At 54.8% G+C, this 69,797-nt stretch overlaps 1 protein-coding gene across 1 annotated transcript; it reads right to left on the bottom strand.

The window, feature by feature from the left end:
- Window positions 1-15,079: 15,079 nt before the first annotated feature.
- On the bottom strand, window positions 15,080-65,606 carry NFAM1 (NFAT activating protein with ITAM motif 1). Its single transcript, XM_055252577.2, has 6 exons — window positions 65,440-65,606; window positions 44,190-44,519; window positions 42,222-42,334; window positions 30,227-30,325; window positions 19,136-19,225; window positions 15,080-17,342 (listed from the first exon to the last, which is right to left on the bottom strand). The coding sequence occupies exons 1-6, from the start codon at window positions 65,558-65,560 to the stop codon at window positions 17,283-17,285; spliced, it is 813 nt and encodes a 270-aa protein (XP_055108552.1). The 5' UTR covers window positions 65,561-65,606; the 3' UTR covers window positions 15,080-17,282.
- Window positions 65,607-69,797: the final 4,191 nt, after the last annotated feature.

The following is a 69,797-nucleotide window of genomic DNA, read 5'->3' as shown; positions in this document are numbered from 1 at the left end:
GCCTCCCCAAGAACCTCCCTAGAAATGCAGGTATCTCCTCCAGCCAAGGGAAACCCTTCTGCCCTTCCCCTGTGGCAGAGACTGTGGTAGGGTGTCTTTCTTACCCTAGAGGAGAGAGTGTCGCATAAATACGCTGCCCCACCCGAAGCGCTCCAGGCACAGCACCCCTGGGCACAAAGCAGGTGGGCACTAGCACCCCCTGCCCAGTACTCTGCCACCAGCTTCCCTCCTGTGTTCATTCTCTCACGCAGTGCTGCGGGGCCACCTGGAGCCCCAGAGAGGGCGTGGGATCTACCCCCAGCAGATCCGAGGGTCTCAATCCAGGGCTTCCCTGCATCCCAGCCCCAGGTCTCACCTGCACTACCCCCATGGCTAGCACCCTTTCTCCTCACTGAGGCGGAGGTGGAAGAAGAGGAGCCAGGACAAATGGGGTTTGAGTCCCCGGGTCTGATTACCAGCGTGGGACGGGTGCCAAATTGGCCTCTCCGCCCCTCAGCTTCCTCACGAGTGAGGTGGAGACTCATCAGGCTTCCCCGGAGCCAGGGACAGAGTGAGCGCTTGATGATCCCGTCTAAAAGTCTCAAAATGAGCCCCCTCTGGTCTCGCTCTGTCGCCCCAAATCCCTCTCCCGCCTCAGCTGCAGCTTCTGCAGCTCCCGAGGAAGTGGGGCACCCGAATTCCAGCCGCTGAGGCTGGAGTTTGGAGTTCACCCAAGGAGCTTCCGCCTTGGGAGGAGGCTGAGACCCGACAGGTGGGTCCCGTCCCCGCCCCAGATGTGCACCTGGCCCCTCGGAGGCGCGGCTCCGCCTACGCCCAGACCCTTCCTCCCCGCCAGCCCGCTCAGCGCGCTCTGGCAAACTTTCCGCGTCCAGAACCCGCCCGCGTCTACACCTGCTCGCGGTTCAACCGCAAGCGCACGTCTACACGGTCTCACCTGCCCCCGGGTTGCTGAAGGGTGTCTCGGTCACGGGTCCGCGTCTCCACAGGCTCAGCAGCTGCGAATCCCCGGGACTGCCGACCTCAGCCTTGGGGATCCGTCTTGACCACCCCCGGATTCGGAGGCGACCGGGCCGGACCACCTGTGCTGGTCTACACCTCCTCGGCAACCCCGGGTCACCGGAGATGCTTCGGCTCGAGGGTCCCGCCTGCACCACCCATGGCTCTCGAGACCCTTCAGAGCGCGGACCCGGCCGAGACCCCGCGGAGCCGCTGCGCGTGGCTGGTGCCCGCGGTCGCCCCCCCCCCGGTCCCGTCCGCGGCGAAACCGCCGGGGCTGCTTACCTGGCCCGCGCCCTCACGCTCCCGTCCGGGCTGCGCAGCCGCCTCTCTCACACATTTTGCGATATCATCGAAGGCGAAAGAAAATGTTGTAAATCCTCCTGCGGCCACGTGGCTGTCCCCCCATCCTCTTCTCCCTTTCTCTGGCCCTCAGGACAAAACCGCCCCGCGGCCGGCCGCTGGCCACGGGGCTCTAGGCGGGCGAGGCTGGCCGCAGCGGGGCGTGGTCTGGGGAGGGGCCGGACCGGGGCGGGCGGGGCGTGGTCGGGGCAGGGGCGGGGCGTGCTGGTTCCGGCCGCCCTCCGCCGGGAAACCCGGCCTGAGACTAGGGCTCCTGTTCCAGCTCTTGATTGGTCGGTCGGCCAGCAATGCTGACATCTGATTGGCTGAGACAAAGAAGGGACTAAGGCCGTGGGGGTGGGGGTTTGTGGATTTCATTCTTTGCCTTTTCGCTCCGGGGGTGGCCGCTGCTCTTTCGGACCTTCCTGAACTCTGCGGCCTTTTCCTCTCTGCTTCCGTGCTCCCTATCATAACGCCACCTGCATTTACTTGTCCTTCTCTACCACACAGCACCTGGAGATAGGGACATGGGCTTCGTGCTGCTCACCACTGTCTCCCCAGGGCCTAGCACACAGTACGTGCTCAAAACGGTTGGTTGAATGAATTAGTGGAAAATATGCATACAGGTGTTTAGAGCTATCTTTAATGTTGGCAACATCCCTAGGAGATGATATTACTATTCTCTCCCGAGGATGAGGAAACCGAGGTGCAGAGAAATTCGGTCACCTGGGGATGAATGGCTGAGCTGATGCTGGGACATGCTTACATTACTGGATCGCGGATCCTCTACACAGCGATGCCCTGTGCAGTGTCAGAGCTGTTTTCCGTCTATCAAGAGTGTTGTGTTAGAGCACAAGATAGGTTAGAAGACGGGTTATTACTGCCAGGCCCTGTGGCTCACGCCTATAATTCCAGCACTTTGGGAGGCCAGGGTGGGAGGAGCGCTTGCGCCCAGGAGTTCGAGACCAGCCTAGGCAACATGGCGAAACCCCGTCTCTACAAAAAAAAATTAAGAAGTTTTCTGGGCGTGGTGGTGTGCACCTGTAGTCCCAGCTACTTGGGAGGCTGAGGTGGAAGGATCACTTGAGCCCAGGAGTTGGAGGCTGCAGTGTTATGATTGTACCACTTGCACTCCAGCCTGGGTGACAGAAAAAAACAACAAAAAAAAACCCGTCTCTACTAAAAATACAAAAAATTAGCCGGGCGTGGTGGAGGGCACCTGTAGTCCCAGCTAGCTACTCGGGAAGCTGAGGTAAGAGAATGGCCTGAACCCGGGAGGCAGAGCTTGCAGTAAGCCGAGATGGCACCACTACACTCTAGCCTGGGCGACAGAGTGAGACTCCATCTCAAAACAAAACAAAACAAAACAAAAAAAACTTACTTTGGCCGGGCACAGTGGCTCACGCCTGTAATCCCAGCACTTTGGGAAGCCGAGGTGGGTGGATCACCTGAGGTCAGGAGTTCGAGACCAGCGTGGCCAACATCGTGAAACCCGCATCTCTACTAAAAAATACAAAAATTAGCTGAGCATGCTGGTGGGTGCCTGTAATCCCAGCTACTTGGGAGGCTGGGGCAGGAGAATCACTTAAACCCAGGAGGCAGAGGTTGTAGTGAGCTGAGATCATGTCACTGGCACTCCAGCCTGGGCAATAAGAGCAAAACTCTGTCTCAAATATAAAAAGTGTCATTTAAATGAACATGCTTGAACACGCTATACCCAGCACTGTGCTTGGCAGTATGAATGACACAGCCTCTGTTTCCATCTTAAATTCCTGGTAACCTGCTGGGCTCTTTCCCTTCCTGGGAATCCACCCCCTTACCCCCCTCTGCACCCCCATCACAGGGGAAGTTGGAAGCACTCTGCTCAAACCAGGCTGCATTGCCCACTCTGACAGTTTGGGGCCTTTGGGGTGGATTTTCCTGTGGAAGTCATGGGGAGGATCGTGAAGCAGACTGACTTCCCGGCTGCTGTTCGCTGATGGGGAGGGGGTCCTTGGGATGCCCCCCAAGTAGATCGTTTTGATTGAGAGATGATGTATGAGATGAGATGGGGGAGAGGGCTTCCTCTGACAAAGGAAGGTATAGAAGCTTCTCCCGGAGTTGGGCAGGGAAGGGTTAATCAACTAGAAAAATGCTGAGAGCCTGTCTTCCATAGGCAGCCAGATTGAGGAATGAAGAGGAGGAGCTGGCTTGATGGTGTGGTGAATGAGTGCTCCCCGCATCTGTCTTCACATGGCCTTCTCATAGGGACATCAGTCATTAGATTTAGGCCCCATCCTAATCCGGTATGACCTCATCTTAAGATGATTACATCTGCAAAGACCCTATTTCCCAATCAGGTTGCATTCACAGGTATCGGCGGTCAGGACTTCAATATATCTTTCTGGGGGACACAATTCAACAAGGCTCAATGAGGAAAGAACATTTTGATTAGTAGGGAACATCGAGAGCAGAGGCCCCAGGGCTGCACAAGGTGGATGTCCCTGTCACTGCCCACTGTTCTCTTGGGATTCCACAGATCCTGGTGCCTGGCAGCTGTGGAAACAGAGTTGGGAGGCAGCCAACCCTCTGGACATCAGGCCTTTTCAGCTGACCCTGCCCAGCCTGGTGCCAGGGCAGGGCCCTGCCTGCCTGCCCCCTTCCCTCTTCCTGCCTGGTCCTCATTCCCACCCACATCCCAAGATGGACAAGGACAATAAGAGCTGTTTCATAAGCAGCTGGTGATTAATTGCCAAGTTAATTAAAGAGGCAGTAATTGCACTCTGATTTCAGAGGAAGGAATGATGTCTTGGGCAGGGGTGGGTGGTCAGCTTAGGTATCCCTGACAAGGCAGAGCCAGAAGACAGAAAGGATTTGAAAAGCCAGGAAGAAAAAAACAGGTGCACTTTTTTTTTTTTTTTTTTTTTGAAACAGAGTCTTGCTCTGTCTCTCAGGCCAGAGTGCAGTGGCGCAATCTTGCACTACACAATCATGCACCACTACAGGTGCAAGCCACCACGCCTCACCATTTTTTTTTTTTTTAGACGGAGTCTCACTCTGTTGCCGGGCTAGAGTGCAGTGGCACGATCTCCGCTCACTGCAACCTCCACCTCCTGGGTTCAAGCAATTCTCCTGCCTCAGCCTCCCAAGTAGCTGGGACTACAGGCATGCACCACCATGCCCAGCTCATTTTTGTATTTTTAGTAGAGACAGGGTTTCACCAAGTTGGCCAGGCTGGTCTTGAGCTCCTGACCTCAGGTGATCCTCCCGCCTCGGCCTCCCAAAGTGCTGGGACCACAGACATGAGCCACTGTGCCCATCCAAAGCACCCTCTTTCTAAAGGTGCACCTGTTGGCTGCGCACAGTGGCTCACATCTGTAATCCCAGTGCTCTGGGAGGCCGAGGTTGGTGGATCACCTGAGCTTAGGAGTTCGAGACCAGCCTGGCCAACATGGTGAAACCCTGTCTCTACTAAAAAAACAAAAATTAGCTGGGTATGGTGGCACGCACCTGTAGTCCCAGCTACTTGAGAGGCTGAGGCAAGAGAATCACTTGAACCTGGGAGGCTGCAGTTGCAGTGAGCCAAGATCACACCATTGCACTCCAGCCTGGGTGAGAGAGGGAGACTCCATGTCAAAAAGAAAAAAAAAAGTGGGTGCTTCAATCATAGCTGCACATAGCTGCAATATTTCATTTGACAGAGTCAGATGGGGGACTTAGATGCTTAAGCTTATCTCTGTACTTTTCCATGTCTTTGAAATATTTCATTAACATCCACACACACACACACACAAATGGCAGGGGAGAGGTTAAGTGTTTCTAAATTCTAGTTTGGGATTTATAAATGGCTTCAAATACCAGTGTGCCTTACTTTACACAGTGGAGAGGGTCTTAAAATTCTGTGTCAATTGAATCCCGTTGGCCCGCCCGGTACATCTTAACGCCTCTGATGCTCTAGCTTCATTTCTGATTGATTTTCCCTGGCAGAGGTACCAAATTCTTTGCTTTAAGTGTCAGGCTCTCTCTGTCAAGTAGTTAATGACCTATAAAGCACTTAAAACATACTGGAGGAGATGCGATTTGGAGGCACCCTGCAGTGTATCCTCTCTTATTGTCGGTAATCACCCCTGATTTATTTGCTCTTATTGGTTTGGAATTTGCTATCAGGTTTTCCTAAAGCCAAGCCCACCAGGAATGGTCCAATTCTCTGTGGGCCCAGATGGGTGCCGGGATTGGAACCTAGGGGCAGTGGGCAGTCAGTGTGGCCTCTTTCCTCATGAACCCTTCAGCTTGGGTGCCCTGGTCATCTCTTGGCCACACATTCAGCGGCTCTGCCTCTTGCCAGATGAGTGACCTTGAGCATTCGGTGCCCCCTCCAAGCCTCACTTTCCTCTTCCACACTGCCCCAGAGCTGGTGCCTGCCCTGGGCAGCTGGAAGATGACTCCAGCCTGGTGAGGTCAGTGCTGGGAGCCGTAGAAGAGGCCCAAGGTCAGGGTGAGCACGGAGGTCATGATCGAGGCAAGCTCCAGGGTCAAAGGTCACAGGAAGCATCCCCAGGGAGCACAAAACAGGGTGGGCCACTGACCTTGGGGCAGGAGAGCCTCTCAGAGAGGGGCCCAGCCTGGGAGGCGGAATAGGCTCTTCTAGGAGGGAAAGTGTCTACATTTTCTTTTCTTTTTTTTTTCCTTGAGACAGAGTCTTGCTCTGTCGCCCAGGCTGGAGTACAATGGCGCAATCTTGGCTCATTGCAACCGCCATCTCCCAGGTTCAAGCGATTCTCCTGCCTCAGCCTCCTGAGTAGCTGGGACTACAGGCATGCACCACCACACCCAGCTAATTTTTGTATTTTTAGTAGAGACAGGTTTCATCATGTTGGCCAGGCTGGTCTCAAACTCCTGACTTCAGGTGATCCACCTGCCCTCAGCCTCCCAAAGTGCTGGGATTACAGACGTGAGCCACCGTGCCTGGCCAGTGTCTTCATTTTCTATGGCTGCTGTAACTAATCACCACAAACCTGGTGACTGAAAACAACACGTTATCCCTATTGAAAAGCTGGGAGAAAAAAGAAAAAAAAATTATTTTTTAAAAACCCACAACACGACACACATTTATTTTCTTACAGTTCTCAAGACCAGAAATTCAGAATCAGTTTCAACAGGCAGAAACCAGGGTGTTCACAGGGCCACGTTCCCTCCAGAAGCTTTGAGGAGTATCCGTTTCCTTGCCCTCTCCTGCTTCTGAGGCTCTGTTCCCTGGCTGTGGCGTCTTCTTCCATCTTCAAAACCAGCGGCGTACCATCTTCAGACCTCTTTCTCTGCTTCCATCATCACACCACCTTCTGCCTTTGGTCTGTAATCTCCCTCTGCATCCCTCTTTATAAGGGCATTTGTGATTGTAATGATCCAGGATAATCTCCTCATCTCCAGATCCGTAATCACATCTGCAGCGCCTTTGTCATATAAGGTAACATTCGCAGGTTCCAGGGATTAGGATGTGGATATCTTGGCGAGGGTGGGATTCTTCAGTCTACCACAGAAGGCCACCAACCAAAGTGGTTCAGATCATGGATTCTGAAGCCACTGCTGGGGCCTGAATCTCAACGGCACCATCTGCCAGCTACGTGACTTTGGGCGAGTTGTTATATCTTTCTAAGGCTCAGTTTCCTCATCTGTGAAATGAGATCAATGCCTACCTATCGCCACAGATAAAAACTGAATAGGCATTTAACCGTCTGACAGGTAGAGGGAGTTTCATGTGCCAGAGCCTGGACCTTGAAAGAGGCCCCAGTAGAGCCCTTCTGTAGGAGGAAAGGAGGAAGGGCAGGAAAGGGGATGGGCAGGGCAGGCTGGGTGGAGGAAGAAGCTGAACCACGTCCCAGGGAAGTGTGTGTGTGCTCTGTCCTAAGGGTAATGAACAGGGGACAACAGAAAGTGTTTAAGTAGGGCAATTTTTTTTGGTTTATTTTTGTTTTGTGTTATTGAAATGTAATTCACATATTATAAATTTACCCTTTTAAAGTGTACAATTCAATGGATTTTAGCATATTCACGAGGTTGTGTAACCATCACTGCTGTTGCATTCCAGAACATTTCCATTACCTCATAAAAAATCCCCATATCCATTAGCAGTTCTTTTTTTTTTTTTTTTTTTTTTTTGATACAGAGTCTTGCTCTGTTGCCCAGGCTGGAGTGCAGCGGCGTGATCTCGGCTCACTGCAAGCTCTGTCTCCTGGGTTCACGCCATTCTCCTGCCTCAGCCTCCCGAGTAGCTGGAACTACACGCACCCGCCACCACGCCCGGCTAATTTTTTGTATTTTTAGTAGAGATGGGGTTTCACTGTGTTAGCCAGGATGGTCTCGATCTCCTGACCTCATGATCCGCCCACCTCGGCCTCCCAAAGTTCTGATTACAGGTGTGAGCCACTGTGCCCGGCCAGCAGTTTTTTTTTTTTTTTGAGATGGACTCTCACTCTGTCACCCAGGCTGGAGGGCAGTGGCACCGTGTCGGCTCACTGCGACCTCAGTCTCCTGGGTTCAAGCAATTCTCCTGCCTCAGCCTCCTGAGTAGCTGGGATTACAGGCACCCACCATCACGCCCAGCTAATTTTTATATTTTTAGTAGAGATAGGGTTTCACCATGTTGGCCAGGCTGGTCTTGAACTCCTGACCTCGGTGATCCACCTGCCTCGGCCTCTCAAAGTGCTAGGATTACAGGTGTGAGCCACCGTCTCCAGCCGTCTGGCTAATTTTTGTATTTTTAGTTGAGATAGGGTTTCACCATGTTGGCCAGGCGTGGGCCACTGCGCCTGGCCCCCATTAGCAGTTCTAAAGCTCTCTGCAATCTTGAACTCTAATCTTGAGCTCCAGGCTTGAACACAGGAAGAAGACAGGGGTGCCTTGAACACCACAATGACCATCTATATTTCTGGAACTGGACACATGGCTGTGGGTCCTGCCCTTTTCCCTGGGACTCAGCTGCACAGACTTGTCCCAATGGGTCAGGAAGGACAGCAGCTCTCCTGGCTGCACCCCCATCACATGACATGCCAGGGTTCCCCACCCATAAGGGGCAGGAGATTGTGGGGCTGCTGGAGGAAGTTGTGGGGGCATTTGAGGCTGAGTGCTGGCTAAGCAGCAATGGCTTATGCCGGTAATCCCAGCATTTGGGAGGCCAAGGTGGCAGGATCGCTTTAGCTCAGGAGTTTGAGACCAGCCTGGGCAACATGGCAAAACCCGGTCTCTATGAAAAATACAAAAAATTAGCCAGGTGTGATGGTGCGCACCTGTAGTGCCAGCTACTCTGGAGGCTGAGGCAGAGGACTGCTTGAGCACAGGAGGTTGAGGCTGCAGTGAGCTGTGATCACACCACTGCACTCCAGCCTGGATGACAGAGTGAGACCCTGTCTCAAAAAAAAAAAAAAAAAAAAAAAACCGAAAACACATTACAATTTTTCTTTTTGGAAAACCATCCAATCAGCCAGAGAGAGAGAGAGAAAAAAAGGAGCTTCTCCAGTGCTTCCCACACACCCCCGCCACCACCCCTGGCCGGGCTCAGTTCTGCTGGCTACTTGGGAGAGTCTCAGGCCCTGAATGATCAGGGACATGTGGCCTAGCCTAGAGGCAGCTGAGGCAGGAGGGAGGCCATCTGGTGAGGCGAGAGGTAGCGGTCAGGACATTGCTGAGTCCGCTGAGGCATCCCCTGGCAGTCACAAGGGCTTCTGGGAGCAATTAGCAGAACCACCCTAACAGGGCTCATGGCCCCTGACGCAGGCACGTGTCCTCAGAGCCTCTTGACAGCCTTGGCAGCCAGGAATTGAAAGGAGGTGGGGGAGGGGAATGTCGGCCTTTCCCCTGTGCCCGGCCTCGCCTCCAACAGCTCAGCACAGAGCCTCCCCCGCCCTCCCCATTAGGCGGAGGCGGCTGGCCTTCCAGAGCCTGCACTTTTTATTGCCTTGCTTCTCCTGGTGTTGTGGGTGCAGCAGCAGTCTGTCTCAATTTTCACACATGTAAAATGGGTCATATACTAATTAAAGATCACTTCCTGGAAATTGAAAAAAAAAATTATCCCTTTTTCACTAAGAACAGGTGTTGAATCAACAGCAAAGGAAAAGACTCCTTTATTTTTTGAACAAACAGTTCCTAAGCCCCTACTGTGAGTCAGGCACAGACAAAGAGAGACAAATGAGGTGTTTGCCGTGCTTGGGAAACTCGGGAATTCTGGGGGGAGATGGATGTGTGTGAACTGATTCAGTTCGAAGAGGTCAAAGAAATAAGAGGATTCAGTAAACTGCTTGGTGTGGGAGGGGGCTTTAAGGAAGACTTCACGGGTGAGGTAGCATTTTTTTTTTTGAGACAGAGTTTTACTCTGTGGCTGATATCTGTGGTATGTGCCACCACACCCGGCTAATTTTTGTATTGTTAGTAGAGATGGGGTTTTGCCATGTTGGCTAGGCTGGTCTCGAACTCCTGATGTGAGGTGATCCGCCTGCCTTGGCCTCCCAAAGTGGTGGGATTGTAGGCGTGAGCCACTGTGCCCGGCTGGAGGTAGCATTTGAGCAGGAATTCCTCAGGCAAAGAATAGGGTGCAGGGCCTCAGGGCAGGGAGAATGGTAGGAGCCCAGACTCAGAGGTGGGGACCTCAGCATCTTGGGGAACCGCAGCCATAGATGGAAGCATGAATGGAGCTGGGGTGACTTTGGGCCAGTAGAAGCCAGTCAGAAATGAGCTGGTGGACTCCATGAAGACAGGACTGCCCATTTCTTATTCCAGCCACAGCACTGGGCTTGACACATAGTTGGAGCAGGAAAAATGTTGTTAAAAGAATGAAGGGATGGTCAGGTGTGGTGGCTCACACCTGTAATCCCAGCAATTTGGGAGGCTGAGGCAGGCGGATCACTTGAGGTCAGGAGTTTGAGACCATCCTGGCCAACGTTGTGAAACCCTGTCTCTACTAAAAATACAAAAAATTAGCCAGGCGTGGTGGCAAACATCTGTGATCCCAGCTACTTGGGAAGCTGAGGCAGGAGAATTGCTTGAACCTGGGAGACAGAGGTTGCAGTGAGCCGAGATTGTGCCACTGCACTCCAGCCTGGGTGATAGGAGGGAAATCCTGTCTCAAAAAAAAAAAAAAAAAAAAAAGCCGAGCATAGTGGCTCACACCTGTAATCCCAGCATTTTGGGAGGCCGAGGTAGGTGGATTTCTTGAAGTCAGGAGTTTGAAACCAGCCTGGCCAATATGGTGAAACCCCGTCTCTACTAAAAATACAAAAAAAATTAGCTGGGCCTGGTGGCACGTGCCTGTAGTCTCAGCTACTCAGGAGGCTGGGGCAGAAGAATTGATTGAACCCAGGAGGTGGAGATTGCAGTGTGCCCAGATCACACCACTGCACTCCAGCCTGGGCCTCACAGAGAGACTCCATCTCAAAAAAAAAAAAAGAAAGAAAAGGAAAAAAAAAGAGTGAAGGAGTGGTAGGAGTGGTAAGAGCCCTGAATGTGAGACTAAGGGGTTGAGCCCCAATCCTGTGGACAGTGGAAACCACTGTGAGGTTTGGTATAGGGTGTGAGGTAGGGGTCATGTGCAGGTTTGGCTTTCCCAGCACCAATTGTTGAAAAGACTGTTCCCCATTGAATGATGGTGGCCCCCTTGTTGGAATGAATTGACCATTACCGTAAGGTATGGCAGGCTTTTGAGAGAGGAATGATGTGGTCAGATATGTGCTATAGAAAGATCAGGTGAGACTTGTTTGGACTGGGAATGGCTGGGAGGAGGAGGGGTTGGAGGGAGGATCTTATGGGTGGACTTGATGGCAGGGGGACAGAAGGGGCATCTGGGGAGAACAGACATCCCTGGATCAGCCCATGGTGGGGAGCAAGGTACAGGGCTATGTCCTGAGTCAAGGACAGGATCTGGCCCACTTGGGCCTGTGGAACTCACTGGGGGATGGAGATGGGGCAGTCAAGGGAGAGACAGAGAAAATGCCCCCACTCTTCGGCCCCTCGAGGTCCTCAAAGTGGTAAAATAAAACCCACTCCAGATATAGCCATTTGCAAAGTCAGTTTTCAGGTAATGAGAGGATTGTAATGGAAAAACAATGCCAATTACAGCAGCATTATCCGGGATTATAAAGCTTCTAAGAGGCAGCTCACACCTCCAGGCATGCTGTGCCTGGGAATTTCCAGGGTAGACTTGGGATCAGAGCATCCAGGCTGCCAGGATCCAGGACTCACAGCGGGCGTGGGCTGCTGGGGAGGCCCAACCCCTGGGGCTCTATGGACCTGCCTCCATTTCCCCAAAGAGATAGAATACCGGGAGGCAGGAGGACCCCCCAGCTTCACACACGCACACACACTTCTGAGAAATTGGGTATGAGGAATGTGAGGCTGCCAGCCCATCTCTGAAGGAAACCTGTTCTTCTGTGGGCTTCCCTAGTCCTGGGGGCACCACATCCCTCCATGACTCTTTCTGCCTCCCCCATCACCTCCGTCATCTGGCCTTGGGGACAGCAGGACTGCACACACGCCCTTGGGGACAGCAGGACTGCACACAGGCAGAGGCAGCCCAGAGTTGCTCCTCCTGGGCTGTGTGACCTGGAGCCAGTCAGCTTTTCTGAGTGGTAGCTTCTGCTTCGGTAAAATGGGGAGATAACCCCTGCCCACCATCACAGACCTATTTTCAGGATTAAATAAAATATTCTAGATAAAGAGTCCGAGGAATAGAAATCAGTCCAGCCTCGGGGCCTGGCGATTTGGTGGTGACTGTTAGAACAGTGAACTTCTATGCACTGGGTCCCAGGAATCCCTCCTCATTTCCCATAAAGAAAGTTTTGCAGATGTGTGTGTGTACAAGGGTGTTCCCTGCAGCCCCTTATGTGAGGTTGAAAAATCATAAACAACTGAAAAGGCCTTCGATAGGGGGCCTGATTAAATTAGGATCCATCTGTCCTGCAGGATCCTTTGCTGTAATTGGAGTCCGGCAGCTCCTGTGTGCTGTCTCTGGCAGATCCCACCATGTGGGGCTGCATCAACAAAGCAAGTGCAAACAACGGCTACAAAATGAATGCATCGCAGCTGTTCGGAAGCCCACACGGCGCTCTATATGTTACATGTTCACAGGTAGGCATCTAGATGCCATAAAAGCAGTGACGAAGAAAACACTCCCAAATGACCCGATTGGTTACTACTGGGGAGGGGATGGGTATGGAGGCTGGGAGGTGGCAGGTGCATCAGACGAGTTTCACTTTGCTGTAGTTTTAATGTTTCACTGTAACATATGCTTCTGTCACCCACATATGTCACCTCCAGACACACACAAAACACACGCCAACACCAAGTTCAGAGAGTCTGGCCTGACCCGCGCTCAGTCAAGGCTGAGGCCATCATTCTGACCACAGGTCAGGGAAGGGAGACGGGGGAAGCCCCCTCAGGTGGGCAAATGACATCCCCTGGCATTGCAAGGAACGGAGTGACGCCACTCAGCCTGGCTGGACTGAGCCAACGGCCCACCTCTCCTGCATAAGCTGTCTGCCAAGAAAACTATTGAACTACATAAAAATCCATCCCTGAAATCCCAGAGGCATCTTTAGAATGGAGCATGGACTTTAAATTAGAATGTGCTTTAACAAAAGAAAAAAGAAAGAGAAAGAAAAAAGGAAAAGCAGATTTTGCCTGTAACTTGAGTTCAGGTTTGTGACACTGGGTGCCAAAGAGCACTGCCTAACCTGGCCGAGGCCACCAGGCTCAGTTCCTGCAATATCGGCTGTGAAGGGAACCCCAGCCCCACCGGTTTCAGCGCAGAACCAGCACATGTTCCCATGGAAACTCTGCTGCCAGAATCCCCTGAAAATGTTTGCTGAGGAGGGGCCACCGCTTACCGCACCCACTGCAAGTTCTGGACTGGTGGTAGAGGCTGGGGACAGACTGACCTCCAGAAGAAGTCCATGGGCCCTCTGCTAGGGTGGCACCAGACTTCCCTGGTCCCACAGGACAGCCAGTGGCCTCCTAGCTTGGTTCTGGGCACCCCCCCCTGCAAGCACACATGGCAAGGAGGGCTTCAGCAGGCTGGCAGAACCAAGTGGCAAGGCCCCTGCTCCCAGAGGCTGGTTTGCCAGGATGATTTTCTCAAGCAAGTGCTGACAGAGCAGGAGTCAAGCGGGCATGGGGTTGGAGGCTGAAACCCATTGAAGGGGTCAATTTCCCAGAGGAAGGCAGGGATGCCTGGGGGTGCCAGACGTGGCCGAGATGTTTCTGCAGAGGGGAGGTTGGGAAGACCTAGGAGGGCAGGGCAGGCTGGGCTGGGAGAGATGGTGAGAAATCCCACCAGGTCAGGGGCCAGTGGGCAGAGGGAAGCATCAGCTGAGACCCAGGGACACGGCTGCCCTGCTGCGGTAGGGCCCAGGGGCAGGGGCCTGCAGGGGCTGCCTGGGGCTTCCGTTCCCCGCCCTAACCCCAGTCCCCACTCAAGACTGCTCACATCCGTCCGTCCTGGAAGGTCCACAGCTCCCCTTCACCTACTCCACTCAAGCCACCCCATCCCCCTTAGCTTTTCCCCTCCAGGCCCATTCATTCAACTCCTGCTAAGCCAGCATCCTCCTCCCCTCACCTCTCTGCTTACCTTGCTCCCACCCCCAGCTCTGGGCAGCCCTGGCCTGTCCATCTAATCGTGCTACCCCACAGGCACTCCTTAAACGCATGGCTGCAGACAGCCTGGGCCCAGCTCCCAGGGAGGCCTGCCTCTCACTTAGACCCCTCTGTACTGCCCCAGAAGCCTATTTCTTCGGAAGGATGAGTCTTGAAGGAAATGCACACCCACTGAGCTTCTGCCTGAGCCAGGGAGTCCCCTTCTGTCCTTTCTGAGACACTGAGTGGTGTTTGTTTGTTTGTTTGGACAGAGCGTGCTCTGTAGCTCAGGCTGGTGTGCAGTGGTGCCACTTCAGCTCACTGCAACCTCTGTCTCCCAGGTTCAAGAGATTCTCCTGCCTTAGCCTCTCGAGTAGCTGGGACTACAGGTGCGTGCCACCACACCAGACTAATTTTTGTATTTTTAGTAGAGATGGGGTTTCACCACGTTGGCCAGGCTTGTCTCAAACTCCTGGCCTCAAGTAATCCACCCACCTCGGCCTCCCAAAGTGCTGGGATTACAGGCATGAGCCACTACGCCCAGCCTGAGCTGTCTTGACTGTCACTGCAAACTGAGGCTCAGGTGGCCAGTGACTTGCCCAAGTCCACAAGGCTGTGGGAGGTGGAGCAGGGATTCAAGGGAGGCCCTGGGGCCACCCAGCCTGCATGGCTCTCAAAAGCAATTTTCTTCTCTTCCCTTCTCCACCCATTCATAGTGGAAAGCAAGCCTGCACCCCGGGAGCTCCCATTCATACCCTGTCTGTCCCCTCTCTGTTCTTCCTCCTCCCGCCTGCCCCATGCACCTCCCACCCTGAAGTTCCCTGCCACCCCTCACCCTGCGCCAGCTTGTCTCTGCAGGCTCTCAGTCCTGGGGGCTGGGGAACAGGTGCTCAGTCCTCTTTGCTGCCCACAGAAGTCTCAGAACGTTCTTGCCCCACCCTCCCTTGGGCCAAAGCCCTTTAGGGTCCCATCTTCCATGCTGTGATCTCCTCCTCCTCCCTGCCTCTCTCCTTGCTCACTGAAGACCCCAGCACCCACTGCCTCCCAGCCTTGCCCTGAACCAAGCACAGACGACCACCACTCTGGCAATGTCTACGTCCACCAGAGGGATGATGGGTCAGTCCCCAAGAACCTCCTAGGCCACAGGGAGGAGTTGGAATTTTATTCCAGGTGAGGCAAAAACCATGCAAGGTATGGAGCAGGGGAGGCCAAGGCCAGGTGTGGGTTTAATCGGGGGTCTGTCGGGGGCAGGGCAGCTGCAGGGAGGCCGTGTTGGTGATGCCAGGGCCAGGGCACAGTGGTAAAGTTTAATCCAGGCTCCCCTCTCTACCCCTGAAAAAGACTGGAAAATGCTGAGTCCCAGCCAGAGGGTCCAGGGTCCAGGAGTTGAGGTCAGAGAGGCCCAGGAGGTGGGGGAGGCAGGCCCAGTGAGGTGGCCCTCTCCTGGTCTTGCTGGCTTCGGTTTTCCCAGGGGAGCTCACTGCACCCTGAGCGGCATTGTCCCCCATTGCCCTGACCCTTGCCCCCACCTCAGGCTGGTGGAGCCAGGAGCCTAGGAGGCCCCTGTGCACACCTGGCAGCTTCACCTCCCCAAACAGGCCCGGAGTTCATTCAAATCCAGCCTCTGGGAGCAGGGGCCTTGCCACTCGGTTATTCCAGCCTGCTAAAGCCCTCCTTGCCCTGTGTGCCTGCAGGTGGGGGCCCAGAACCAAGCTGGGAGGCCACTGGCTGTCCTGTGGAACCAGAGAAGTCTGGCGCCACCCTAGCAGGGCCGAGGGACTTCTTCTGGAGGTCAGTCTGTGCTCAGCCTCCACCACCAGCTTTCCCTTCCCTGCAGGGAGGGGCATGACCCGCAGAACCAAAGGTACCTCTGCGAGCCGGTAGCCCAGTGCTGCTTGGGGCAGGGGTGGGGCCTGTGCCTTGGGTTCCCCACCCTCCCTGGGCACATTTGGGGTTGGGGCAGCCCACACGGTGGGGTGGGAAGATTGACCTGCCCATTTTACAAATGAGCAAAGGTAGGAGAATTCAGGGAGACATGGGGGAGCAGAGGGAGGAAGCAGAGCCCAACAGCCCGGGGCCACCCGGACCCCAGCCACTGCCTGCCTGTGGATGGGTTTCTGGCCACAGTGCAGAGCTGCTGTGAGGAGGAAATGAGGGTGATGTGGGCACTCGAAACAGCGGAAATGGCTCAGGGCCAGGCACTGGGGAGCCACTGTCCCCATAGGGCCTGAGCTTCTGCCTCAGAGGGACCTTCCGGCTGCCATTGAGGGTCCCAGCACCAAACCCCACAGCTGGACCGCTTGGGACCTCAATCCACAGGGGGCCAGGGCTGGGGCCTATGGCAGATAAAGATAGAGGAGGAGGGCTGGATGAAGCCACAGGTGGTGGGCACAGGATAGGCCAGACAGAAGGGACTTTGGGGGACTCCACCTTGGGTAGAAGGAGGGACAGCTGAGGTCCTGCGGTGGAGAAGTCCTGGAGCAGAGGGTGACCAAGGAGGTGACACAGTGCCTGTACAGGGCCAGGCCAATAGGAGTGGGAACCCCTGGGAGGGGGAGCTTCAGGCCATTCATTCAGCTCCTGTTTAGCCAGCACCCTCCTCCCCTCATCTGTCCCTCTGCCCACACCCCAAACATGCCAGAGTCTCCTTCCTCACTGGCTTGTACCCAAGCCCTCTCTGCTCCATGCCCCCAGCCCGCTGACCACCTCTCAGCCATGTCCTGGGCCTCCAGATCTGTCCCTGATCCCAGTCTTTCCTCTGCGGGGTCCATCATCCTTGTCTGTCCCCCAGACCTCTCACGCCAGCCCCTGCTCCCACCCTGCCTGGCTGCCTCATGCCTCTGGCCCAGCTGGGCAGGTAGGGATTTGCATAGCTGCTCCCCAGCTCCTCCATACCTCGGCTCCCCACACAGCAGTGCTAGGTGCCCTTGCAGGGTCCTCCCTCAACTCAGAGGCTGCCCTGCTGGCTGAGGTGCAGGCTGGTGCCAAGAGAGCCAAGAGAGCATGCTGCTCCGTCAGCATGCGGCAGTGAGCAGGGCTGTGGGCAAGGGTGGCATCCAGGAAAGCCCTTGAAGACTGAGGGGCACTTTGCTGGTTGGGCCAAGGGAGGAAGGGCCTGCCTGGCAGAAGGAACAGCCTGGGCAAAGGCCCCAAGATGGGAAAGCCTTGGCGGCTGGGGCATAGAATGGGGGGCAGTGGAGCCGGCCAAGGCAGGAAGGGCCTTGAATGTGAGGGTGAAATGATGGGGTGTCCCTGGGGGCCTTACTCCCAACTCAGGTCAAGTCCTTTGGTGGCAGGGGCTGCCCCGGTCCTCTGACCCAGGGCAAGCTCTATGAACAGTGCAGCCCAGCCTAGAGATTTTCATAGACCAGGTTAAGTTCGCCAGCATCTTCGAATCTATACAGTCTCTCCTGGATAGAAAAGAAGAAAGGGAGGGAGGGAGAGAAAGAGAGAATGACCATTAAGTAGGAAAAGAATGAACTTACACAAATTTAGTTTTAGCCAGAGGGCAACAGATCACTTCCTGTGTAGCTTTGATGGGGGGCCTGCCCTCTGTCTCCAAGCCCACCTCCCCAGCCTCTTCCCCCACCATGCTGCCCCCACCCCTGCTCATTGCCCTCCAGCCACATGGGCCTGCCCTTCCAGCCTCAGAGCCTCCCCCACAGCTCTGCCCTCTGCCTTCTGCCCTCTGTGTGGGATGCGCCTCCTCTCACAGACACACCTGTTCCATGACTGCCTCCTACTCACCCTGCCTGCGGGCTCATCACAGGGTCCCAGGGACCCCCCCCCTCCCTTCCCATCCTGGCTGGTCCCTCCCAGAAGACCACCCCTCACAACAGGGCTACAAATGCCTCTGTGTGTCCATGGGGTCAGTGACCTATTCCTGCAGAATATGGCTCCCAGAGGGTAGGGACATGCCTAGTTCTCCTGTCCAGCGCCCCAGGGCCTGGCACAGGGTGGGCACTGCCTGAGATGTCCCAGACATCCCTGGAGATCCCAGGGTTGGGGAAGCCCTGCTTTCACTTGGGGTCTAGTTGAGGGCTGAGTATAGAAAGGGCTTTGAGAATAGGCGATTTAACAAATAGTGCCAGCCTGGGCCAGAGAAGGCCAAGTGCCAGCCGCCCACACTCCCTGACAGATGCTCCAAGAGGCCTGTGGGCTCCTGTTCTGGCTGAACAACGCCTCACACTTTACAGTGCTGGAAGCTCTGGTGCAGATGTTATTCAGTTTGGAACACATCTGAATTCAGAGGCAGTTGGTATTGCAGGAAAACACTGCTCATCCACTTTACAGATGAGCAAACAGGTTTAAGAGAGAAAGTATGGGCCAGGCGCGGTGGCTCACACCTTTAATCCCAGCACTTTGGGAGGCTGAGGCGGGTGAATCACGAGGTCAGGAGTTCGAGACCAGCCTGGCCAACACAGTGAAACCCTGTCTGTACTAAAAACACAAAAAATTAGCTGGGCACAGCGGCGGGCGCCTGTAATCCCAGCTACTCAGGAGGCTGAGGCAGTAGAATTGCTTGAACCTGAGAGGTGGAGGTTGCAGTGAGCTGAGATCGCGCCACTGCACTCTAGCCTGGGTGATGGAGCAAGACGCTGTCTCAAAACAAAAACAAAAACAAAAACAAAACACACACACACACACACACACAAAAGAGAGAAAGTATGATTGGGTAATATGCCTGAGGCCCTATCATGACAATCACAGAATGCTGACCAGGCCAGCCCAGCTTCTAACAGCTCACACTCTAGCTCCAGACTTTAGCCAACACCAACCTGGGGGCAGCTGGAAGCCTCACACCCCTGTCTGATTGAGCAGTGTGGACACCGTGCCCCGTGGTAGTTACAATGGCTCACAGTGCATGGGCACAGCTGGGTCCCAGGCAGCTCTCTCACTACAACATTCTACCCTCACTGAACATCTATGAGGTGGGTACTGCTCGGTTGCTCAATCTGCACACAAGGAGATTCAGACACAGAGAAGTCAGACACCTCAGCCAGGGCTGCACAGTGGTTAAGGGACAGAACAGGAACTCAAACCCACCAGTCCTCTTAACCAGCAGGCCAGCTGCCACAAGGAGAGGGCTGGGATTCCACAGCAGGTGGCTCACTTCCATGTCCCATTTGCCCCCCCACTTCACCGGTGATGGGAGGGTCAGATGGAGTGAGAAGCCAGGCTTGGTGCCCCAGCACCTGTGTACCTGGGAGAGGGGGCTCTGCTTGGCGGCGGGTGGGCTGCCATCCTCACTCTCGATGCAGGCATAGACCTCGGTCTCGTGGCGCTGCAGAGCCTGCAGGAGACGGGGTGCCAGGATCAGGGGCAAGTGTGTAGAGGGGCAGTCCCTGGCCCCAGCAGCCAGCCCCCTGCCTGTTACACACCCCACCGTGAGAGCCCAGGGGAGGGTGAAGCCCAGCCACACCTTTGCACCTGCCACCCCCTTTCCCAGAGTCACCTTGCCCCTTCCCTGCCGGTACAGGGCTGACCCCTCTCTGTTCTCGGCCACCTCCCTAACCCCCCTTAAGGACCTCCAGTAGAGCCTCGTATTCCACCTGGAGGGTTCTATCCAGGCTTCCACCTGGCTGGCAAGAGGAAGGGCCAGGCCTCCTCCTGCTGTCCCTGCCTGTCCCTAGGCTCTTAAGGGCCTGGCAGCCAGCAGCCCCCTGCATGATATCTGTGGCCACTGCTCCAACAGGATGCCCCCATGACCTCTGCCTTCACCCGCCCTGTTCCAAAGACCCAGCCCCTGTGAGGGTCCTCCCACCCACCCGTACCCTCTAGCTCTCCCCAACCCCCACCCCAGCCTGTATTCAAGGATAACCCAGGAACCTACTGGGGTCACACTCCCTGGCCATCGAGCCTGTGCCCTTCTGGGGGATCCAGAGTCCAGTCCTGGTTCTCAGCACACCCCTCATCCCCCTTGCCTGTCACTTTCCTTTCATTCCCCTCAGCCACCCCTCCCGGGCCACCTGGGCTGCCGTCATCACCCATATGCGCCTCCTTGGAGGTCTCAAGCTCCTGCCACCCACTCTCTGACCATGGCCCCCCCATAGCCCAAGCCTCCTCCCAGGAAGCCCGAGTCAGTGTTGAGTTCATCTGGGCTTGGAGGCCCTGCCCCTGGCCTCATGGCTCCTGCACTGGGTCATGTCAGAGTCCTGCTCCCACCAGCATCTCACCAGACTGGGAACCCCTTGAGGGCAGGGACAATGCCTAGTCTATCTCTGGGTTTCTGATTCTATAGCTGTACTTGGCACAAAGGGAGCAGCACCAAATGAGCTATGGTGAGGGGACTTCCTGGTCACTTGGGTGTGTCCTAGGCCCACTCACTCTTGGCCCAGCTAAGAGAGGCCTAGCCAGAGACCTCAAGATGGTAGAAAGAACCAGGGCTTTAAAGTCAGACAAGAGTAGGTTCGAATCTTGGCTCTGACTTTGGCCAGCCAAAGGCAACCCCTTAACCTCTCCATGCCTCAGTTTCCATGTCTGTAAAATGGGAATAATCACATCTATTTTGCAGGTTCAATGCATGATTAAATGAGATACTGTGCACAAAGGGCCACACACATAGTCAGGGAAGTAGTAGGTGCTTAATAAGCTGCTGTTGAATGGTCAAGAGAGGCATGAGGCCTGCCCACCTCCCCTCTCTGGGATCACAGACCGGACCCTCCCTCAGAACCTGTTGGACTCCGGAGCAGAGCCCACCAACAGCCTAAGCAAGAGCAGAAGCCTTTCCTTCCTGAGTGTACGTGTCATATGGATGCCGGCTGGTTGCCAAGGAGGCGGTTTCCCTGGCAACAGGCAAGCAGGGGTTGCTGAGGCAGGCTGGAGAGACAGGTGGTGCTCAGAGGCAGGAGAAGGGCGGGAGGCAGGAGGGAAGGAGGGAGGGAGGCAGGCGCCAAGAGGCAGCTGGGCATGAAAATCCAAGTAATAAACCATTTGGTGCTTGGGAGACCCTCACTTCAAGGGCATCAGACACGGGGATGGTGGGGCGGCCCTGGGGACGAGTTCAAGGGGTCTCTGAGCCAGAAACAGGCTGGGTCTGGGGAGAGGGGCTTCCAACCTGCTTCCTTGTAGGAAAGGGACCAGGGCTGCCCCAGGAAGAAGCCTCATTTCCAATGGAGGGAAACTTCCAAGGCCTGCCCTGCCTTGTGCGGCCTTCGTGCCTGCCCGGAGCACCAACCACCCCGGCTGGCCTGGCACCCAGGATGGGAATGTTCCTCTGTGGTCCTGTGCTCCCAACCCTCCACCCACCCAGGCCCAGACCCCTTCGAAGTCTCACAGATCTGACAGTCTCTCTGAGCTAGATGATTCTGGTCACAGAGAGAAGGGAGGGGAGCAGCCTCTTTGCCCATGTCTCAGCAGGGGAGCAGATCTGGGGTTCCCTCTCCCTCCTGCCCAGCTCAGCCGGGCTGCCCAGAACACATGAGCCCAGAGAGGGCAGGTGATGAGGGCCAGAGAAGACTAGCCTGCCCTGGGATGCTGCAGGCCCTCAACCCATACAGTGGGGGGGTCGGGGAATAGGCGAGTGGGTGGTGGAGCAGTGGGCAGAGCAGGAGCATCTGCGGGGCTGAGGGCAGGGGAGGCTGCGGAGGTGGCCACCAATTAGCAGCTGCTGAGTGAGGCCTTTGACAAGTCCTGACCCGCTGGGTGCATTTATATGCAGGGTATGACCTGCATAACCAGGCTGTGAAATGCAGGGTGCAGCTTTGGCAACAGGACACTCTTTGAGCTCCTGAACCATCCCCTCCTGGCCCTCCCTTAGGTATGCCTGCTGGGAGATTGCACAGGCCTTGGAGTGGGCCACTTGTGGGGCTGGGGCTGGGCTGGGCTGCGCTGGGGGTTGGGGGCTGGGGGCTGGGAGGGTGCTGGGCTGTGGCTGGGCTGGGTGTTGGGGGCTGGAGGGCTGGGCTGGGCTGGGCTGGGGGCTGGGCTGGGCTGCAGCTGTTTGTCTGGGATCCAGGCCCTCCAGGCCCTTTGCCTCCTGCTGCCCAGTGGGCAATGGTGCTGACCCCAGTGGTCATCCGACTGGCAGAGGTGTGAAATCAATGCCGAGGCCTTCTCCAGGCAGCCTGAGGCCAGAGCTGAAGTTAGCGTCCCTGGGCCTGGACCTAGTCTGAGAGTCCTGGACATTAGGGGTGATGGGTGAGATCTGGGGGTGTTGTTCAGGAAGGAACACACTCTGTGGAGAAGCAATTCAGCTCTAGACCAGGCACTGGCAATGGGGAGCCCCTGAAGGCTTTCCTCACCAGGCATCAGAGTTGTGTGTTAGAAAGGTCCCTCCAGCAGCAGCTCGGAGCAGGAACGGGAGCAGGAGGGACTGGAGGCTGACAGCAAGATCGAGGATGCTGGGCCAGGCTGGGCTGGGACAGAGCCGCTGGGCAGGTGGGGGTTCTGAGTACTGCTGCTGAACGAGGATGCAGATCACATCCTGACGCCTCACATTTGCTACTCAGTGTCCCCCGCTCCCTGTGCTGGGCCCCATGGAACCCCGGACACCCTGGGAGGTAAGAACAGGCTTCTGCCCATCATATAGTAGGTGACCCCTGAGCACTTACTGTGTGCTGGGCACCAGGAGGCTCTAGATTGACAATAATCACAGTAAAAGGTGGTCATGAAGGCACTGGAGAGACTCAGAGAAGGAAGATAGGGAGGTTGGGATGGGACAGGAAAGGGGAGAGGCTGCAATTTTGAAAGGGAAGTCAGGAAAAGGCTGCACTGAAAGGTCCCATGAGGGCAGAGAGCTGAAAGAATGAGGGAGCGGGCCGGGTGTGGTGGCTCATATCTGTAATCTCAGCACTTTGGGAGGCTGAGGAGGGCAGATCACCTGAGGTCAGGAGTTCAAGACCAGCCCAGCCAACATGGCAAAACCCCATCTTTACTAAAAATACAAAAATTAGCCGGGCGTGGTGGCGGGTGCCTATAGTCCCAGATACTCAGGAGGCTGAGGCAGGAGAATCGCTTGAACCCGGGAGGTAGAGGTTGCAGTGAGCCAAGATTGTGCCACCGCACTCGAGCCTGGGCAACAGAGTGAGACTCCGTCTCAGAAAAAAAAAAAAGGGAGCGGCCGTGGCCAGTGTCAGGAAGGCCACCCTGGGGCAGAGGGAACAGCCAGCACAGAGGCCCAGGGCACTGACCTTGACCCTTGGTGAGAGGGGAACCTCTGCGGGACGGTGGCGGTCGTGAGAACTGCTTCACAGACCTCCGCTTCGAGGGATCAGAACCGACCAAGGGCTCAAAACCACCCAGCTGCTGGGCCCTGAAACCTGTCACCACATTTGCATGGAGGCCACATGCCTCTGACCTGGGCACTCCTCACACCCCTAGGCAGTGTGACGGTTTAGGGGCTACCTTCCCTTGGGATCAGACCTGCTCCACGGAGGGGCTGCTCTCCCAGTCTTCCCCAGTCCCTTCCTCATTTTCTCTCGCAGAGGGTTTCTCCAGTAAAACCCTTGCTCACCTAAGCCCATCTTGGTGTCTCAGTCTCAGAGGGCTCTGAGCAGAGGGCCGTGATCTGTCGATGGCTTACCAGGATCACTGGCTGCTGCCAGGTGAAAAACGAACAGGGGTCTTGGGGGTGGGGATAGGGGGACACAGGAAGGGGAAAGGATAAAAATAGACCAGCTGCTGAGAGACCAACTGCAGGACTCCAGGCAAGAAACAGGAGTGGCTCCCACCAGTGTTAGTGCTGGGGCAGTGAGAAGGGCTGGATTCTGGATACGTTTTGAAGCAAGATTTGTTGATAGATCAGACATGGGCAGTGATTGAAAGACAGATGGAGAGAACAACTTCAACATTTCCAGCCTGAACAACGGGAAGGATGGAGCAGCGACGAGGAGACGGGGGTAAGAGGCACTCAGAGGGGTAAAAAAATTGGAGTTCGAGGCTGGGCGCGGTGGCTCACATCTGCAATCCTAGCACTTTGGGAGGCTGAGGCGGGCGGATCATTTGAGGTCAGGAGTTCGAGACCAGCCTGGCCAACATGTTGAAATCCCATCTCTACTAAAAATACAAAAACTAGCAAGGTGTGGTAGTGCACACCTGTAATCCGAGCTACTCAGGAGGCTGAGGCAAGAGAATCACTTGAACCTGGGAGGCGGAGGTTGCAGTGAGCCGAGATCGTGCTACTGCACTCCAGCCTGGGCGACAAGAGCGAGACTCTGTCTCAAAAAAAAAAAAAAAAAAAAAATCGGAGTTTGGTTTGAGAGAGATGCCGCTTAGACATTCAAGTGGGGTTGACTCTGGTGTTCAGAGGAGATGTCTGGGCTAGAATGGGAGTTGTCAGGATATAGATGGTCTTCAGAACCTTGTGGCTAAATGAGATCACCCAGTGAAGGGAGTGAAGAAGAAAAGGGGTCCCAGGATGGGCTCCAACATTTACTCCAATCTTTACAGTTCAGGGTTCCACTGGTTCTGGAAGAAGAACAAGTGAAAGGGGCTGAGGAGGCGTGGTGGTGAGGCTGGGGAGGATCAGGAGAATGTGGAATGTTCTGGAAGCAAGTGAAGAAAGTGTGTTGAGAAGGAGGGAGAGCTCGAGGGTGTCAGATGCTGCTGATTCATCAACAAAGGTGAGGACCGAGAAGTGCCCATTGGTTTAACAATGTGGAGTCAATGATGACCCTGAGAAGGAAGGTTCTGGCGAAGAGGAGGGCTGCAAGTCTACAGAGAGAAACAGAAAGGAGAGGGAGAGGGGCTGAAGGTGAGAGGGCTCTGTCAACGCTGGAGGAACTCTGTTCTAAGGTGCTGTGGAGAAAGGGCAGGGAGCTGGAGGGGGATGCGGCCTCAAGGAATTCCAGATGGAAGAAATCACAGCATGTTTGCAAGCTGTAAACCAATATTGTACTGTTAACCCTATTTTGCGGATTATGGAACTAAGACTCAGAAAGTTTAAGTAGCAGACCCAGTAAGCAGAAGAACAAGGCTCGGATGGGGGTTTTGGTGGGTTTGTCTGACCCACCCCAAATTCATGCTTTTAATATGTCAAGTTTTTTCTTTTCTTTTTAAATTTATTTTATTTATTTTAAGACAGAGTCTCACTCTGTCACCCAGGCTGGAGTGCAGTGGCATGATCTCGGCTCACTGCAACTTCTGCCTCCTGGGTTCAAGTGATTCTCTTGCCTCAGCCTCCCAAGTAGCTGAGACTACAGGTATGCACCACCACGCCTGGCTAATTTTTGTATTTTTAGTAGAGAGGGGGTTTCATCATGTTGGCCAGGCTGGTCTTGAACTCCTGACCTCAGGTGACTCGCCCACCTCGGCCTCCCAAAGAATAGATCAAGTTTTTTTTAAAACAAATTGAAGTAGTACAGCTTTTTTTTTTTCATGTCATAATATGCCATGAGCACTCTTCCACATGAATAAAAAGCAAGAATTGACATAATTAAAAGAAGAAATAGACAAATCCACAATCATACTGGCAGATTTTAACTCACTTCTGTTAAAAATTGAGAAAACAGGCCAAAAAAATCAGTAAGAACCAGATGTGGTGGTATGCACCTGTAATCCCAGCTAATCGGGAAGTTGTGGTAGAAAGAGCACTTGAACCCAGGAGTTCAAGACCAGCTGGGCCACATAGTGAGACCTCATGAAAGAAATTATTTATTTATTTATTTATTCATTGTTTTTTGAGTCAGAGTCTTGCTCTGTGGCCCAGGCTGGAGTGCAGTGGCACAATCTCGGCTCATGGCAACCTCTGCCTCCCAGGTTCAAGCGATTCTCCTGCCTCAGCCTCCTGAGTAGCTGGGACTACAGGCGCCTGCCACCACGCCTGGCTAATTTTTTTGTGTGTGTGTGTATTTTTAGTAGAGACGGGGTTTCAGCATGTTGGCCAGGATGGTCTCGATCTCTTGACCTCATGATCTGCCCACCTCATCTTCCCAAAGTGCTGGGATTACAGGCATGAGCCACTGCACCAAGCCAAAAAAAAAAAAAAAAAGTTTAATTAGTAAGGATCAATTGTTAATCCTTAATGAATGAGAGTACTCATTCAACAGTTTTGAATGTCTAATTATATTATGGCTATGTGGTGTTTTTATTTTAACCTAATTCCACGGTGATCAGAGATTATGTTCTGTATGGTTTTTAATGCTTTTGAATTTTTTGAGACTTGCTTTATGGCTCAGTTTATATTCTGTGTGCACTTGAAAATAACATGTACCATGCCTGGTACAATGAGTATTCTATATACGTCAATTAGGCCAAATTTGTTGATCATGTTGATAAAATATTCCATATCCTTATTTTTATTTTTTAATTTATTTTTGAGACAGAGTTTCACTCTTGCTGCCCAGGCTGGAGTGCAATGGCGCGATCTTGGTTCACCACAACCTCCGCCTTCCGGGTTCAAGCGATTCTCCTGCCTCAGCCTCCCAAGTAGCTGGGATTACAGGCATGCGCCACCATGCCTGGCTAATTTTTTTGTATTTTTAGTAGAGATAGGGTTTCTCCATGTTGGTCAGGCTGGTCTCGAACTCTCCACCTCAGGTGATCCACCAGCCTCTGCCTCCCAAAGTGCTGGGATTACAGGGGTAAGCCACTGCGCTCAGCCCTCCATATCCTTATTGATCCTTATTAATTAAAAAAAATTTTTTTAACGGGGTCTTGCTATGTTGCCAAGACTGGTCTCAAACTCCTGGGCTCAAGCAATCCTCCCACCTCAGCCTCCCAAGTAGCTGGGATTATAGGCGTGTGCCACCACATCACATTAAGCAAATGACATTTAAGTAACCAGTGAGGCAAGGAAGAATTCTCAATGGAAATTTTAAACTGAAAGATAATGAAAACATGACATATCAAAACTTGTGGGATGCAGCTAAAGCCATATTAAAGGGAAGTTCATACTATAAGTGCACAAATTAGAAAAGAAGAAAGATAGGAAATTATTTAAGTATCCACCCAAAGAAGGAAGAATATATTTAAAAAAAAAACCTTCCCCGGAGACTGGGAAACAAGACAAGGATGCCTGCTATCACCACCTCTATTCACCATCATTATATCAGAGGCCTCAGGCAGTGCAGTAAAGTGGAAAAAAATAAGATGTAAGGATTGGGCCAGGTGCTGTGGCTCACGCCTGTAATCCCAGCACTTTGAGAGGCCAAGGTGGGAGGATCACTTGAGCCCAGGAACTCAAAACCATCCTGGGCAATATAGTGAGACCTCGTCTCTACAAAAAATTAAAAAATTAGCCAAGTGCGGTGTCTCACACCCATAGTCCCAGCCTCCCGGGAGGCTGAGGTGGGAAGATCACTGGAGACCAGGAGGTGGAGGTTGAAGTGAGCCGAGATCACACCACTACGCTCCAGCCTGAGTGACAGAGAAAGACCCTGTCTCAAAAAAAATAAAACAGGCCATGTGTGGTGGCTCACGCCTGTAATCCCAGCACTTTGGGAGGCCGAGGTGGGTGGATCACCTGAAGTCAGGAGTTCGAGACCAGCCTCGCCAACATGGCGAAACCCCGTCTCTACTAAAAATACAAAAAAATTAGCCGGGTATGGTGGTGGTCACCTGTAATCCCAGCTACTCAGGAGGCTGAGGCAGGAGAATCGCTTGAACACGGGAGACAGAGGTTGAAGTAAGCCAAGATTGCACCATTGCACTCCAGCCTGGGCGACAAAAGCAAGACTCTGTCTCAAAAAATAATAATAATAAATATAAATAATAAAAATAAAACAAAATAATGAGGATTGGAAAGGAAAAAGTAAAACTTGCATTATTCATAGATGACATGACTGGGTTCATAGAAAATCCAAAGGAAGGCCGGGCACGGTGGCTCACGCCTGTAATCCCAGCACTTTGGGAGGCTGAGGCAGGTGGATCACGAGGTCAGGAGATCCAGACCATCCTGGCTAACACAGTGAGACCCCGTCTCTACTAAAAATACAAAAAGATTAGCCAGGCGTGGTGGTGGATGCCTGTAGTACCAGCTACTTGGGAGGCTGAGGCAGGAGAATGGCATGAACCTGGGAGGTGGAGCTTGCAGTGAGCCGAGATCGTGCCACTGCACTCCAGCCTGGGTGACAGAGAGAGACTCTGCTCAAAAAAAAAAAGAAAAAGAAAGAAAAGAAAAGAAAGTGAAAATGGGGACAAAACCTTTACCCTAAAACCTTATCAAGAGGATTGATAAAATATAACAGGTGTAAAGTCCTACCATGATCCCTGGCACATAGTAGGTATACAACAAATGGCTCTTGATACCATTATCATTGTTGTGACTGTCAGTCTTCTCCGCCCAGGCCCAATCCCAGCTAGTAGACCCTTATGTCAAGGGCTTGGCAAAGTTCTATGACCTCTACTCTCCAAGTTGCCTTGCAACTCTGCAGGCAGTTAGGTCTCTTCACCTCACTCCAGAGAAGTCAGCCTGCATCCTAGAGGCTTCGAAACCCAGGCAAAAAAGAAGCTCTGCTCAAAAGAGCTCTTCCATTAAAAATAATCTCATAGAAAGATATTTATTCATGTGGAAAGATGTTCATGAGATGTTCATGAAAAAAATAGCTGTATTACTCCAATTAAAAAAGAAGTATGTGTGATTGTGTATGGGTTTCTCTGTATATATTTATAGAAAAAATACTGGAAAATATATTAGTCAATGTTCTTTTTTTTTTTTTTTTTGAGACGGAGTCTCGCTCTGTCGCCCAGGCTGGAGTGCAGTGGCGCAATCTCGGCTCACTGCAAGCTCCGCCTCCCGGGTTCACGCCATTCTCCTGCCTCAGCCTCTCCGAGTAGCTGGGACCACAGGCGCCCGCCACCACGCCCGGCTAATTTTTTGTATTTTTTAGTAGAGACGGGGTTTCACCATGGTCTCGATCTCCTGACCTCGTGATCTGCCCGCCTCAGCCTCCCAAAGTGCTGGGATTACAAGCGTGAGCCACCGCGCCCGGCATATTAGTCAATGTTCTTAGTATTTATCCTGGAAGAAGATGGGATTAGGATGCTGGTTATTTTCTTCTTTTATATATATATATATATATATCTCACATATGTGTATGTTGGGGGAGAGGGAAAGTGAGAGTGAGAGCGAGAGAGAGAAATATTTTCATCTAACAGTTGACACCAGAATCCCTGGTAGGGAAAATACCACTATGAGATGCTGGGAGACAGGAGAGAGCACGAGGAAGTCTCCGGCCACGTGCAAAACCGTGGCTGACGGAAACTCCCCGGGATGGGGAAGCTAAAAGCCCTTTGAGAACCGTCACATTCCACTTGGAATCGTTGGCACTGCCCCACAGGCACATTTCCTTGGCCTCGCTGCCACCCGCCCCATCCTCAGCAGACAAGGCCATATCCTGGACGTCCTCTGTGTGGCGTTTTGTGGCATTATTAGAGTGTCAATGTTGTGGAAACAGAAACGGCAGCATGTAGGAGCAGAACCCAAGCGCCAACGCAGCCAGGGGGCGTGCACCTGGGGAGCGTGCACCTGGGGAACCTGCAGGGCCCCAGAAGGGCTGTGTGCCTTCCAGGCGTGGAGTGGGGAGCCCACCTGGCGGTGCCGGATCTCACGAGATGGGGACCCCAGCTGGCACTGGGTGGCATTTGTTCTTCACTTGCTCTACTTGGAGCATATGTTGTTCGTGGAGCCGAAAGGAACGTAGCAAAAAGAGTGTTCCCAGCCCTCCCGGGCCCCAGCCCCTGGGCAGAGGGCTGGCTCGCTGGCCGGGCTGGGGCAGCCTGGCCTCCTCGGCCCCTACGCTGCACCCACCTTCCACTTCCTGGAGATACGCCCACACCTCCAGGAAGATTGTTTCAGAAAATGCCTACAACACAGCAGAGAGTGGAACAAACAGGGTCCCAACGCGTGTCTCTGCTGTGATTGTGACCATGTAAGACAATATCTGCATGTGTCAGGAGGGCAGAGAGCAAATAATTAAAAATCACTGATGTGTTAAGGGCGTAGGATGGCGCCTGACCTCTTCCTCTTTTTGTGATTTTTGTTGTTTATACAATAAAAACAGGAGGAAGTGGTAACAGCTGTTTGGTCAGATGAAGGCGCCTTCTTCATTCTTCACCAACTTGTGCTGTCACTACCCCTTGTCCCAGAATGAGGATCCATGCCAAGGAGGGGAACAGGGCATGGGGGGCACCTGACATTTGTATGCCTTCCAGGAGCCCTGCACGTGTCATCTATTTTCAGCTTCATAGAAATTCCACGAGGTGAGAATTGTTATCCCCATTTTACAAATGAGGAACTTGAGGCTAAGAGAGGCCACACAGCTGGTACAAGACTGAGCCAGACAGACCCTGGTACAAGACAGACTCTGCCTAAGGCCTGAAAGAGGTGGAGGGAGCCGGGGGCCCCAGGACTCACTGTGTAGACAGATTCTGAAGGATGCTGCTTGGCGCTGCTGGCAGATCTTGGATCTGGGCACTTCCTGGTGGGGTCCTTCCCTGGACCCCGCATCCGCTTCTGTAAGGAGAAAGTCGTCAGGGCCAGGGATGAGTGGCTTTCGTCTTCCTCCCCGCACAGACCCCACCAGGGGAAAGGATGGCAGATTGTCATGAGGTCACACAGAGATTCATCACTCAGTCTCTCCCACTCACCCTCTCCAGGGAAACATGGCAAATGCCTACAAGACCTGCATCGGGCCATTCCTGGAGACACAGGTAATGGAAAAGGCCCACACGAGGTGTTGTCCCTGGACAGAGCACCTGGCTGGTAGGGACACAAGCTACTGGGACCAGTGCCAGTGGGGCAGGGCCCCAGGGACCGAGCCAGCAGCCATGGGTGGGCCCCTAGTGGTGCCAGCCAGGTCCAGTGTCCAGTCCTCCTGTGCTGTCACTGGCTCTGGCCTTGAGTGAGCCAGTTCCCCTCTCTGGACCTTGGTTTATTTATTTATTTTTTTATTATTATTATTATTATTTGAGATGGAGTCTCACTCTGTTGCCTAGGCTGGGGTGCAATGGTGCGATCTCAGCTCACTGCAACCTCTGCCTCCCGGGTTCAAGCGATTCTCCCACCTCAGGCTCCTGAGCAGCTGGGACTACAGGCATGTGTGCCACCACGCCTGGCTAATTTTGTATTTTTAGTAGAGACGAGATTTCGTCATGTTGGACAGGCTGGTCTCAAACTCCTGACCTCAGGTGATCCACCGCCTTGGCCTCCCGAAATGCTGGGATTACAGGCGTGAGCCACCGCGCCCGGCCATGGGTCTTGGTTTCTTCAGCAATAACCCTCCTTTGTGAGATTGTTGCAAAGTTACAAAGAAGGCACAAGGAGTAGGTGCCTGGTGCTTAGGAGGTGGTGCTTAGAAGGCCCTTGGTCAACCAACACACACTTGATGGCACTGGCAAGCCAGGCAGTGTGAGGAGGTGGGCACTGTCCCTACCCTCCTGGAGTTTAGGGACCAGTGAAAAGATGAAGGATGAACCAGTGGTTTTGCCAAAACATGGCATGTGGGTTGATCGCCAGGCACAGAGCCTCTGGCACACAAGGAGGAAACCAATGCCCCACTGGGCAGAAGCGATATTAAAGGTGAAATCCTGAGGGCAAGAAGTTCATTTAGCAAAAGAGGGAGGAGGGAGCCCCAGGTAGAGGGAACAGCAGGTGCCAAGGCCTGGAGGTCTCCAGGCACTTAGAGAAGGTCAGCATAGGCCGGGCGTGGTGGCTCATGCCTGTAATCCCGGCACTTTGGGACTCGGAAGCCGAGTCAGGTGGATCACCTGAGATCAAGAGTTTGAGACCAGCCTGGCCAACATGGCAAAACCGTGTCTCTACTAAAAATATGAAAACTAGCTGGGCGTGGTGGTGGGCGCCTATAATCCCAGCTACTTGGGAGGGTGAGGCAGGAGAATCGCTTGAACCCAGGGGGCGGAGGTTGCAGTAAATCAAGATCATACCATTGCACTCCAGCCTGGGTGAAAGAGCAAGATACCATCCGTGCCCCCCCTCAAAAAAAAAAAAAAGAAAGGAAAAGAGAGAGAGAGAGAAGGTCAGTGTGTGGCCAGAGAGGGGAGCCTGCCTGGGAGGGGCAGGCGTGGCATGGCCGTGCAGGCTGCCTGAAGAGCATAGGAAACATCTGAGGGCTGGAAGTGGGAGCGCCAGGGTCAGAGCTGTGCTGGACAAAGCTCCCGGTGGTCGTGGTGGAGGCTGGGCCGGGCCTGCTGGGAAGGTGAAGGCTGGGGAGTCAGGAGGCGGTACAGGCAGCCCTCCGGAGGCAGAAGGAGGTGGCCTGGACATCCCCCTTCATTGCAGGCACCACACTGCCACTGCTGACAGTGGAGCCACAACTGCCTCATCTCAGGGCAGAAGCTAATTAAAAACCCTGGCCTCCTGCCAAACCCCAGCCCATTTACTGTCGGATTAGCTGCTGAGAGCTACTTGACTCGCAGGCAGAAGCCGGAGCCACCCCTAGTCACAGCACATAATGGCTCAGAGCACGGAGCCAGGTAGGGCTCTCAACACCTGACCTGCCTTCTCTCACACACCCTCCACAAACCGCAGGTGAATCTTTCCATCCTCTGTGTTCTGTACATGAGGGAGTGAAGGCTCAGAGAGGGCAGGTGACTTGCTGAGGCCATGCAGCCAGGAAGTGGCAGAGGCAAGATTTGAATCCGGGTCTGTGTTTCACCAAGATATTGACGAGACAGGAGCTGGAGTTTTGACTCCTCTGCTTAGTTAGAATGTGTAAGCCTCACAGACACAGAGCAGTGCTGGCATCTGTGTAGCCAGCTGACAGTTTATGAAGTCTGCTGGGACTTGTCCTTATTTTCACTTAATTCTCATAACAGCCAGAGGAGGTGGGCATGGAATTGCCCATTTAACAGACAGGGAGCCAGGTGCAGTGGTTCATGTCTGTAATACTAGCACTTTGGGAAGCCAAGGTGGGTGGATCACTTGAGGTCAGGAGTTCGAGACCAGCCTGGCCGACATAGTGAAACCCCGTCTCTACTAAAAGTACAAAAATTAGCCACGTGTGGTGGTGAGCACCTGTAGTCCCACCTACTTGGGAGGCTGAGGCGGAGAATTGCTTGAACCTGGGAGGTGGAGGTTGCAGTGAGCTGAGATTGGGCCATTGCACTCCAGCCTGGGCAAAAAGAGTGAGACTCCATCTCAAAAACAAAACAAAACAAAACAAAAACAGAAGGGGGAAGCTGAGGCTTGTCCAGCTGGTAAAAGGCTGTCCTTGGAGCAAACCCAGATGTGTGTCCTGAAATCCGGGGCCGCCTCCCCTCCACCACCTGCTTCTTGACGGCACCGTCACAGTCAGAGGCTGTGGTCCTCCCAGTGCACCTCGGTGCCTCCTCTTGTCAAGGCAGCTAGGGACCTAGTGTCTGTCTCTTTGCTGAGCTGGCCGGCCTGGACACCACCAGGGCTGAGGATGTGAGCTCATGGGCAGGGGGTCTCCCAGGAGGCTGACCTGGGCTCAGCTCTTTGGACCTACCGGGACTGGAAAGCAAGGTCCCTGGAGCTCAGTTAGCTCTTGGTGTCCCTCCCTGGCCCTCCTACGCGCTGGGCCTGGGCTGGGCATGGAGGACCCTGTGGTGAGCAAGACCCACGCCTGGCCTCGAGGCTCTGTTAGTGAGACTGATGGGGTTGCCAGAGAAGTGAGTGCCACTGGGGGTCCCAGGAAGGAGCCCCAAGACTGCAGGGGACTGAAGCGGACGTCTCAGGGCCATCTTGCGCTGTCTTCTGAAGACACGGGAGGAACTTCAAAGCTCTCCCAGTCTAAGAAGGTGTCTTAGGCATTTCGAACAGCTCAGGGGCAGGAGTGTCATGGATGCACAGAAGAATGGACAGTTAGACGGAAAGGAGGAGATGAGCCACAGGCTGGCACGGGTGGGGCCACGAAAGGCCAAATGCCATGGTGTCTACCCGAAGGGCAGTGGGGGCCACCAGGGCAGGGAAGTGGCCGCAGTTGCATTGTATAAACCTCTCTCTGCTGCCACAGATGCGGGGTGGACTGTAGGTTGGGGCTGGCAAGGGGAGGAGGCAGAATCTCCAGGAGAGAGGCCTCCTGGGGGTGCTGGGTCGGGGCAAGGGGTCCCGTGGAACAGGGAGGCAGCCTTCTTGAAAACCCACATTACACTACGGGGGTGGGGCTGCTTTGCTCCCTGCCCACCGAGCGCTCTGTCCTCGGGGCCAACACTTGCCTTTCAACTGTGATTTTCAGATGAATCACTAGTGTGGCTTCTCTCACCGCGCCCAGCTCTCTGTGGCCCAAGTCTCCCCTCCCTAGTAGACGGTGGTGGGACAGGGAGTCACCAGGCCTGGGCTGAGATCCAGCTCTGCACACCAGGGGTGCTGCCATCAGCAGCTCAGGAAGCCTGTTGGGCCTCAGTTTCCTCCTCTGTAAAATGGGAGCGATAATGGGGCCTTGCCCACCTCACACCCTGGCCACTTCTGCCTTGTCTTCCAGGTCCTTGCATGCATTTATCCTGTCATTCCTTCCACAAGCATACACTGTGTGCCAGGCTCCCCCCAGGTGCTGGGGACACTAAGTCCCCCACCTGCAGGGGCTATGCTTTGGCAGGACAGACAGCATAAAGACAGATGCCAGGGTGTGACGGAAGCCAGGGTGTGGCAGCAGAGACCCATATTCCAGGAGAGGGTGATGGAGCCCAGCCTGGGACGCCTAGGAAGCCCCGGGGAAGGGGCTGGATGCGGGACAGACTGAGTGCAGGGCTTGCTGAGGGATGGATGTGGGGAGAGAGAAGAGCCTGAGCATCTGGAGCACGTGTGCTGGGACGCAGAGGACTTGGGGACTGAGCACTGCTCTGGACGCACGAGGTGGCGGCGCCCTCAGGCCCCCACGTGGGGCTGTGGACCATGGTCTGGAGCTTGGGGAGAGGTCTGAGCAGCAGCATCTGTGGACAGGGAATGCCACCTGCAGAGCAGAACCTTCGCTGCAGGAGCACAGACAGAGCACAGAAGGGCTCAGAGGAAGGGGCCTGGGATTTAGAGTCAGAATTTAGAGGTCACCAAGAGGGGGGTGACCCAGCAAAGCTGCCTATGGGGTGGAACAGAACCAGGAGGGCATGGCGTCCTGGAACCAAGAGGAGGAGTGTGCTGTGAGGCGGGAGGCCTGCTGTGTCCAATGCCATGAGAGGATGAGGGTGAGGACGGGCCAGCCGCAGGGAGAGCTTGCTCTGGGAAGACCACCTTGACCCCTCAAGCCAGGCGGGAGCCCCAAGACCTACTCTCACAGCAGGAATCATGGTGATCGCTGCCTTCTCAAGAGAGAGACCTCTCCTAGTACTCAAAGCGCCTCAGACCCACACTGGTCCCTCTGTGCCTTCTTTTTTTTTTTTTTTTTTTTTTTTTTTTTTTGAGATGGAGTTTTGCTCTGTCACCCAGGCTGGAGTGCAGTAGCGCAATCTAGGCTCACTGCATCCTCCGCCTCCCGGGTTTAAGCAATTCTCTGCCTCAGCCTCCCGAGTAACTGGGATTACAGGGGCCCACCACCATGCTCGGCTAATTTTTTTTTTTTTGTATTTTTAGTAGAGACGGGGTTTCACCATCTTGGCCAGGCTGATCTTGAACTCCTGACCTCATGATCCACCTACCTCGGCCTCCCAAAGTGCCAGGATTACAGTTGTGAGCCACCACGCCCGGCCCCCTCTGTGCCTTCTACAACCCCATGACACAGCTCCTCTGTTTGGCATCCCCACTGGGGAAACTGAAGCCCGGACCGCCCAGCTCAAGCTCGCAGAAGTTAGTAAGTGGCAGAGCTGGAACAGAACGAAGGCCCAAGTCTGTGCTTTTAAGCCCCCTGCTGGTTTCTACTTCCTTCCTTCCTGAACAGGTCATGACAGCATAACAGCTGATCTGCCCAGCTAAGAGTTTAGCTTGCTGTGTTCCCAGCCTCTGTACAGGGCCTGACACATAGTAGGTGCTCAGCTCTGTCGCCCAGGCTGGAGTGCAGTGGCGCAATCTTGGCTCATTGCAACCTCTGCCTCTCAGCTAATTTGTATTTTTAGTAGAGGTGGGGGTTTGCCATGTTGGCCAGGCTGGTCTTGAACTCCCGACCTCAGGTGATCAGCCAACCTGAGCCTCCCAAAGTGCTGGGATTATAGGCGTGAGCCACCGTACCCAGCCTAAATGAATGAATTTAATGACAGGTGTGAAAGGGCCCTATAAATGGTAAGCCCTTCAGCAAATGTTTATTGAGGGCCTAGTATGTTGGGGGGCCTGTGCTAGAGGCTGGGGCTTGGGCAGGCAACAGGCCGAGAGGTACCCAGACTCACAGAGCTGGCCTTGAGGAAGAAATGGAGTAAGCTCAGGGAACCTACAGATGACGAGGGCAGAGGCAAAGGAGGTGTCAGGGAAGAAAGCCATGGGGTCAGAGAGGGCCTCTCTGAGCTGGGTACATGGAAGCTGGATCCAGAAAGCAAAGAAGGAGATCTCTGGGAGGGATCCCACGTGCCGGAACACAGAGAACAAGGAGGGCCTGGGAAGCCTCTGCTGTTGAAGGGCCTGCGGGCAGGGCTGACTGTGCCACCTGCGGGTCATCCATTCCTGGGCTCTACCCCCATCCCTGCTGCCCCAGCCCCTCCGGGCAGACTTCATGCATCTCCAGTTCTTGCCACCCTTCAGCTCCCACCTTCCCGGGGGTATGAGCTCCGTGCCCTCCCTGCCGGCCTTTGCAGAAGTCAGGTGCAGGCATTGCCCCGGGAGGCAATGCCATTCTTCCAGACTCGCCCCAGTGGAGTCGCACACTCTGCGCTTTGTCCTCACTGTCCCCAAAGCTGCCAACTGCGGTTCGGGTCCACCCTCTGCCACTTCTGGTTGGTAGTTTCCAGCTTCAATTCATTTATCCACCACCGCAGGTGCTCCCGGGTCCTCTGTGCCAGGAGGGAGCCTCTTTCTACTGGACTCTCTCCTTACCCCATCCTGCTGCTGCCATCAGGGGCATCCACAGTGAACCAGGGGCTCCCAGGGCTGCTTTAGCAATGCAAACGCAGCAGCTGCTCTGGCCTCCGGGTTCTCTTTCCCTACCAGCCCAGGCTCTCACATCAGCTATCCTCCCCAGGTACAGAGGGTGTGTGGGCAGCAGGAAGCTTCTACTGTGTGTCAGGCACCCAACTGGTGCCTCAGAAGTGCTCTCCTGCAGATCACCTGAGGTCAGGAGTTTGAGACCAGCCTGGCCAACATGGTGAAACTGGGTCTCTACTAAAAATACAAAATTAGCCGGGCGTGGTGTCGCACGTCTGTAATCCCAGCTACTTGGGAGGCTGAGGCAGGAGAATCACCTGAATCTGAGAGGCGGAGGTTGCAGTGAGTCGAGATCACACCATTGCACTCCAGCCTAGGCAAAGAGTGAAACTCCATCTCAAAAAAAAAAAAAAAAAAAGTGCTCTCCTTCCACGTTCACTTAGTGGGCAGGGTCTATCCTCCTTACCCCTTTTCCAGAGGAGGAAACTGAGGCTCAGAGAGGATCCATACTTGACAAGAGGGCTTGCTTTCACCCTGTTGGCACTCAGCCTAGTGATGACACTTTGCAGACATTCCTGGAAGCACAGGCAGGGTGGTGAGAGGAGGAAGAGGAAGGCAGGAGTCACTGAGGCCATCCTGGAGGGGAGGGAGCAGTGACCAGAACTCAAGCCTTGGGCTCTGAGCTTTGTCCCCTCCTTTACTGATACTGTGATCCAGTCTCTATGGTCTGGTCCCATCTTTGTAAGGCAGGAGCTGGGGTTGCTCAGCAAATGCGGGGCTCAAGGTTAAGATCTCGCCTGGCCCCGTTGTGTTCCTTGCCCACTGTGTTTCATGTACACAGAGGGCACTTGTGTGGGTTACTCCTGTAAGCCTGGGTGGGGGTCCGCAGGCGGTGGGAAGTCCCTTGTCACCTGTGCCGGAAGCCCAGTTTCTGTGTCCACGCCCCAGCTCCTCCCCTGGCCTCGTTTTGAGTGCCTGGGGGCTGCTCGGTAGTGAACAAATCGAGAGATACCCTACTTGCTATCATCATGGGAAAAGCAGAAGCGGGGAGGGAGGGCATATATTGAGGGCGAGAGTTGGGTGTGCAAGAAAGGCCCAGGCTGGGCACATGGCAGGTGCACACTCGTGCTGGCTTGAGGAGGGAGGCGGCCTGAAGCCGGCAGGTCTCCATCCTAACCCTGGGTTCATGGAAGCTGAAGGAAGTGTTTCCCACCCATCTCGGGTCTTCTTGGCTCAGCTCGTCCCTCTGACTGGGCTGGAGTCAAGGCGGAGCACAGAGCCCTCCTGGGCTTCACAGTGGCACCCAGGGCCTGCGACTTGCTTCACCCTGAAGCTCATTAACAGGGCAAGGTCAAAGTAGGACCATTAGCACCAGTGTCAGACCCATAGGAAGGAGGGGAGCCAGCATCGTCACTGAGGCCCTGACCCAGCCACCGGCTCACAGAAGGCAGGAAATGCAGCCCCTGGGGCTCCCGGGGGGAAAAGGGGCCAAGCTCATGTTTTTTTTAGCACCTCAGAGCCTTCTTGGAGAAGCCATGACATCCCCAGCCTTAAGACAAGGATGGGAAACTAAGGCACAGGCTCCAGACCCAGGCCTGCCACTTGCTCTGACCTTCAGCTTCCTCGCCTGCTCTTCCAGTCCACAGCTCACCTGACACCTGCCTGGCAGGCCCAGATCCAAACACCCCCAGGCTCAGGCCTTACTCCCCGAGGGAGCAGAGCAAACCGCTCGCACGAGTCCCTTTGGGTCCGCTTCCAGCCTTTCACCCACTTTGCTCACCACTTCCCTGAGGCCACCCTGGTCCTGGCTCCTGTCACCTCTGCCTGGACTTTGCAGTAGCTCCTCACTGGGTGTCCCTCACCCAGACAGAGGGTCTATCAGAATCTAGGTCTGATCTCACCCCCTCCCTTGTATCACATAGAGTAAGGGCTAAACTCCTTTCAGTGCCCCCTACCTGGCTGCATCTCCTTCCACTTCCCATCCGTCACTCTCTGTGCGCTCAGGCTACACCAGCCACATGGGCCCCCATGCAGCTCCTGGGACACCCCATGCCCGCTCCTGCCTGAGAGCACCTGCAGCCACTATTTTCCCACTGGCACGCCCAGCCCTGATGTGCACCTGCCTCCCTCATTCCAGGCGCTTCTCCATTCCCATGCTGACCTCCCTTCATATTGCTGAGTTTCCCCCAATAATTATCCCATCTGATATATACGACCTACTCACTGGATGGTTCATCGTCTGTCTTGCCTCAACAGGAACGCCAGTTTAATGAAAACAGATTTCCTTTCTTTTCTTTTTCCTTTTTTTTTTTTTTGAGAAAGAGTCTCACTCTGTCGCCCAGGCAGTGGGGTGCCATCTCGGCTCACTGCAACCTCCGCCTTCCAGGTTTAGGTGATTCTCTTGCCTCAGGCTTCTAAGTAACTGGGACTACAGGCGTGTGGCCACCACACCCGGCTAATTTTTTGTATTTTTAGTAGAGACAGGGTTTCACAGTGTTAGCCAGGATGGTCTCAATCTCCTGACCTTGTGATCTGCCTGCCTCGGCCTCCCAAAGTGCTGGGACTACAGGCATGAGCCACTGCACCCAGACCTTCCTTCTTTTTTTTTTTTTAGATGGAGTCTCGCTCTGTCGCCCAGGGGCTGGAGTGCAGTGGCGCCATCTCAACTCACTGAAATCTCTGCCTCCTGGGTTCAAGCTATTCTCCTGCCTCAGCCTCCTGAGTAGATGAGATGACAAGCACGTGCCACAATACCCAGCTAGTTTTTGTATTTTTAGTAGAGATGGCGTTTTGCTATGTTGGCCAAGCTAGTCTTGAACTCCCGGCCTCAAGTGTCTCAGCCTCCCCAAGTGCTAGGATTACAAGCATGAGCCACCGCACCCAGCCTCTTTATTTTTATTTTTTTGAGACTGTCGCCCAGGCTGGAGTGCACTGGCGTGATCTCAGCTCACTGCAACCTCCACCTCCCGGGTTCAAGCGATTCTCCCACTTCGGCCTCCCAAGTAGCTGGGATTACAAGCGCCTACCACCACACCTGGCTAATGTTTTTGTATTTTTAGTAGAGACGGGGTTTCACCCCGGGGGTCAGGCTGGTCTCAAACTTTCTTTCTTTTTGAGATGGTCTCCCTCTGTCGCTCAGACTGGAGTGCAGTGGTGTGATCACAGCTCACTGCAGCTTTGACCTCCTGGGCTCAAGCGATCCTTCCACCTCAGCCTTCCAAGTAGCCCAGGACCACAGGTGCATGCCACCATGCCTGGCTAATTTTTTAAAATGTTTTGTAGAGATGGGGTCTCTCTCTGTTACCCACGCTGATATTGAACTCCTAAGCTCAGGAAATCCTCCTGCCTCAGTCTTCTAAAGTGCTGGAATTACAGGTGTGAGCCACCATACCTGGCAGACAGAGATTTCTTTTTTTTTTTTGAGACTTAGTCTTGCTTTGTCACCCAGGCTGAAGTGCAGTAGTGTAATCTCACTACAACCTCCACCTCCCAGGTTCAAGCAATTCTCCTGCCTCAGCCTCTGGGATTACAGGCACCTGTCAATGCGTCCAGCTAATTTTTGTATTTTTAGTAGAGACGGGATTTTGCCATGTTGGCCAGGTTGGTCTCGAACTCCTGACCTCCAGTGATTCACCAACCTTGGCCTCCCAAAGTGCTGGGATTACAGGCATGAGCCACCGCGCTTGGCCTCAGAGAGAGATTTCTTGATTTCAATTTGGTCATTGCTGTATCCCTGGTGCCTAGAACAGGGCCTGGAATGTTGTAGGTTTTCAGTGTTTGTTGAATGAATGAACACATAAATTCCTGTGAAAGAGAGCTCTTCTCTGGGTGTGGGTAGGGTCTCGGCCTTTGGATGCAGGGAGACCCCGGTGATGGTGCCGGTGTTCACCCTTCACACCCAGGGCTGTCGCTGACTCAGCTGCCCCCAGGCTTGGCCCTGAAGGTCCCCGGAGGGTGGAGCAGTAGCCTGAGCTGCTAACAGCAGCCTCTGACGAGCCCTGACCCATCACCTTTGCACCCCTGAGCCTGGGAGAACCTGGTACCCGCTGGGCACTGCATCCTTTCACTCAGCATGCCGTCTGAGCACTGTCATGTGCTAGGCAAGGAGCCCGTGAGCAAGACTGCCTCGGCCTCTGGCCCCCTGGCACTTGCTGCCAGGCAGGGAGGGTGGGCCGGCATCGAATAGGAATCCATAGGGCTAGGTGACAATGAGCGTGAGGGGAGCCCCAGCAGAGAGGCTCCCTCCCCAGGCAGGTGCCACCCATAGCGTGAGTAGGAGCCGTCCAGGTGAGGAAATGCACCAAGCTGCCTCATCCTGCACTCTAGCCCTGACTGCAGTACACTTAACTATGCCGCCCTGGGCAAATGACAATGTCTCTGAGCCTGACCTTCCAGAGCTGTGAAATGGGAAAAAGCCTCCTCATGGAGTTATGGTGGAGGGTGTCTGGGAGGGTGTGTGGGAGGGCGAGTGGGAGGGTGTGTGGGAGGGCAAGTGGGAGGGCGAGTGGGAGGGTGTGTGGGAGGGTGTGTGGGAGGGCGAGTGGGAGGGCGAGTGGGAGGGCGTGTGGGAGGGTGTGTGGGAGGGTGTGTGGGAGGGCGAGTGGGAGGGCGAGTGGGAGGGCGAGTGGGAGGGTGTGTGGGAGGGCGAGTGGGAGGGTGTGTGGGAGGGTGTGTGGGAAGGGGAGTGGGAGGGCGAGTGGGAGGGTGTGTGGGAGGGCGAGTGGGAGGGCGAGTGGGAGGGCGTGTGGGAGGGTGTGTGGGAGGGCGTGTGGGAGGGTGTGTGGGAGGGCGAGTGGGAGGGCGAGTGGGAGGGCGAGTGGGAGGGCGAGTGGGAGGGTGTGTGGGAAGGGGAGTGGGAGGGTGAGTGGGAGGGTGTGTGGGAGGATTGCTGGAGGGCGTGTGGGAGGGTGAGTGGGAGGGTGTGTGGGAGGGTGAGTGGGAGGGTGTGTGGGAGGGTGTGTGGGAGGGTGAGTGGGAGGGTGTGTGGGAGGGTGTGTGGGAGGGTGTGTGGGAGGGCACCTGTGCGAGTGGCTGGTAGCCCCTTCATCCCTTCCAGCCTGCTGGGATCAAGAAAACCTGAGCAGGGATTCCCTAATCTGGGGAGCTAGAAATGGTAGGCAGGAGGGCCTGCAGCCTCTCCCAGGTTCTCAGAGGGACGTGGGACCTGGGAAAGCCTGCAGAGCCCTGGTTTCTTGCAACGAGATCAAAAGGTGCCCCATGGCAGCACAGGGAGCGGCACAGGAGGGGTGCCCCCAGCCCCGGTGCAAGGGGCCACAAGGGCCACCTGTTACAGGTGTGGATGTTACCTCACCAGGGCCCACCAGACGCCCTGCAGAGGGCAGGCACGCAGCCTGTCTGCCCCCGGGAGGCACCCCCAGCCCGTGGCGTGTCGGGTGGAGGGGCTGCGTGGCTGTGAGCATTGATCCCGTACCTTCTTCCAGAGCAGCAGGGCCGTGCCCACTACACTCAGGACACTCAGGAGGCCGGTGAAGCCAAAGAGCAGGAGCTTCTGTGGACTCTGCGGGGGCTCTCGGTACCCTGCGTCTAGGAGGAAGTGCAGGGGAGCAGAGGGGTCAGTGACCCAGGAGAAAGCGGGGCACACACACCTGATGTTCTCCCTCACTCAGGACTCTGTTTTCAATGCTACCCCGCCAACACGCTCCACACCCCACTAGGCCCCCTGGGAGCCAGGGTTCGGGCCTTCACTGTCCCCCTCACTCCTTTTCATGTTCACTGCCTTGATTCTCTGTAAAGACAGGGACCATTTGCTCTTCCGGTGCCCCTGCCCCAGTGACCTGGCTCCCCTGCAGGCTGCTTGTAGGGCCCTGAGCGAGATGTCTCCCCTCTCGGGGCCTCTTCTTTTCCCTGTGTGAGGTGGTGATAATACGGGTAGATGTGGCTAGGGCTGAAGGAGGCGGGTTTATCCTGGGACTGACAGGGGGCTGCACTCAGGCTAGGTGAGGCCCAGCCTTCCCACCCCATGCCATCCCCTGGTCCCTCCTGCTGGCATCCAGTCCTCCTTCCCCTCCCCCCATCCATCCATCCATCTGGCTGGCAAAAACACACGGAGTGCCAACCACGTGCCAGCCACATGAGCATGATTTCCCCAACACTGCCTATTGTCAGCCACCAGCCCATATGGGCACCATCTCCTTCAACCTCATCCAAGTCTTTGGAAGGCAGAGGATCGCCATGAAGACCAGGCCCAAGATCACATCGGGCAAGCAGCAGGACAGAGGCTCAAACCCAGGTCTATGGGATTCCGAAGCCACCAGCTCCTTCCAGGGGATCGCAGAAGTAGGTCAGAGAATCAGGGCTTTGGTGATGGCTCACTCCTAACTTTTGGGATCATCACTCCTTTGAGAATGTGATGAAAACTGGCTGGGTGTGCTGTCTCATGCCTGTAATCCCAACACTTTTGGAGGCCGAGGTGGGCGGATCACTTGAGGTCAGGATTCGAGACCAGCCTGGCCAACATGGCGAAATCTTGTCTCTATTAAAAATACAAAAATTAGCCGGATGTGGTGGTGCACATCTGTAATCCCAGGTACTTGGGAGGCTGAGGCATGAGAATCGCTTGAACCCGGGAGGCAGAGATTGCAGTGAGCCAAGATTGTGCCAGTGCACTTCAGCCTGGGCGACAGAGTGAGACTCTGTCTCAAAAAAAAAAAAAGAGAATGTGATGAAAACTAAAGATCTGTCCCTGGAAAGGTGAATTATACATGAGCCAAGTGCTCACATACACGAGGCCCCCACAAATACATACATGCACATACCTAGTTCTGCAGAAGTTCCCCCACCATGATGGCCATGGCACACTGAGACCAAGGGCCCAAGTGAGCTCTTTTAGGTAACCTGCCAGCAGCGTTTAGGGGCAGATCTGCATGCCCGGCCCTGCCCTTTCCACACCCAGGTGGAGCCCTGGCACAGCCACAGGCCGGGGCTCCCTGAAGTGGCTCTGCCTGCTTTGCCAACACTGGCAGACAAGGCAAACCATTCTCTATTTCTTTTCTTTTTTTTTTTTTTTTTTTTTTGAGATGGAGTTTTGCTCTTGTCACCCAGGCTGGAGTGCAATGGTGCGATCTAGGCTCACTGCAACTTCCCATCCTGGGTTCAAGCGATTCTCATGCCTCAGCCTCCTCAGTAGCTGGGATTACAGGCACCTGCCACCATGCCCAGCTAATTTTTGTGTTTTTAGTAGAGACGGGTTTTCACCATGTTGGCCAGGCTGTTCTCGAATCCCTGACCTCAGCTGATACACCCGCCTCGGCCTCCCAAAGTGCTGGGATGTGTGAGCCACCGCGCCTGGCTCCATTCTCTATTTCCGATCCAAAGTCCCAAACTGCCATTTGAAACCTCTGTGTCCTTTGCCCTGGAAAAGCCACAGAGGAAGCCTTACCTCTGACCAGGATGAAGGTGCCGCTGCCTCTCACCGTGGAGTGTGGCCAGCGGACAGAGCAGTAGTAGGTGCCAGTGGCTGATGCACCCGGCAGCACAAGGGTGACCTGGCAGTCCAGGGTGTGGTTCTGGTTCTCTGTGCCCAGTCCAGGGTGGCAGTTGGTCGGCTTCTTAGGGCTCCTTTGTCCCTGGAGATCTTCATGAAAGTAGCTGACTGTGAAAACCTTGAATTGGGGAGTGTATGGATAGGTGATCCTGCAGCTGAAGGAGACAGCTGTGTTGGCCAGGGAGGCCACGATGGGCAGGCCAGTGTGGGTCACTGACTGTCCTCCTGGAGGGGAAGCAAAGGGAGAGAGCGACAGGTCACTTGAGGCTGCCTCAATCCCACCCACTTGCCTGTTAAGGCTCACGGCCGGGCGCGGTGGCTCACACCTGTAATTCCAACATTTTGGGAGGCTGAGGCAGGCGAATCACCGGAGGTCAGGAGTTCGAGACTCCTCAGGCCAAGAGGCCACCTGGGATCAAAGCACAGGCCTGAGAAGAGAGAAAGCTGGTGATGGATGAGACATAAAGAAGGAGGCAGGAAAACAAAATAAAGAAACCCAAGCGTTTCCTGGCGGTAGACAGAGAGGGAGGCAGGTCTGCCCACAGTTCTCCCCGTGCCAAAGTAAGGAGGCATGCAGGCAGCGGGAGACACAAACCTCTCCCGGACTCTGGGCTAGGAGAGGATTTGTCAGGTTTTTATATAATATAACAGCCTAGCCTGTTATACTATACAACAGAGACTAGCCTGGCCAACATGGTGAAACCCCATCTCTATTAAAAATACAAAAATTAGCCGGGCTAACTTTTTTATGCCCATAACCCCAGCACTTCAGGAGGCTGAGGTGGGCCGATCACCTGAGGTCAGGAGTTTGAGACCCGCCTGGCCAACATGGCAAAACCTGTCTCTATTAAAAATACAAAGATTAGCCAGGTGTGGTAGTGTATGCCTGTAATCTCAGCTACTCGGGAGACTGAGGCAGGAGAATCACTTGAACCTGGGAGGCTGAGGTTGCAGTGAGCAGAGATCATGCCACTGCACTCTAGCCTGGGCGACAAGAGCAAGATTCCATCTCAAAAAAATAAAAAAGAAAGAAAGAAAGACAAGTCTCGTGCATCCTGTGAGCTTACCTCTGCAGGTGCAGCCCCTGCCTCTCCTGCACTTGCTGTGTGCCGGAGTTGTGCCAAGCATATTACGCAGACCACTCTACCTCTCCTAATAGACCCCAAGGCAAAGTGAGAGCCCCTGTTTTATGAAGAAGAAGAGTCTGAGGGTCAGGGAGTTGAAGCACTTAGCTCCGGATCCCTCAGCAGGTAGAGAGTGGAGCTACAACCCCATCCAGGGCTGGGGCATAGCAGAGCCTGCGCTCCCAACTCTCCTTCTTCCCAAAGGCCAAGAGGCCACCTGGGATCAAAGCACAGGCTGGTGATGGATGAGAAATAAAGAAGGAGGCAGGAAAACAAAATAAAGAAACCCAAGCGTTTCCTGGCGGTAGACAGAGAGGGAGGCAGGTCTGCCCACAGTTCTCCCCGTGCCAAAGTAAGGAGGCTTGCAGGCAGCGGGAGACACAAACCTCTCCCGGACTCTGGGCTCGGAGAGGATTTGTCAGCTTTTTATATAGTATAACAGGCAACATCCTGAGAGCGGTTTTTCCTACAACGCAGACGTGCTCCACGTGGGGCCATTTCGGCTGTGATCACGATGTCAATGACCATGACAAAGCCAGTTTTGCAGGAGCCACCCCTCCCCCCACTCATCAGCGGCACCTCAGAAAACAGTTTGAAAATTCCCAAAGCAGCAGCCCTGCCTGGGGGGGCTCTAACCCCTGCTGCAGTCCTCTGAGATGCTGTTTGGATCCTGGGCTGGGGGGCAGCAGCCGCCCCCCACCGCCCCAGACTTCAGCTGCACAGGCCCCTCGGCTTTAGCGCTCCTAGGTTCTCCAGGCCCCTCCTTCTCCAGCAGCTGAGCAGCAGACAGTTCTAAATTGAGGTCGGCAGCCAGCAGCCAAGAACACGCAGGCCGGGTTGTTAATCGGGAGAAGATCACGTGTTTGAGATGCTCAGAGGAGCCACAAGATTTATTTTATTGGGGAAAGTGAGGCGTGGGCCCTGCCTGTGGTGTGGGGCTGGAGTGAGGCCAGGCTGATCTCCTCCCAGGTCTCTTCAGTTCAGCTCTGAGCCAGAGCTCTGGGAAGGGGGTCCCAAAGGGAGGCCAGCCTTCTGGAAGATGCAGGAACAGAGATGGAGTTGGCCCTGTGCTTCAGTTAATCCCTCAAAACTCTGGCAATGCTGATATTTTGAGGTTCCTGTTGAGCCACTAAAGAGACACCCCCAGGCTGGGCAGGGTGGCTCATGCCTGTAATCCTAGCACTTTGGGAGGCTGAGGCGGGTGGATTGCTTGAGGCCAGGAGTTCGAGACCAGCCTGGCTAACATGGTGAAACCCCGCCTCTATTAAAAATATTTAAAAAAAAACAAAAAAAATCAGGAGCCGCGGTGGCTCAGGCCTGTTGTTCTGTCACATAAGAAGGCAAGGCCAAGCATTTGAGACCAGCCTGGACAACACAGAAAGCCCTCATCTATATAACAACAATAACAACAATAACAAAAATTTGGCCAGGCCTGGTGGCTCATGCCCGTAATCCCAGCACTTTGGGAAGCCAAGGTGGGCAGATCTCTTGAGGTCAGGAGTTCGAGACCAGCCTGGCCAACATGGCAAAACCCCATCTCTACTAAAAATAAAAATATTAGCCAGGTGTGGTGGTGGGCACCTGTAATCCCAGCTACTCAGGAGGCTGAGGCAGGAAAATTGCTTGAATCTGGGAGATGGAGGTTGCAGTGAGCCAAGATCGCCCCACTGCACTCCAGCCTGAATGACAGAGCAAGACTCCGTCTCAAAAAAAAAAAAAAAAAAAAGAAAGAAAAAGAGAGACACCCCCACTCAAAGAACTAAAGGCACTGACAGTTCCAGGGAATCGACTCACATGTCTGGCAGTCACAGTGGGTTTGACTCGTAATTGATATAACGACGCTCACTTGTGAAATGTCATTCCAGGGAGCTGGCACTTGGGCCCCCTCCAGGGCTCCCCTCTGGTGGACGGAGCAGGAGGGATTTTACCCTGGACTTTGTATCTCTGGACTCTACTGCAGGATTGCTGCTGTTTAGTGATAACATTACATTTGTTTTGTCATAAAACTAAGAGCCTCGCTTCAGGGCAGGGACTTATCCGGGATGGGGCAGGGGCAGGGTAGGCATATAGAGGTGGGGGCTGTTATATTGTCCCCCAGGGACCCAGGTGGGCTGGGATGGTGGCGCGTGTCTGTAATCCCAGCTACTCAGGAGCCAAAGCAGAAGGACCTCTTGAGGCCAGGAGTTCAAGGCCAGCCTGGGAATCAATTTTTTTTTTTTGATTAAAAAAAAATTTTTTTAGAGACAAGAGGGGTAGGGTGAACCACAAATGACATCACCACCGACCCTGCCCAGCAGCCCTGCACAGCACTCACAGGCCACTGCCCTGTGGACCTACCCTGTGGCCCCCTTGACCTGTGACCTCCATCTCCTCACCAGGGGCCTCCTGCTCCTCCTCACAGGGTATCTAAGAGGCCACTCCAGGGGGAGGGCAGATACACTGTCAGCACCATGAAACCTTCCTGTTTGTCCTGGGCAGGAAGACTTCAGACCAATTTCTTTAAAAATTCTCCCTGTCTGAGGTATCCTTCTAGAAAATGATGAACTCTGCTACTGCAATTAAGCCGATCTTTACAATTCCAGGGAAATCTATAAAAACAGACGTCCATTGTTCTATATTCTTTTGGGATTCATTTCTTTAAGGTCACTGGGTTAGGTTCATGACAGTGCACAGCTCTGGCTCAGATCTGCCACAGCGAGGAGAGGCTTCGAAGTGAGAACCTCAGACCTCTGATGAAACTACTGTGTCCAAAAAGTAAAGAGAGGAGGCCGTCTCTGACAAGCTCAGTCAATAACAGCCAGTCTGGAGACGTTAGGCCAAAACACTCGGGGAGGGAGAGGAGGTCTGCAGTTGCAGCCAAGGCCTCTGGATTCTAGCCTGTGAATGTAGCTCACCACCTCCCCTGCACCTGCACCTTCCTCTTTTTTTTTTTTTTCTTTTGAGATGGAGTCTCACTCTGTCGCCCAGGCTGGAGTGCAGTGGCGTGATCTCAGCTCACTGAAAGCTCCGCCTCCTGGGTTCACGCCATTCTCCTGCCTCAGCCTCCCGAGTAGCTGGGACCACAGGCGCCCGCCACCACGCCTGGCTAATTTTTTGTATTTTTAGTAGAGACGGGGTTTCACCGTGTTTAGCCAGAATGGTCTCAATCTCCTGACCTCATGATCCGCCCGCCTCAGCCTCCCAAAGTGCTGGGATTACAGGCGTGAGCCACCGCGCTCAGCCTGCACCTTCCTTTCAATGGGGCATCAGCACCTCAGAGCTGGACCCCTGCAACTGCCCAGCTCCCACCCCATCTCCTGGACCCGTGCTTCCCAGAGGCCCCTTCAGGGGTGTAGGCTGTAGAGGTCTAGGCCCTAGTTGGCTGCCGACTAGAAGCAGTCCCCCGTGAAGGCACAGTGCTGACAGGTTTCACGGTCATTTCCAAGTCCACAAATTCTTTTCAGCTGTCATTTGTTTGTGCCTCCCACAAACATGGGAGGGCTACCGGTTAGGTCACAGGCCCTGTCCCAGACCAGGAGGGGCTCCCTGCCCTGGCAACACACCCAGTCCAAAAGGGAAGGAGCAGAAGGAGCCTGAGGCAGAAGGGCTGGTATGGGGAGCATTGAGTTTGCCTGGGATGGGGTTGGGGTGCAGGGTTGGTGGCCCGGGGGTCTAGAGGGCGTCCATGACCCAGAAGCAGGAACCCACAGACAGAAGGAAAAGAAAAAGTACAGAAATCGTATCCTGGCTTGGTGTGACACAGGTCCTGTGTCAATTAAACACCATGACGATCCTAGGAGGCAACTATTGCAACTGCGTTCTGTAGTGGGTCTAGCTAGGAGTGGTGGCGCACGCCTGTAGTTCCAGCTACTCAGGAGGTCGAAGCAGGAGGATCGCTTGAGCCCAGGAGTTTGAGACCAGCCTGAGCACATAGTGAAACCCCATCTCAAAACCAAAACCAAAACCAAAAAGCAGAGGATCTTAAAGGCCCCAAACCACAGAGATCACGAGTGGTGGGGCCAGGCTTTGGATCCCAGTTGGTCTGGCTATGTTGAGGAAGAAGAGCCAGCACCCGGGCTGGGAAGCTGCCATCAGATATGGCAGGGGGTGCTCATGGTGGCACTGGGTACAGTAGCCATCAGATGCTAACAAGAGGTTTGTCAGAACCCTGGTGGGCCTCACAAATTTTCACCTCCAGATGGCCAACAAGTGGCTACTTGGCTCCAAGATCACGTGGAGACCACAGGGTCACAGAAGGTGGGTGTAGAGGGGGCTGGGGAGAGCTGCAGGGCATCTGGCCTGCCCTGGGGGTGCCTGCTTCTCACCCCAGGCTGAGAGGGGCTTTAGCGGGACCCTGGCTGAACTTGAGCACTATCCCCTGAGTGAGGGGACTCGGCCGCTGTCTGTCTCATGCCAGGGCATGGTGTGGCTGCATCATGGTTTGTCCCTTTTCTGGCAAAGGCAGTGTGTCCCCATGGGATAACGTGGTCTGAGGCAGTGAGCTGGCTGAGTGTCCTTGTAGACTGGCTCATGCAGCTGCCTAGAAGGGCCCACGGCCTGGCGAAGAAGACCAGGGTGGATACCAGACTCCTGGGGGCTGAGGAGTGAGAGCCGCAGAATTCCAGTTAGCACTCCCCCACTTCCATGGGGGCCCCAACGGACTCCACGCCAAGCACCCACAGCCCAGGGCCAGCCCCCCCCCCCGCACCTGACAAGGCAGGTCTTCTCTGCCTCCACCCAGGTTGACCGGTGGGGACAGACGAGGGCGTCTGGGTGGGAAAGAGAAGAGGGACCTCACCCCTCACCCTCACACAGGCCCCAGGTGGCTGGGGAACCACTTCAGCCTTAGAATTTGAAGTTTTGTCTGTTATACAGGGTTAGAGATGTGAAGAACTGGGACGCATTTGTGACTTTCAGTGACCATAGAACTTTGACTTAGAGTGACCAGAGGAGCTGAGTTTTGCCGGGAGAAATCCCCCGACACTAAGGGGTCTAGAGGGCCCAGGAGCTGCTCCCAGCTGCTTTTCTGGTCATTCTCCAGGTCCCATGGGATCTGGGGCAGGCAGAGCTGGAACAGGTCCTGGGGCGCAGAGAGGAAACGTCTCAAGGAGCCCCAGGTGTTTTCTGTGCAGGGAACGGATTTGAGAACTTCCCTTCCATTTAGAGAATTTAGGAGGATTTGAGATTCGCCCTGTGGAGAGTGGGGCCTGGAGGTGGCTGCAAGGAGCACCCCTGAGGCTCAGGGAGGGCAAAGTTGGGGCAGAGAGTGAGGAGGGGCTGGTGAGGACCTGAACTCTCCTGCCTGGCCTGCCCTGCCAGGAGGGAAGGCTGCACAGGCAAGGAGTTTGGCCCAGGGGGAGTTTCCTGAACAGGAGCGTCTTGAGCCTGGTGAATGTGGATAGGATGGTGCAGGGAGAGGGGAGAGGGCACCCGTAGTGAGGACCATGGGGGAGGAGGGGTGGAGCAGGAGGGCAGCAGGGCCATCAGAGGCAGGGCTGCCACACGGTGTCTGGGAGGGCCCCCGCCCCATCCCCGGGCTTGGCTGTTTGTTTTGAGTCTTCAACTCCTCTCCTGTGCCTCCCCACCCCCACAGAACTGCAAGCACAGACATCTCATCTGGGCAGCGCCGCGGATCCCTGCTTAGACTGCCCACCCCGCTTTACAGGAGACTGTGTTTTCGGGGGTGACACACCCTCCATCCCTCACTTCTCTGCAGTTCCAGGGAAGTCCCTCCCACACTGTGAGGAAGCCTTGGGCCTGGCCAGAAATAGGGGTGATGAGCGGGGGCGTTTGGGAAAAGCCCAGGTTCTGGAGGCAACAGGCCTGGACGCGGCTCCTGGCTCTGCCACTTCAAGGCTGTGCAACTTGGGCAGCTGGCTTTACTTCTCTGACCTCAGCGTCTCCCCGCAACACAGGGAGAGCAACAATGCCAGCCTTAAGGGGTTGTGGTGGGATTAATTGAGACTTGGAACCCAGCTACTTGCCACGGGCCAGGCTGCCTTTCCCCAGTGACAAGAATGAGACAGGGAGTCCTCCTTGGGGATCTACAAAGGCAAATCCCAGCCAGGTGTGGTGGCTCATGCCTATTAATCTCAGCACTTTGGGAGGCCGAGGCAGGCGGATTACATGAGGTCAGAAGCTCAAGACCAGCCTGGCCAACATGGTGAAACCCCTTCTCTACTAAAAATACAAAAAATTATCTGGGTGTAATGGCACAAGCCCATAGTCTCAGACACTTGGGAGGGTGAGGCAGGAGAATCGCTTGAACCCAGGAGGCGGAGGTTGCAGTGAGCCGAGATCGCAATGCTGCACTCCAGCCTGGGTGACAAGAGCTGTCTGTTTTTTTTTTTTAAAAAAAAGGCAAATGCCAGCCCTATATCCTTCTGCCGGGTTAAATGACACGCCCTCAGCGCAGGGCACGTAGGCCCTGATGGTCCAGGTGCAGAAGGACCCCCAGGGGTCTTTCCCTGACCCAGAGTTGGGCACCGTCCCTGTCCCAGGCGCTGGCCTGGCCTGGCTGAAGGCTCCTCAGGGGTGTGGTGTGTGCAGGGCTGGGGGCACGAACAGCCCTCTGCCTTCAGCCTCCAGCTGCTCTTCTCCCACCCTTATTGGGAAAGAGTTTGTCAGCCACCCGTGGGTGCCTGAGTCCTTCCTTTTCCGGTTCATCTTAGGAGTCTGTGGCTGCTTGAACTTGGAGTTTGGGAGCTGGGCGGGGTTGCCATCCTCCCACACCTGGCGCGGGGACCCCATGCTGAGTGAGTCCCTGGCGGAGTGTGCCCCCACGTGTTGGTGTGCCCACCTGGCAGCTTTCCTGTGGATCACTGATGTTCAGAATCAGACCTGCCCACCACCTGCACAATACCCCCATCCCTCCAACTCAACAGCTCCCATCCAGTCCCCTCTCCTACCCAACCAGCGCTGTCGCTGTGGCTCTGAGCCCCCAGCGATCCACAAACTCAATCCTGCTCCTGCCCTGCCTGAACCAGCAGGGGCTCCCTGCTGGAGGAGACCCAGGAAGGAGTCTGGAATCAATTTACGGGGTCAAGACAAGCAATTTAAAAAAAAAAGAACATGAAGCATTTCATGCGTGTAAGGGCACTGTTTGCGACCTTCTAGTTTCAGTTATATTCATACAATTGGGTTCAGACAGGGTCACGCTAAAACATGCATCTCTTAACTTTGGGCCACTGCTAAAAAAATGGAAAGTCCCTGGCTTGGAGGATCCAGTTCTTGCCTCCCAAGACCCGCATAGCCCCGCTCAGCTGCTCTCTGGCCCTCACTCGCCCACTCCTGCGTAGACATCAGCCTGCCACACTCCGGCGCCTTCGCCCGTGCTGTTCCAGCTGCGTGGAATGTCCTACCCATTCCTTCCTCTCCTGGGCTTTGGGGTCCCCCTCTCTGTCTCCAGGACGTGCTCACTTCCTCCCTGAGCCACTCCTGGGTGTCTGGCTGCCCCACACTGCACAGACTCTCAGGCATCACTGTTAAGCCATGTGATCAGAAGACCAATGTCCCCTGGGTTTGGTTTCACCTTTTGCAGATGACAAAACTGAGGCTCAGAGAAGGCAAGAGGTTTGCCCAAATTGCGGTGGTAGACATGGGATTTTAAGGTGGGTCCCTTGAGTCTATAATCCCACTCTTGGTTTTTGTTTTTGTTTTTGTTTTTTTTGAGGCAGAATTTTGCTCTTGTTACCCAGGCTCGAGTGAAATGGCACGATCTCGGCTCACTACAACCTCCACCTCCCTGGTTCGAGCGATTCTCCTGCCTCAGCCTCCCGAGTTGCTAGGATTACAGGCATGCGCCACCTCGCCTGGCTAATTTTGTATTTTTAGTACAGGTGGGGTTTCACCATGTTGGCCAGGCTAGTCTCGAACTCCTGACCTTGGGTGATCTCTTGAGCTCAGGACTTTAAGATCAGCCTGCGGAATATAGCGAGACCCCGTCTCTACTCAATAAATAAATAAGTTAGCCAGGCATGATGGCATGCCTGTAGTCCTAGCTACTCAGGAGGCTAAGGCAGGAGGATCACTTGAGCCTGGGAGTTCGAAGCTGCAATGAGTTATGATCATGCCACTGCACTCCAGCCTGGGTGACAGAGAGAGACCCTCTCTCAAAAAACAAACAGGCTGGGTGCAGTGGGTCATGCCTGTAATCCCAGCACTTTGGGAGGCCAAGGCAGGTGGATCACCAGAGGTCAGGAGTTCAAGACCAGCCTGGCCAACACGGTGAAACACTGTCTGTACTAAAAATACAAAAATTAGCCGGGTGTGGTGGCAGGAGCCTGTGATCCCAGCTACTCGGGAGGCTGAGGCAAGAGAATCGCTTGAACCCAGAAGGCAGAGGTTGCAGTGAGCCGAGATCGCGCACGCCACTGCACTCCAGCCTGTGTGACAGAGCGAGACTCCGTCACAAACAAACAAACAAACAAACTCCTCAAAGCAAGCAAAAGAAAACATTCTCAAAGGAAAGAAATATACTTCTTTAAAGGGAGTCAAAAATTCACAGGCTGTTTCCTTAAATTTGGGTCATGTAATAGGTAGGGCCAGCAATAGGTAGGGGCCTGGGAACAATGGTAGTCAGAAATGGCCCTGCAGCACTAGGGGACTGTTATTGTCACCTCAGCTCAAGCAGAGCCTGTGGCTCCCAAAACAGAAGTGACCCCCGAGCCCTCTACAGGCTGGCCCTGTGACAAGGCCAGTGCTGCAAAGGGCCAGATGGCATCCCTGTTCTGCAGCAGGGGCGGATGTTTTGGGGAAGGAATGCACCGTGGAAAACTTGGTATGCTCTTATTGAAAATGCTCCCATGGGCCAGGCGCAGTGGCTCACGCCTGTAATCCCAGCACTATGGGAGCGTAAGGTGGGTGGATCTCCTGAGGTCAGGAGTTTGAGACCAGCCTGGCCAACATGGTGAAACCCCATCTCTATTAAAAATACAAAAATTAGCCAGGCGTGGTGGTGGGCGCCTGTAATCCCAGCTACTTGGGAGGCTGAGGCAGGAGAATCGCTTGAACCTGGGAGGCAGAGGCTGCAGTGAGCCGAGATCGCATCATTGCACTCCAGCCTGGGCAATAAGAGTGAAACTCTGTCTCAAAAAAAAAAAAAAAAGAAGAAGAAAATGCTTCTGTGGCTTCCTCTCACCCCCAGAATCTGCCACCCACAATCTCCCCCATCCCTCACACTCTGCTCCAGCTGCTGAGGCTCCTCTCACCACCAAGTCATGGGCCAGGGCTTTGGTCCCGGCTCCCTGCTGCATGGAACTCAATCCCTTCTATGGCATCAAGCGCGCATTGTCAGCCAAGGGCGTGAGGACCCAGACAACGCTGATCAAAGGTATCCATCCCAAGTTAGGTCGATTTTAAAGGAAAACACTTTGATTCCCCAGCTACAGAAGAAAGCAGTTCCCACGGTCTTTATTTTAGGCATGGGGTTTGCCCTCCAATTTAATTCTGGCATCTCTCAGAGCTGTGCCTTTTTAAAGGCCCATCTGAAAGGCTGCGATCGGGGCTGTTGGTTTTATCTCAGAGCCCCAGCCATATGCCTGAGCACAAATCCCAGGATGCCACAGATGAGCAGGTGGGCAGGACACAGGCATCAAATGCAAAGGTGTGTGACCAAGTGGCTGGCAAGGGAGGGGCATTTTGCAGGACTTGGAAGGCAACCTTTGAACAGAGACTATTTCGGAGCTTTTAGCACCATTGCCTTTGGAATAGCGCCATCGGACAGGTTGTCACATCTTTCAACACCTCCAAATTACAAAGATGCATCAAGACGTGGCCATTTCCACAGCCCATCCACGGCTCATTTTCATGCCTGTAGACCCCTGAACCAGGGTGTACGGTGGCCGCTCAGGGACACAAACCAAGTGCAGAATGTCCAAGGTTTGAATCGGGAATAAGCCTCACAAGGGTCAATCAGTGTCTTTATAGCAGTTGCCTCGTTTTTGCCTGTTTTGAAAGTCAAGGCCGGGCGCAGGTGTTCACGCCTGTAATCCCAGCACTTTGGGAAGCTGAGGCGGGGGGATTATCTGAGGTCAGTAGTTCGAGACCAGCCTGGCCAACATGGTGAAACCCCATCTCTACTAAAAATACAAAACTTAGCTGGGCGTAGTGGCACACGCCTGTAGCCCCAGCTACTCAGGAGGCTGGGCAGGAGAATCGCTTGAACCTGGGAGGTGGAAGGTGAGCCGAGACCGTGCCACTACACTCCAGCCTGGGTGACAGAGTGAGACTCTGTCTCAAAACAAAAACAAACAAAAAAAGAAGGTCAAAAAAAGGTCAAGTCCCTCCAACTTTGGAGCTCATTTGAGAGTGTGGTCTGCGTCATCAGGGGACTCAGCCTCTCCTTTTATAGCCACCTCTCTACCCTCAAAGGGGCATCAGGATGGTGTGGAAGGTGGCAATAGGGCCAAAAGGGTGAGGTTGGGGTCTGCTTCTTGTCTCTGATTTGGAGTGGGCAAAATGAAGTGAGGGGAACAGGCTGGGCGCGGTGGCTCACGCCTGTAATCTTAGCACTTTGGGAGGCCGAGGCGGGTGGATCACGAGGTCAAGAGTCTGAGACCAGCGTGGTCAAGATGGTGAAACCCTGTCTCTACTAAAAATACAAAAATTAGCTGCGCGCGGTGGTGGGCCCCTGTAATCCCAGCTACTTGGGAGGCTGAGGCATGAGAATCACTTGAACCCGCGAGGCAGAGATTGCAGTGAGCCAAGATCTCGCCACTGCACTCCAGGCTAGGTGACAGAGCAAGACTCTATCTCAAAAAAAAAAAAAAAAAAAGGAAATGAAGTGAGGGGAACAGACCCCCCAGAGTGCCTCCTTCAGCAGGGAGTGTGTGTTCACCCAAAGTCTCACCAAGGAGGGCCAGGCCCTGCCGCCAGGAAGGGAGCTGACAGATGGAGACAGAAAGAGGTGGGAGAAAGGAAAGACTGTGGGCTGCAGGAGTCCAGAGAGGGGGGCCCATCTCAGCCTGGGAGGGGCAAAGGGTTCCTGGGAAGGCAACTCTTGGAGTGTGGGTCATTATTTGGTTTTTAAATTAGAATTCTTTAGGTACCCCTACCACCTCCCAGTAACAAAGTGAAACATGTTCACTGTAGAAATTCTAAAAATGCCCAGCATTTTTGGAGGCCAAGGTGGGAGGATTACTTGAGCTCAGGAATTCAAGGCCAGCCTGGGCAACACAGCAAGACCCCATTTCTGAAATAAATAAATAAATAAAATTAGCTGGGCAAGGTAGCAGTGCCTGCAGTTCCAGCTACTCTGGAAGCTGAGGTGGGAGGACCACTTGAGCTCAGGAGTTTGAGGCTGCAGTGAGCCATGACTGCAGCACCTCAGTCCAGCCTGGGTGACAGTATGAAACCCCATCCCTCTTTTTTTTTTTTTTTTTTTTTTGAGATGGAGTCTCACCTTGTTGCCCAGGCTGGAGTGCAGTGGCATGATCTTAGCTCACTGCAATCTCTGCCTCCCAGGTTCAAGAGATTCTCCTGCCTCAGCCTCCTGAGTTGCTGGGATTACAGGCATGTGCCACCACACCCAGCTAGTTTTTGTATTTTAACGGAGGCAGGGTTTCACCAGGTTGGCCAGGCTGGTCTTGAACTCCCGACCTCATGACCTCACCATGTTGGCCAGGCTGGTCTCAAACTCCTGACCTCATGACCTCACCATGTTGGCCAGGCTGGTCTCAAACTCCTGACCTCATGACCTCACCATGTTGGCCAGGCTGGTCTCAAACTCCTGACCTCATGACCTCACCATGTTGGCCAGGCTGGTCTCAAACTCCTGTTCACTGAGGCAGTGATCTGCCTGACTTGGCCTCCCAAAGTGCTGGGATTACAGGTGTGAGCCATCACACTGACTGAGACCCCATCTCTTAAAAAAAAAACAAACATACGGCCGGCACGGTGGCTCACGCCTGTAATCCCAGCACTTTGGAAGGCCGAGGCGGGCAGATCACAAGGTCAGGAGATTGAGACCATCCTGGCTAACACGGTGAAACTTCACCTTTACTAAAAATACAAAAAATTAGACGGGCGTGGTGGTGGGCGCCTGTAGTCCCAGCTACTCGGGAGGCTGAGGCAGGAGAATGGCGTGAACCCGGGAGGCGGAGCTTGCGGTGAGCCGAGATTGCGCCACTGCACTCCAGTCTAGGGGACAGAGCAAGACTCCGTCTCAAAAAAAAACAAAAACAACAACAAAAAAACACAAAAAACATACAAACAACAAGAAAAAGAAATTCTAGAAATGACAACAAAATCTCAAGAAGCAAGCTGAACTTGTTCAGCTGAACAGTTCTGCCACCCGACCTCACAGCTGTGAGCATCTTGCTATCTTTCTTCCCATCACTTGACGAAGCTGAACTTGGAAGGAAGAGAAGAGCAGGAGGCAGACAGTTGGGGGAGGGGTGTGGAGAGAGGTTTTAAACCCAAGAAAGTTCTCGGGTAAAGCTTCTCAAATTCTTTGAAATGGGCACTGCGCCTTGGTGGAGTTGGAAGGAATGATTTGTGTCTGGGAGGGGGGGGTACAAGGGGATGCCTCAGGGGTGGGGAGCAGCTTGAACACTGCCCTGGAAACCTAGTGGAACCTCTGAGGGCTTTTAAATTGGAAAGTGACATGATCATCTATCTTTCTTTCTTCCTTCCTTCCTTCCTTCTTCCTTCCTCCCTCCCTTCCTTCCTCCCTCCCTCTTTCTTCCTTCCTTCCTTCCTTCCTTCCTTCCTTCCTTCCTTCCTCCCTCCCTCCCTCTCTCTCTTTCTTTCCTTTCTTTCTTTTCGTATTTATTTATTTATTTATTTATTTTCTGAGATGGAGTCTTGCTCTATTGCCCAGGCTGGAGTGCAGTGGTGCAATCCTGTCTCACAGCAAACTCTACCTCCCAGATTCAAACAATTCTCCTGCCTCATCCTCCCCAGTAGCTGGGACTACAGGTGCGTGCCACCATGCCTGGCTAATTTTTTTGTATTTTTGCTAAAGAAGGGGTTTCACCATGTTGGCCAGGCTGGTCTCGAACCTGACCTCAGGTGATCCACCCACCTCGGCCTCCCAAAGTGCTGGGATTACAGGTGTGAGCCACTGTGCCTGGCCCATATTTGCATTTTAGAACAAGGACAAGAGACATACTAGAATTCCAGTCTCCCTCAGCCTTTGAAACCCTGCCTTGCATTAGTGATTCCTTCTGTGGGATCTGCTGCACTCTCGCCCTCAGCCTGCTTCTAAAATATATATGCTTCTGGCTGCTAACACACTAACTCCTTCCCCTGGACAACTTGGCTATCTCACTTTTATCCTGACTTCTCCTAAATCTCCACCTCCCACAAGATCCCTCACGCTCCAGGCACACAACCTCTCCAGGCCTCCGTCCTTCCCTCTGTCCTCCCCTCCCTGCCCTTCTACTTCCTCCACCCTGCCAGCTCCCTCCTTCCCTCCCTGTCCACCGCCTCCTGCCCACCACGGGATGCTTTCAGCTGGCTGGCTCTGCTGCCACCAAGGAGGTCAGCAAAGATGCTGGTGGGTCCTGAGGCTTCTGGCCTTGACCATGACCCTGCAGACCTCTCTCTTTGACCTTCCCTCCTCTTCCCCTCCACCCCCAGGCTTCCTGAGCCTGCGTACTCTCTCTGCACTGTCCCTGGCTTTTCTCACACAGCCTGCCTTTAAAGTTGGATGCTTGTTCCTTGGCTCTGCCCACAGCCTCATGTGCCTCAGGCGAGCTCAGTCATGCCCCACATGCCTCTGAGCGCCTGTGTGCTCGGGATCACAGGTGAACACCTTGAGGGAGAGGGAGGGGGACTGGGTTTGTTCAGGGTGGGGAAGGAGCCAGAGGGGGTACTACAGAAGAGCCTATGAGTTTGACCTTGACAGACAGTTTGGATGTCACCAGGTGGGCAAGTGAGAGGATACCCTCCAGACCCAGGGAGCAGTGTAGAAGCAAAGGTTCAGGGGAGTGGGTGTGGCTGGCTTCTTCAGGGGACGGGACTCCTCTGCCTCCAGCCAACCTCAAAGGTGGGAGTGGCCATAAGGAGCAGGCACCCAGGAAGAAGGGGGGTGGCCCAGGGATGGGGAGGGTCTTATCTGAATGCACCAGGGTTAGGGGCCTGCTGATGGCAGTGAGGCTGTTTGCGGTTATGCTCTGTGGACCCCTGGCCCCTGGCCCACCAGCAGCAAGCAAAGATCTGGCCCAGGCCCTGCCCTTCCTCCACCTCAGCACCCGCAGTGGGGTGCGTGGGGAGCAGAAACAGCCAGGGTCAGCATTCCGCCTCTTCTGGCTCTTCTCCGCACCCTGCACAGCCCCCAAGCCCTAGAATGAAGTCCCCAGGTACAGCCACTCATCAAATAGACCCTCAGCAGCCAAGTACATCCAAGTCCCAGCCAAGACTCTGCAGCCCCTCCTCTGTGCCGGCCTGGTGCTGGACTCAGCCTCAGAGAACCGGCTCAGGTGGGGCCTGGCCCTCCAGGCCCTCTGTTTTGGCAAAGGTGCCATCAGGGCTCTGGCCTGAGTGTGTCCTGGGACAGTGAATCACCCCTGCCTGCAGGAGGACTGGGGAGGCCATGGTGAGCCCCTTGGCCTGCGAGGACCTGAGTCTCGGGGTGCAGAGGAATAGGTGGGGCCGGTGGCTGGGCCCACAGAAGCCTGGTGGGCAGGACCCTCACGACCCACGACCCATGACCCACGACCGAAGGTGAGCACTGAGTCCCCTCCCTCACTGTGCCCTCGAGCCCTGTCCCTAGGGCCAAAGCCTCACAGACCCTCCCTGAGGGGTCCCAGGTGCCACACCCTGAGGCCATCATGGTGCTGGATGTGCCTTCCTATTGCTGTCTGGGAGGATGCTGAGCACCCAGGCAGGGGGGCTCGTGGAGGTTCAGCGTGCTCCGGAGACTTGGCCAAAGGCTCCCAGGACCCAAATCCAGGCTGCTCAGACCTCACCGGGAGCCCAGGTGCCCCACTTGCCAATTTCATGTCCATATCCCTCCCCTCCCTCTCACCAGGCTTACCCCGTCCCTTTCTCTGGTTTCAGCCCCATCTGGGTCCTGTTGCCCATGTCCCCACTAGGGTACGGCCTTGCTTAGATCCATGAGGAGCAAGCAGAGGGTCAGATCCTGCCTCTGGGTCCACATTTCCCCAGGATGTCCTCTCTCCCATTCACTACACAGGGGGTCTCATTACCCTACCAATGCTGGAGAGGAGCCAGGGCTCAGGGAGGGCAGAGGGAGGGCAGAAGATGACTACCCAGCCCTTCCATCTCCTCCCCCAGGCGCCCCTCCTGTGGCATCGCGTCTCCACCCTGCTCAGAGCTTAATTCATCCTTGATTGTCACCATTTCCTGAGCATCCGCTGGGTGCCAGCCCCGTGCTGGGAGTCAAGGATTAGAAGCCACATGAGTCCGCACAGTACCTTTTGATTTTTTCAACCACTTAAAAATATAAAAACCATTCATAACTCACAGGCCATACAAGAGGCAGTGGGCTGGGTTTAGCCCACCGGCCGTGGTTTCAACTCTTGCTCTATCTATAGCAACAAAACGAACTTCAGCCATATCGTGGACTGGATCTATCGTAAAAAACACAACGCTCAGTGAAAGAAGCGGGTCGCAGGAGAATACACACAGTATCCTTCAATTATACAAAGTTCACAAACAGGCGAAGCTAGTCCATATGGTTTCGGGATGTGTACTAATGATAAAACTACAAAGAAATGCCAGTAAGTGATCTCCCCACAAGCTGGGATGGGGGTACCTTTGGTGGGGCATGGGGTGGGGCGGTGTCTGTGGGGCGAGGGGAGTAGAAGGGGCCCTGAGGCACTGGGATGTTCTCATTCTTGACCTGGTGGGAGTCACACAGGACTTTGTTTTCTAGTGCTTTTGTGTGTGATAGTTCACCATGACAGAGGAGACGGCAGTGACACAGGACCCGCTGGGAGTGTGCCCGGACCCCTACCTGAGGGGCATTTGTGATCCACCCAACAACAATCTGCATCCCACTGCTGTGTCAGACTTCCCCTGTGGTCAAGCTGAGCCTCTCCTGGCCCTGCTGGCCCTGCCTTTTGGGCTCTCAGCCCTCATTCCCTCAGCCACCTCCCGCTCTGTCCCCACTCAGCGGGCAGCCTTTCCAGCAGTCCCCTGCCTCTCCCCGCCCACCTCTGCCTGTGCCTCGAAAGTCCTTTATTGGGATTAGACAAAGATGAAAAACAGAGGCTACTCCTGACGAGGTCCAGAGCGGCGGGAAGGGAGGCAGGAGGTCTCAGCCTGGAGCAGGCAGGGGCTCCTGAACGTCCTTTTTTATTATTATTACTTTTTTGAGGCAGAGTCCTGCTCTGTCACCCAGGCTGGAGTTCAGTGGCACGATCTCAGCTCAATGCAACCTCTGCCTCCCAGGTTCAAGCAATTCTCCTGCCTCAGCCTCCTGAGTAGCTGGGATTACAGGCGCGCACCACCTGGATCCAGAACAAACCTGTCTGGTAACTCCCGCCGAGGCTCACGGTCCCACCAGGCTGAGAGTGGGGCCTATGGCTTGTTCACCTCAGGGTCCCTCTGGTGCCTAGAACCGGTCCTTCTCAATGGATATGTGAGAAATAAATACAGCCCAGAGTTCTGGAAAGGCCGCAAAGAGAGAGGGGACTGACATTTGCAGAGGACACTAAGGTGCAGAGAGGTTAAGTAATTGCCTGAGGTCACACAGCTGTCACCAGAAGAAGGCAGGCCTGGAACTCAGGTCTGTCCAGCCCCGAAGTCCTTGGGGAGGACTGAGGCCCGTGGAAGCTGAGTTGCAGCTGCTCCTGGAAAAGCCAAGCCCCCAACAATTCCCGTCTGGGGAGACCACCTTTGAGAAAAGCAGGCTTTGCAGAGGGGTCAAGAAGCCAGAGGGCACGCCCAAGTCCCGGCTTAAGTGGGAGGAGGAGGGCGGCTGGGAGCAGGAGCGGGCACCCAGGATGAGCTGGAGGCCGTGGGGTCACCAGCTGCACCTCAAGTTTCCATGGCTCTGGCGAGGCTGGCAGGCGGCTGACACTCACTGAGGGAGGGCTAATGACATGCTGGGCACTCAGTCCTCAGGATGTGTTTAGGCGGCAGTGTTATCACAACCATTTAACAGAGGAGACAATTGAGGCATAGCGATAGAAGTAATCTGCCCAGGGTGCCTGGGCAAGTAGCAGAGCTCAGATTCAAACTGGGCCGGGCATGGTGGCTCACGCCTGTAATCCCAGCACTTTGGGAGGCCAAGGTGGGTGGATCACCTGAGGTCAGGAGTTCGAGACCAGCCTGGCCACCACGGTGAAAACCTGACTCTACTAAAAATACAGAAATTAGCCAGGCATCGTGGTGGGTGCCTGCAATCCCAGCTACTCAGGAGGCTGAGGCAGGAGAATCACTTGAACCTGGGAGGCGGAGGTTGCAGTGAGCCGAGATGGTGCCACAGCACTCCAGCCTGGGCAACAGAGCAAGATTCTGTCTCAAAATAAATAAATAAATGAAAAATCAAACTGAAGATGAATGCCCCTGGCCTGTACTCCTAAGCCAGCATCCTATCGCAAGTTCAGGGATACGGCGCAGAATCAGGGATGCTGGCCTTCAGTGACACCCCTGTGGACGCAGCTGAGGGATGCAAGCTGGGTTGGTACTGATAGGTGGCAGAGCTGGTTGCACCAGGCTGATGGTTATGGTCAGGGGAGGTTTGGAAGATGTGGGAGGGGCAAGATTCCTTCGAGCAAACCCTCAAAGCTCTGAGACGAGAAGGCAGGGGTGTGACGTGGAGTGACAGATAGATGAAGGGGGATGCACAGGGGTAAGACAAAGAGCAGGTTGGGGGTTGGGCACAGTGGCTCACGCCTGTAATCCCGGCACTTTGGGAGGCCAAGGTGGGTGGATCACCTGAGGTCAGGCGTTCGAGACCAGCCTGGGCAACACTGCCAGTCCCTATCTCTACAAAAAAATTTAAAAAATAGCTGGGTGTGGTGGCACATGCCTGTGGTTCCAGTTACTCGGGAGGCTGAGGTGGGAGGATCATTTGAGTGAGGGAGGCAGAGGTTGTAGTGAGCTGAGATTGCACCGCTGCACTCCAGCCTGGTGGACGGAGCGAGACCTTGTCTCAAAAAAATAAAAACAGGACAGGCACAGTGGCTCACGCCTGTAATCCCAGCACTTTGGAAGGCTGAGGTGGATGGATCACCTGTGGTCAGGAGTTCAAGACCAGCCTGGCCAACATGGCAAAACCCTGTCTCTACTAAAAATACAAAAATTAGCTGGGTATGGTGGTGGGCGCCTGTAGTGCCAGCTACTCGTGAGGCTGAGGCAGGAGAATCACTTGAACCCAGGAGGCAGAGGTTGCCGTGAGCCAAGATGGTGCCACTGCACTCCAGCCAGGGTGACAAGAGTGAAACTCTCAAAAAAAAAAAAAAAAAAAAAAAAGCGTGGGTGGTGGGTGGGGGTTTGTCTGCTGCTCCAAGGGACTCTAGGACACCATAAGGGTGTTTTCACCTCTTGTGAAAGAACAGTTTCTCTTTTATGTAATGTTTGTTGCAATACCGGGTGGGAGAGGGTGGCGCTGGGAATGTTTTGTTGTAGTTGAGACTGTTACAAAAGAGCTTTTCCTTGGTAGCAGCACCCCAGAAAACCTCTTACTGCTCGGTTACCAGGGTGTGCTGGGTGTCTTTTGGGGAGGAGGAACCACACAAAGGGAAAGAATGGGAATTGGGGGAAATTAAGTTAAAAATGACTGTGAGTTGAGACAGATTGACACTAACAGGCTGCATTTCCGGGGTCTGGCCATGTTTGCACCAACTGTCTGGGGTGTGGGGGGAGGCGTGCACAGGATTAAAGGAGATGGGGTCCTAGGGCTCTGGGCTCCAGCCTGGGGAGATACACACAGGTCAGCCTTTGCCTCCCCAGGGTAAGTTTCCGGTGAAGAACATTCTTTACAAGTAAGAGGAGCCTCTGAGCCTACTGGCCGAGGGGCCCAGCTCGGGGCTGAGGCTGGCCTGGGGCTGAGCCTGGCCTCTACTTACCGGCTAGGTCTTGAGCAAATGAACTGGCTTCCCTGGGCCTCCTTTTCCCTGTCCTTAAAATGGTGCAGGTGAGGACAATAGGGGCCCCAAGGGATGCTGTGAGGGTGGCCAGTGCGTGCCCTGCGAAGGGCTCCATAAAGCCTAATTCGTGGTCATGAGAGGGGGTGCAGCAGGACAGGGTGGGGACAGCTCTTGGAAGCCCCATAAACTCTAAGAGAATAGAAAGGAAGGCACCCGGTCTCCACAGTGGAGGCCACCCCTTTGGCCAGAGGGAGGCTTGGCTGCTGCCCGGCCAAGGAGGGGCGGAGAGAATCTGGCAGAACTCACTGAGCCCTCGTGCTGGCAGCCCTGGAATGGGACCCTCCTGGGCCTTCCCTGGCCTGATGAACTGGCCCTGAGGCCACCTACCCCACAGCCTGGCTCGGAGCCCGGCCACCCAGCTTCCAAGAAAGCCTGGGACCAGGAAAGGAGCGCCGCTGGCGTGGAAAGACACACTTGCGTCCTAAAACACTTGGCCTCTGGTTGTATTTCAGGAACTGGGAGGTGCGACCCTTTCTGGTGACTGACAGTTTTGTGCCTCTGGGCGCAGCGCCCTGTGGCTGGCCCTGGTGTCCCCCCTCTCTCCCTGGCCAATGCCAGCAACAACCCAGAGGGTAGCCCCACCACTTGCCAGGTTCAACGCAGGCTCCCTGACAGCAGCCACGTGAGGTTCCTCGGGTAGGGAGCTGTCCCTCCCCCTTGCCCCGCCCCCGACCCCAGCCACACAGTGCCCACCCTCCTTGTTTAAAGGCCAGGAGGCCAGACTGCTGGGGGGAAGCTGTCACAGCAGCGAGGGAGAGAGCGCTGTCCCCCCTCCCTTGCAAAAGCCACCTTAGCAAGGCATTAGCTAAACATCTTCTCGGTCCCCGAAGGCTTCCCCTGTGAAGTCTGCAGCGTTCAAAAGACAACCAGCAAATCCCCAGAGACAGGTCCCTGGGAATTAGCTGCGCCGGGCGGGATGAAAGCCGCTCTGATGTTCTGGAGCGAGAGAGTAGAGAGAAGGAGGAGGACAGACACTACCTGCCAGTCGCAGGGTCCCGGGCAGCAGCAGCAGGCCAAGGAGGAGCCAGGGGGCTGTGGGGGGCCCAGGAGGGCATGGGAGGCCGGGCAGGGCCCGCCACCTCAGAGGCTGGCTCCCCATCTGGGGGCCTGCTTGTCCGCGGCGACTCTTTAGTTCACAGGAGGGGATGGCCTGCACTGACAGCTTCCCCTTTGCTTTCCCCACGAAGCTCCTCCCTGGCAGCCCCTGACCTTCCGCTCAGAAGCAAAGCTGGAACAGCCCAGCAGGGTGGCCGCCAGATGAGGAACCTGGCAACTGAGACTGGTCCAGGCCACACGACCAGAAGAAGAGCTGGAGACGGGACCCAAGCCTCCCCAGTCCAACCCCTGGTGGGCTTCACTCCGTCTCGGCCCCTTTCCAGCAAAGGCCCCATCCAGGAGACACTGGTAACCGTGCAGACGGGTCATGGGATTTCCATGAGTAACTTCGGGCCTTGGTTTAGCCTCTCACTTCTGAAACACTTTTAAAACGACCACAAGCATATTCACACAAACTTCTCTAAAATATTCCGAGAATCCCTTGATAATGTGTTTACCAAACGTAGGTTTTTTGGTGGGGGGTGGTAGGGAGGCTGGGGTGAAGGGCAAGAGCCTCATGTTCCCAGCCCTAAAGAGGGCCAAACACCCAGGGCAGGTGAAAGGCAGGCTGCCCATCATTCACCCAGCGAGAGCCTCTGTGGGTCCCCTGCAGAGGCTCAGGAGACGCCTCCTCTCTGGTCCATCTCTAACGTCAGCTCCTCCCTGTGGCTTCCCTAAAGCTTAACTCACTCAGCCTCCCAACTGTGAGACCCTGGAACTGCTTCCCCACTAGCTGCAAGTCACAGCCCCTGCTCTCACTTCTAGCAGCATCAGCTTGGGACCGGAATTGTTTGCTGCCGGGACCCCCTTCCCCGGCAGACTGGAAGCCTCTCACCCTTGGCACCCACACGTCTGCCTGCATGTCTGAAGTAGCAGAGGAAAGGGGCTGGGGTGTGGCGATGGCTGGTGGAGCTGGAGGCACCTGGTACGTGGAAGATGCAGGCGGGAAGGTGGCTGAGTTTCAGCGCATGCTGAGCGCTTACCTCCCTTCTCTGCAGGTGTCCCTTCACTCACCAGATAAATATGATGATCCCAGTTGTACAAAAGAGAAGACCTCGGCACCAGGAGGCAAAACAACATGCCCAGGATCAGGGTAGGTCCTTGAGGCAGGCATTTGAACTGCCAGCGGTGTGATGTCCGAGCCTTCTCCCACCCCATTGCTGTCTGCTCAGGTGTGTCCAGCTGCAGCCCCCGGTGACGGCATCATGAGGTCCATTTCAGTTCTTTGCACACATGCTTTTCCCTGGGCTGCTCCAAACATGAACAGTGAAAGCCTAAAGACGTTTCCACCAATGCCACGAGCACTGGGAGGCTGGCACGAGCAGGGGCCGCCCACCGGGGGAGGAAGACGTATGAACAGGAGATGTTTCCTATGGCGCAGGGGGCAGGCGGGGACCCCAGTGGTATTGACTGTTGATCCATCACAGTGATACATGCTCGCATATGTCACAGTGAGATGCAGATCCGCTGCTTCATGCTATTCCCAGCTCCTGGGGGTAGCAGGTTGTCTAAGCACCTTGATGCCATGGTGATAGACCTCGTGTCAATGCCTCAGGGCACACGGGGAGCATTGGAAAAGCATCGGTCTGTGCCTCCACAAGTCTCATTACGACTTGGCACTGGGAGGCAGCCGAATGCCAAACTGCCTCAGAACAAGGGAGCCTGCTCTTCCAACCCCGGTGCCGCCTCTGCTCCTGCCCCTGTGCCAGCTCACTGCCCCTGCCTCTCAGACGACAAGCCCCTCAGCCTGTCACGGTGCCCCACACACCCCAGCTCTGTACCCCGGACTCCCAGGAGTTCTGCCGCCTCTGAGTCTGGGTCTAGCCTGCTGCACACCTGGTTTCCACGCTCGCCTGCCTGAGCTGCCTGTCTTCCTCCCCTCTCCTTCTTGAGCCCGGCCCAGGGGGTACATGAACGGACTGATGGGTGAGCATAAGGCAGGGAGAAGCCTTCCTCCAGGCTTGATGTGAAGGCAGGTGCCCAACACCACACTGGTGCACAGGAGGCCTCAAGGGAAGGGGTAGGCTCTGGGAGGCAGGGTGGGAGGAGGCGTGCACACTCCCCAGGCAGGCCCTGGGCTGCAGAGCGCAGACATGACTGGACAACAAGCAGCTGAGGGTCCCAGCTCATTGCCCAGTTTCTGAGACGCTCTGCAGCCACGCAGCCTGCTGGGGAGAGGCAGGGACGGGCCGTGGCAAGGAGCCCAGCAGCCTTGGCTGCGCTGTCGGGGCCTCTTGTCTGGCCCTGATCCTCCTCAGGAGCCGGGGGATAGAAATAAAACCGCAGCGCATCCAGGAGCCTCATTTCTACCAACACTTTCTAGCACCTCTCATGTGCTTCCTCTCCTGTGCCCTCAGCCAGAGCTGTGAATAAACAGTAAAGGCCCCAAAGGCTGAAGGCGGAGCAGAGGAATGGGAGGAGGCTCTGTGGGTGTCCCAGGGGCGGCTGCAGTGGCACAGCCCTCGAGCTAGGCCTTGGCAGCTGAATTTGCAGGTGAGGTCCCTGGGGGACCACACCTCTCAGCCACTGGCTTTTGCCCAGGCCTCCGTCCATCCCCCGTTTATCCGTGCATCTATGCCTCACAGTATACTGAACGCCTGCCCTGCCCTGGGCCCTGGCCTCACAGAGGCTGTAGAAGTGAAAGAGCCCAGCCTCCCTGGGAAGCCTAGGGGCACAGAAACCTCAGCAGAGTGAAGCAATAATAGAGCAGTTCCGGGCAGCTTCCAAGTGCCTGACACTGCTCCAGGGGACCTGCTCTCCTCGCCAGTTTAATCCTCACTGCAGCCCTATGGGGCAGGCACTCTAATCACCTCCAATTTACAGATGAGGAAACTGAGGAACAGGGAAGTTAAAGTAATTTCTGAGTGGCTGCCCAGGAGGGCTTCATGGAGGAGGTGGCAGCCCTGAAGGAGGTGGAAGCTGGGTGGGGAAATGGGGGAGCCCAGGTGTCCCCTGCAGTCCCCAGGGGCCTCCTCAACACTAAGACTAAAGCTTTCCAAATGAGACCACAATTACTAGCCTCTGTTTTTTCTTTTCTTTTCTTTTTTTTTTTTTTGAGACAGAATTTTGCTCTTGTTGCCCAGGCTGGAGTGCAATGGCACGATCTCGGCTCACTGCAACCTCTGCCTCCTGGGTTCAAGTGATTCTCCTGCCTCAGCCTACCAAGTAGCTGGGATTACAGGCATGTGCCAACACGCCCGGCTAATTTTGTATTTTTAGTAGAGATGGCATTTCTTCATGTTGGTCAGGCTGGTCCCGAACTCCCAACCTCAGGTGATCCGCCCGCCTCAACCTCCCAAAGTGCTGGGATTATAGGTGTGAGCCACTTTGCCCAGCTGGTCTCTGTTTTCAGTTTAGTTCCACAAACACTTATTATGTGCCTACTGCGTGCCAGGCATTGGGCAGACAACACATAAGTCATGGTTTTGCCCTCAAGGCACTCCCTGTCTAGGGAGAAGAACAGAACCCCTACCCACAACCACCTCCAAGATTTTTTCTTTTTCTTTTTTTTTTTTTTGAGACAGGCTCAAAAAAGACTTCACTAGGCTGGAGTGCAGTGGCGTGATCTCAGCTCACTGAAATCTCTGCCTCCCAGGTTCAAGTGATTCTCCCGCCTCAGTCTCCTGAGTAGCTGGGATTACAGGTGCGTGCCACCACACCTGGCTAATTTTTGTATTTTTAGTAGAGATGAGGTTTCACCATGTTAGCCAGGCTGGTCTCTAACTCCTGACCTCAGGTGATCTGCCCGCCTTGGCCTCCCAAAGTGCTGGGACTACACGCGTGAGCCACCGCACCTGGCCTCAATCCAGGATTTTCAAATGCCCCAGCGAGCAAGTGGCGGCTGAGGGGCCTCCAGCTGGGACACAGTGAGGTCCTGAGCTCTTCATGTTTCCTTTCTGCACAGGAAGCAGAAGTGCCGTGGGAAGGGGATCCCTCTGCTCCCCGCTGCAGCTGCAGAAATCACTTCCTTCCTCCCCAAAGACTCCAGCACCAAGAGGAGCCGAGCCGACCAGCAGGAGGGACCCCTCAGAATGACCCTCTGAGCTGGCTTCGCTGAGGCAAAAAGGGTTCCGGGGTACTCAGGGGCTGATCCCTCCTCTCTCTCAAACACCCTATCAAAAAGGGCTGCCTCCATCCTAGGAGCAGCCGGGTTTACCTCTGGGGCCGTCTTGTGCCTCGCAGTGGCCCTGCAGCTGGGTGGCGCTGACCCCACCAGAGGCAGGCAGACCCACCTGGAGGCC

Source organism: Symphalangus syndactylus, chromosome 18, assembly GCF_028878055.3.
Source record: "Symphalangus syndactylus isolate Jambi chromosome 18, NHGRI_mSymSyn1-v2.1_pri, whole genome shotgun sequence".
Lineage (NCBI taxonomy): Eukaryota > Metazoa > Chordata > Mammalia > Primates > Hylobatidae > Symphalangus > Symphalangus syndactylus.
The sequence above is the reverse complement of the archived record's forward strand: the minus strand, read 5'-3'. Positions and strand labels throughout refer to the sequence as shown.

What these genes read in the sequence shown, in the direction of transcription:
- NFAM1 (XM_055252577.2), bottom strand. Translation starts at nt 65,560, where the DNA reads ATGGGGAGCCAGCCTCTGAGGTGGCGGGCCCTGCCCGGCCTCCCATGC. An exon ending in CACCTTCATCCTGGTCAGAG is followed by an intron (nt 42,335 to 44,189) that starts GTAAGGCTTCCT and finishes ACTTCCTCCTAG; the next exon opens with ACGCAGGGTACCGAGAGCCC. An exon ending in CTTCAGAATCTGTCTACACA is followed by an intron (nt 19,226 to 30,226) that starts GTGAGTCCTGGG and finishes CGTCTCCTGCAG; the next exon opens with GCTCTGCAGCGCCACGAGAC.